Source organism: Pseudonaja textilis, chromosome Z (genome assembly GCF_049901715.1).
Source record: "Pseudonaja textilis isolate UNSWEBS1 chromosome Z, rPseTex1.2, whole genome shotgun sequence".
Classification (NCBI taxonomy): domain Eukaryota; kingdom Metazoa; phylum Chordata; class Lepidosauria; order Squamata; family Elapidae; genus Pseudonaja; species Pseudonaja textilis.
In genome coordinates this window covers 102,799,024-102,871,112 of record NC_142008.1, presented here as the reverse complement: position 1 = coordinate 102,871,112, position 72,089 = coordinate 102,799,024, and the positions used below count along the sequence as shown (strand labels likewise).

The 72,089-nt window shown below is 39.4% G+C and overlaps 1 protein-coding gene across 3 annotated transcripts; it reads left to right on the top strand.

Annotated features, from left to right (window-relative positions):
- Nucleotides 1–15,019: 15,019 nt before the first annotated feature.
- On the top strand, nucleotides 15,020–69,464 carry SYT3 (synaptotagmin 3). Of its 3 annotated transcripts, none has more exons than XM_087915798.1 (10): nucleotides 15,020–15,395; nucleotides 34,095–34,547; nucleotides 37,880–38,020; nucleotides 39,416–39,797; nucleotides 41,464–42,022; nucleotides 55,583–55,703; nucleotides 63,494–63,665; nucleotides 65,276–65,405; nucleotides 66,483–66,603; nucleotides 67,797–69,464. In XM_087915798.1, the coding sequence occupies exons 3-9, from the start codon at nucleotides 37,885–37,887 to the stop codon at nucleotides 66,567–66,569; spliced, it is 1,587 nt and encodes a 528-aa protein (XP_087771924.1). In that variant the 5' UTR covers nucleotides 15,020–15,395; nucleotides 34,095–34,547; nucleotides 37,880–37,884; the 3' UTR covers nucleotides 66,570–66,603; nucleotides 67,797–69,464. The 3 variants fall into 3 exon arrangements, with proteins under 3 accessions (XP_087771924.1, XP_026566660.1, XP_087771926.1); XM_087915800.1 differs by lacking the exon at nucleotides 15,020–15,395 and adding an exon at nucleotides 30,973–31,131; XM_026710875.2 differs by lacking the exon at nucleotides 34,095–34,547.
- The last annotated feature ends 2,625 nt before the right edge of the window (nucleotides 69,465–72,089 follow it).

Below are 72,089 nucleotides of genomic sequence, written 5' to 3'. Positions count from 1 at the left end.
GGCAAAGGCTATTCTTGCTGCTGTGATGATGTGTAGTATTAGATGCTGTTGTTTTTTACTCCATGACAGTTCTGGTATTCCCAATAAGAAGGTCTCAGGTTGAGTTTAATCTTTAATTTTGTCATCTCTTCCAGCCATCCCTGTATTTTAGATCAGTATTTTCGAGCTTTGGGGCATATCCACCACATGTGAAAATACGTTCTCTGGCTATAATTGCACTTCCAGCATTTGGGTGACATATTGGGAAACATTTTTGCCAATCTTGCCAGTGGAAGGTGCCAGCGATAGAACATTTTATAGATATTCTCTTTATATGATACTGATAACATTAATTTATAGTTGGTTTGCCATATTTGTTCCCATTGTTCTAAGTGGATGTTATGACCGCAATTTTTAGCCCATATTATCATATTCCCCTTAACTGTTTTCTCTTCCATTTTAAATTCCAATAAGCAATTGTATAATTTAGTAATCATTTTTTTCACTTCCTTGAAATATTTTGTCTAATTCCTGTTCTTTGTTGTAAAATCCAAATTGTTCCTTGTCTTTTTTATATTTTGTTTGAATTTGGAGGTACAGCCACCACCCAATTTCAATTCCTTGTGTTTTGAGTTGTATCTGTGATTTCATGTCAACTTCATCTGTTATGAGTTCTTCGTATCTTATTATTTTATTCAGGTCCATGGCATTAAGATATATTAATGCCTCCATTGGTGATAGCCAGAGAGGTATTTTCACATAGTGGTTTTTTTTTTTAAATTGCCTCCCATACACATAATAGAGCGTCTCTTATCCAGTGTTTTTGAAAGTAGCTATGGGTTCTGTTTTTCCCATCCCAAAGAAATGCGTGCCAGCCAACTGTAGATCAAAACCTTGTATTATCAATATTCTTTTGTCCTCCAGGTTAATCCAATCTTTAATCCAAGTACTTGCTGCAGCTTGGTAATATAGCTCGAAGTCTCCCCTGCTTTTAGTATCCTGCATTAATTTATATTTTATTCTTGCTCTTTTCTTTTGCCAAATAAATTTACTAATTCTTCTATTCAAGTCTTTGAAAAAAAAAAATTCTCCAGTTTGAGTGGCACGGTTTGAAAGAGATACAACAATTTTGATAATACATTGATTTTAATGGTGGCTATCCTTCCCATCCAAGAAATTTGTAGGTTTGCCCATCTGTCTAGGTCTTTCTGTATCTGATCTATTAATTTGTCATAATTATCAGCATTTATTATAGAACATTTCGCTGTGAGCCAAATTCCTAGATATTTTATTTTGATTGTTGTCTGAATCCCTAGTTCTCTTATCAATTCCTCATTTTGCCTTTTAGTACATTTTTTTTAATTATCTTATTCTTCTCTTTATTAATTTTAACTCCTGCTACTTTGCCAAATGCTACTATTTCTTGTAGTAAGATTTGCTTGACTCTTTTGGGTCCTCCAGTATAAAAACCATATCATCAGCGAACGCTTGCAGTTTATATGTTTCCTATTTGATCGTTAGCCCTTGAATGTTTCAGTTTTCCCTTATCTGCGTTAACAGTTACTTCCGCTGATAGAATGTATAGTAATGGGGCAAGCGGACATCCCTGTCTCACTCCTTTGCATATTTTTATGTTATCCGTGGTTTCTCCATTGATTACTATTTTTGCGTTTTGTATTGAACATATTGCTTTAATTAGCCCTATAAATTTTTCACCAAATTTCATCCTGAATATTTGCTCAATAAAAATTGCCAGTTTAAATTGTCAAATGCCTTCTGGGCATCTAGAAATATTAACGCCATCTGATTGTTTGATTAGGTTTCATAGTATTCTAGGACATCCATTATATATATATAGCAGCCATCCTTAGAAACCCCAAAGATAAAATTGACCTGGAAAACCAAGGCATATACGAAGTCTCCTGTGCATCATGCCCGGCCACATACATTGCACAGACCAATAGAAGAATAAGTACCTGCCTGGGTGAACACAAAAATGCAGTCAAAAAGCTGGAACACACTTCCTCACTAGTCCAACACATGGAAGCCACAGGTCATAGCATCAACTTCAATGGCACCAAAACCCTAGCCACTATAGAAAACCCCAGCCACAGAATCATCAGAGAAGCCATAGAGATTGAAAAAAGACCAGAAAGCATGAATAGAAGAGATGATTCCACCAGACTGTCAATCATTCGGAAGCCTGCACTCACAAACAAAAAAATCTCCACACCACAAGCCAGGCAAACACCTGGGCACAGACAGATCCCCCCTGATACCTCCTGCTCAAACACACCCCAACCAAGCACCCAGATGAAACCTAGCTTCCCAACTAATGATTGCCATCCATTTACCCGGAGCCAAGCTGCGACTAAAAGCCTCCAATAAAGTAACACAATGTTGCCAGCCAATCAAGAGACAAAAAGAGCCAAAAAAACAGACAGGAGATATTAGAATCAAGCAGAACACAGCAAACTCCAAGACCAATAAACACAGACCAAGATTCCCAACCAATCAGGGTGAAGAAAAAACCATTCTGGCACAGCAATAGGCTGCCCCAAATTTAAATCTGAAACCACTATAAAAGCCTGACTCACAGATGAACACTATACAGAAGCCTGATGATGGCAGATGAGATTCTGCGGAAACGTTGCTACAACTTTAAAAGCACAACTACAATGACGTGGGAAAATACCCTGACAAAGCTGAATGCCATACATGTAAGTACCCGCGAAAACTTAAGAAAATATATATATATATGTGTGTGTGTGTGTGTGTGTGTGTGTGTGTGTATATATATATATATATATATATATATATATATATATATATATATATATATATATATACATACATACAACATACATACGTCACGTCACGTACGTGCGTACGTATGTATGTATGTATGTATGTTGTGGCTCCGGGCTTGGATTCAGCTCCTGTGATTGATATGAGTTCAAGTGAAGAGGTCATGCAGAAAAATATGAGCCGGCCTGGCTTACTGATTGGACAGATAACCAGGATGAGGAGATGGACGTGACAAAGGACGACAGACCTGATGTATTAGAATTGTCAGGACCTTTGACGACCTCTGGTTCCTTATCTGATCAACAGCCGGGAATGGCTGACAGGGAAGTTTTGAGAGAGTCTTCTAGTGGAGATGAGAACTTGGAAAATTTGTGGTTAAATGTAAAAAATAGAAGACGGCTGAAAAGGCAAAATCAGCTGGAGCGAATGAGAAGAGCAATAAATTAGCACGTTGCCTCAATGAGTATAAAAGGACACAGCTGGGCTGGTACATTTTGCCAGGAACAAAATGACTATTTGAGTGAGGACGTTACAGCAAGGAGCTCTGAGACTGGAGATTTATTGCCAGGAGTGGTTTGCCGGACAGAGTAAAGATTTATGCTGCGGTTTCTGCCAGCCGTTATCTTGTAAGACTTCTTTCCATTTGATTTAATTGTGAAACGGCTGCTTTCTGTTTTGTTCGTTTGAATTTCGAAGGGAGTCATAACATATATTTTTTTTTTTTCTGAGGTTCTCGTGGGTATTTGTATGTGGATCTTTGGTTATTCAGGTTTTCTCCCGCATAAGATTGGAAGTATCTAGGCAACGTTTCGATGAACTCTCATTCATCATCTTCAGGCTTGTGTCTTTGGCTCTGTGCTTCTCAGAGTAATGTGAGCTTGCAGCTGCTTCTTCCTTTTAACTGCTAATGGGGGTGGGACTTGATTGGGTGGGGGCTTGGCTGTGTTCTGATTGGATGGGGTGTGTTCTCATTGGTTGGGAGTTTGGCTGTGTTCTGATTGGTTGGGGGGTTGGCCGTGTTCTCATTGGCTGGAGGGGTGTTCTGTTCAGGGGGGGCTTGGTTGTGCTCAGGTTAGTCTTAGTTGCTGGGGGATTTGAGCTGGTGAGCTGTGATCCTGCTGTTTGGCTTCATGTTCGTGGTCGTGCCGCATCTTCATGGTGGGTGTCAGTTCGCTTCATGTATGGCCCGGAGAGGTTTGAAGCAGGTAGTGATGCAGCTGCAGTGCGGCTTCTGGTCCTTGGTCGTGTCTCATCTTCTGTGAGGGTGTGAGTCTGCTTTCTACGTGGAAGTGTGGTGGTAGCATCTTGTGTGGCCCTCGTGGGTGTGGGTCTGGTGTCATTCTTCATGTTAGGTACTCATCTGTTTGTGAGGGTGGGTTTCCAAATGGCTGGTAGGCGGGAGGTGTCATCTCATTTATTCATGCTGTGTGGGTGTTTTTCTATCTCTATGGCTTCTCTGATTGTTCTGTTATTGAAGTGTTCGGTTTTGGCGATAGTTCTGGTATGTTTAAAATCAATCTCATGTCCTGTGGCTTTGAGGTGTTGGACCAGGGAAGAGGTCGGTTCTTCTTTTTTGATTGAGTTCTTATGTTCTTCAATGCGTGCACTTATTCTTCTGTTAGTTTGTCCGATGTATGTGGTGGGGCAGGCAGTGCAAGGGATTTCGTATACTCCTTGGTTTTCTAACTCGATTTTGTCTTTAGGGTTTCTTAGGATGGTGGATATTTTTCTGTTTGTGCAGAATGCTGTTTTAATGTTGTGTTTTTGGAGGATCTTGCTGATTTTGTCTGTAGTGCCTCTTGTATATGGGAGGAGGGCTTTGCCGTTCTCTTGTTCTCTGTCTTGGATTTTGGTTGGGGTTTCTTTTTGGATTAGGTGGGTAATCTTTCTTTGGAATCCATTGGCTGTTAGTACGTTAGTGAGAGTATGTAGTTCGGTTTTTAGGTGTTGTTCGTCGGCTAAGCATTTTGTTCTGGAGATGAGTGTCTTGGCTATGGAATTGATCTGTGCTGGGTGGTGGTGTGAGAGTGCGTGTAGATAGCAGTTTGTATGTGTTTTCTTCTGGTAGATGGTGTGTCCTAGGGAGCCATTGGATTTTTTGTATACCAAGACATCTAGGAAGGGAAGTTGATAGTTAGCTTCTGTTTCCATGGTGAATTGTATTTTGGGGTATAGGCTGTTGAGGTGTGTGAGGAAGTTGTTCAGTTTTTCTTTCCCATGTGGCCAGATTATGAAGGTGTCATCTACGTATCTGAGCCAGAGTTTGGGTTTGTGATCATATTTTTCTAGAGCTTCTGTTTCAAAGTGTTCCATGTAGAGGTTTGCGATGACAGGTGAGAGGGGTGATCCCATGGGATCTTCTGTAAAATACATGTGCCTTGGCAATAGAGTTAATTTTGAATTTCTTCTCTCTCCACAATATCAATAATCCTCTGGAGTTAACCATCTGAATAGTATGTTGTTTTTAATCAATTGCATTGAGAGGAATTGATAGTTCCTCTGTTCTCTTATCCTTTTCGGGATCTGTTTCAGGGTTACCACTTCATGGCCTTTAAATACCAGTGGCTCATCCCTTGTTCGTCCATACAGCATATCCCTGGTGGTTTTCTTCACAAAATGCACACGTACCTCCCCTGGTAATTTGTGTCTATGTGCATAATGTGTTTGCACCCAGTAGATCTCATCCAAATCGTTCATGATTTCCATTTTGTCTTTTTGGAGGGCTTCCACAATTAGCTCTACCATTAAAGATCTTAGTTCTTCTTTCTTTTCCTCCACAATGTTCTGGAATCTGAGGAAGAATGCAGCTTTTTCTAGTCCTAGATGGACTACTGCCTCTTGGAGTTCGCAGTAAAGGACTTTCCAGTTTCATTCAGTATCTTCAAGTTTCTTTTCTACAATTTGTTCCATATTCACCAGTTTCTGTTCATTCCTCACTACTGTCTCTTGAATTGTTCCAAATTTATCATTCAGTTTCTGAATATCTGCTTTCACTCCCGCAATGTCATTTTTCATCTCACTTTTCAATTCTTCATGGTTTCTGGCTATGAGTTCTTGAGTTCTCACCATCATTTCTTGCATCATTGCAAGGGTTGACTGTACTGCTTGTAGTGTTGGGGTAGGTGATGTTTTTTCTGCCCCCAACATTGTATCTAAAATTCTTTGTCCCGCAGGTGAGGGTATGCTTGTTGTGTTCTTCTTTGCAGTTTTCGTTGTTGTTGATGTTGTTGACATTTTCAGGACACTCAAAAGGTCTTTCCAATCTACCATTCAACAGTGTAGTTAAGAATTTTCTTTGTTTCTACTGTATTTTTAGATTCTATTTTCTAACTTCAATCTTTCTCCAATGTGTAGCTTGAAGGAGGCTATATAGATTTAGAACAATCAACAGTAAATACTAGCTGATATAATTTTACAGTTAGCTTTCAGTTTTAACATCTATAGCCTATCTTCAAGTTCATTCTAACAAACAGTAACTAATAAGTAGCTCCCTAATTTAAAAGACAGTAACAAATAAATATTTTCTAGTATACTTTAACAAATAACTTTATATTCTGTCGTGTAAATTCTGTCTTCACAAAATTATTCATGAAATCAGCAATTCATAAGTAGAAAAATGAATAAAGAAAAGAGAGAATTCCTTAATTAATTAGGCAATATAGGATCAAAGAATCACTTAATTAATAATTAGCCTACAATAATAAACCCTTATTTTCTTTAGCTTTAGTTTTTATAAATTATTCCCTTTTTTATAAATATCTATTTCACAAGTGCATAGTTATAAATGGTTTTTAAGTGAAATATATATTAAATTTTAGACTTACTTATACTTTCTTTATAGATTAATTAATCACAAAGTCTCAGTCTCCTTCTCTCAGCTCTCTTCTTTCTTCTTTCTTTTTTAAGATGTCTTACCTTCTTTCAAAGTGCAAAGTCACTCTGGGTGCAGGTCACCACTTTCACTTCTTATTAACTTCACTCTGTCCCAATCTCTACTCAAAACAGCATTAAACAATCAGAATATCTCAGTCAAAATATCTCTGAGCCTTCTCTCTAGATTCCCCCAAAAGAGTAAGGAAATCATACAAAAGATGTCTTTTCTTCTCTCTCCACCCTGATCTACCATCTGTCAAATTCTCCACGCCGCTGCCATTTTATCCGCCCAATACGCCGGCTCCTACTGCCAAGTCCACCACTGTTTCAAACCTCGGTTCGGAGCCTCCTTCTCATCTAGTTTTCAGAATCTTCTTTCTCTCATTAGTATCCATTCTCAATCCACTTTCCACCACTATGTCACACTGTTTTCACTCTTCACTTCCGTCTCAAATCTGCTGAGCTACCATTTCTTTGGATCGAGTCATGAAGACTGATCTCTTCCACATCAGTTTTCGGGACTTTCCACTGCAGGATCTGGGAGTCGTGGTTCTCCCTCGATGCCTTGGGGTTTTCTTCTTTCTGTCGTCATCCCCTTCAGGATCTGACTTCACCTCTATGAGCTGCCAGATGTGGACTTTCGGACATATAGGACAGAATGTCATTCCTCCATGCCACTACGATATGGCGCCTTTTGAGCAGTCACTTATTGGGTTGTTTGTCCAACACATTTAACCATGTTTTGCTTTAACCAGGTTTACTGAATTCTGCAAATTTACTAAGTTTACTAAATTTACACATTATGTTCAACCAGACATTATGCTTTAAAAATCATGATAGCTGGTTACATTGAATAAATGCAAAGTAAAATGTATCAAGCCATGCTTAATAACATTAAATTATAAAGCCAGGAACACTGCATAATGCAATGCGCAAAAATCAGCCAATTAACTAATGCTTTGATAAAACAGCCATAACAAGCCTCTTAAGGTGTGTGATGTTAGATGTGTGATATTTTAGATTAAAAATGATGGCTTCTATCTAAGCAGGCGTGTGCTATTGTTCCTTGTATTCTGGAAATGACACACACACATTGGCTTAGGGGGATGTAACTGATCACAGTGCCCGCTTTCCCAGTCACCCTTCTTCTTATTAATTGCTGTCCTCTGGGTGTCATAAAGCACAGGGCTTTGGGAAATGGTGAAATAAAAGTAGGACCTTATGCTGTAAATCAGCAGAAAGCTCAAGGGCAGTTGCTGTACTCAGCAAATCACACGAAAAGGGACAGCAAATGGGCATCAGGAGAAATATCTCTGATGAGGCCCAACATACTGACAAATGATGGAATGCATGTCTATGTCTTTAAAGTTGGATTCTCCCAAAAAGTATAATGTGTTGAAAAGACCCCAAAAGGTGAAAACCCATTCTGGTCAAGCAGGATGGGATTGCTGCGGGTTCCATCAGCCAAGGAACATTAGCCGACAGGAAGCAGAAGATGTTGCCTTCTTGGCCATAGCCCCTGCCCTCCCTTCTCTGAATATCTTCCCTTCAGATATCATGATCCCAAGCCTGTTAGCCATTAGTAAGTCTGTGAAGACTTGGTTATATGCCCAGGCTTGAGGCCCTGTGTGCATTAAGTGGCCCTTTTCCTGGTTGTATGAACAGTTTTACTTGATGCCATATATAGTTATTTTTTTACTCTTTGAATTGTTTTAATAATTTTAATTGTTTTTTTATGTTTTGTTCAAGAGACCAACCAACAACTGATATCAACTATTTTTTCTAAAATGCCACCAACACATGTGGGATTCTACAAAAGAACCCCAACCCAACCCCAATGTGGTGGTGGGTGAATAAGGGGCAGGATTTCTTTTTTTGATGATATTTTTAAAAGGCTAATTCTCGCTCCACATGAACAGAGCATAGATCAGATGCTACTGGATCTAAGGACAAGAAAGGCTGGAGCTGCAGTTCAATACACTGAATGTCTGTCCATTCCATTTTATGGAATAAAAAAGCAGGGAAGAAGAAAGAATTAATAAGGCCAGGAAAGGTATGATGCTAATGAATGTAAAATAAGAATGTGTAAAACAATGTGTAAAACAAGCCTGGGCTTCTGGAATTCATCAAAGATAGGATGCTTCTTTCAAAAGTGGCTTTGGGTGTGATCAAGTATAGGTTTAATGTTCATTTTCTCTGTGATAAACTGCATGCATGAAAACTACAGAGAAGGCTGATTGCAAAGATTGTGTGCAAAGCCATAAAGGAATTTGTTTGGTTTTTAACCTATTGTACAATTCCATTCACTATGATTGTAATCCAAGGTCGATAGCTCATTATGATAGTTGAACTCATCTATTGTATGTATGTATGGATAGATAGTTAGATAGATTGGTGGGTGGGTGGATGGATGGGTGGATGGATGGATAAGTAGATAGATTGATTATAGGTATATGCACATTCACATGACTGTGTAGGCACTTATGTATGATGGTGAGGCATTCTGTACCAGGTTCAGGCATGTGAATTAATAACATGCTCTTCTAGGATATTTTTACCACATCATTTTTGAGAGAACCTTAACATTATGAATACTAAAGAAGTATATATTTTCTGGAAGTTTGAAAATAATACAATTTATTAAATAACGTTGTAGTCCAATGGTATATAGGATAATCAAATAATAAACAGTTAAAATATTTAGGATTGCAGCACAAAGAGAAGTTGAGGTTAGCCTGGAAAGCAATCAAATAAGCAGCACTTAATCAATAATGAATTTAATTATTTAATTCAAGGAGAAAAAGTCAGGGAGCATAGAGAATAACACATTTAGCTCAATAAGATAAAGATGAAGCAACACCTTTCCAAAAGTGATTCATTTTACACCTGGTTCAGCTACCGAAGATGAGAGTAATATAGAGACTTTTACCAAAAGACAGAAAGTCACAATTTTGCCTGCCTGCCATAACAAAGAGGCAGAGAAATTTATATGAGGTAGCATTCACACAGGTTCACACATATACAAAAAGATAACACATGGCATAGGCACTGCTTTACTTGGGAATGGTGATTAAAATAGAGAAAACAAGGGATTCCTCTCAATCACTGCTTTGCTGGTGCAGGTAGCTTTCAACTAACGACCACAATTGGAACTGAAATTTCCATCACTAAGCAATGCAGTCATTAAGTGGGTAGATACTCATTTTATGACATTTTTACCAAGTTCTTTAAGTAAATCATGTGGTCGTTAAGTAGATCTGGCTTCCCCTATTAACTTTGCCTGTCAGAGGCCTTCTAAGAAGGTCACAGAGGATTATTCTGTGACTGCACAATGCTGCAACATTGCAAATGTGTGCCAGTTGCCAAGTGCCCAAATTTTGATCACATGGTCACGAAGACATTGCAACAGTTGTACATATGAGGACCAGTCATAAGTCACTTTTTTCAGCACCATCATAACTTTGAATGGTCATTAAAGGAGTGGTTATTAGTCAAGGATGATCTCTACTCTTTGGCTGGGTCTGTCCACCATAGTTCTCCTAGGCTGGCAAATCAGATAATCTAGAAGATGAGTATTGGTAAGTATATTGTTCTTTTGTCTGATACTGAATCCAGCTGGTCAGATCAAGCTGGCTGGTCCTTCCAGTTTGTGATACTCTACTTAGCAGGGTTGAACTGGGGACCCATAAATATCAAGTTTTCAAAGTCTAAGTAGCCATCTAGAACCCATGTTAGAAGGTTTAAAACTCCTGTAAGAACTCAAACTTTAATTCCATGCCCATCACTCATGAATGATTTGTGTCCAAGGCATGTCAATCACCTCTATAGGATTTGGTTCCTTGGTCCTGATTATTCCTACCCAATTCCACAGTGGCTTCTTCCACCTTTTCAATTTCATATCACTTGTAAATCTACCTCTCAAAGCTTTCAGTAATGATAGCGTTGGACCTGCCATTGAAGGAATGCAACAGGGCCTACATTTAAGCAGCCCATATACTCTAAAAATCATCATTATCAGATTCAAATAGTTCAAGAGACTCAGTTGCTATTGGAGACAGGCAAAAGGCAAAAGTTGCAGGCAACATACCTCATGGTTACCATTCAGAATGTCTCATGAGGAGACTTTGATTTGCCCAAAGAATATTTTTGGAAAAACTCACAGAGTCTTTGTGTGCTTACAGTCTTCCAGCTCTTGACTGGGACATGCACATCATCTTTTCATCACCAAAAAAATGCACATAGGGCTTCATAAATGTCACATGGATTAGATGAGCCAACAGTGCCTCTCACAGGAGGAGAAATCTCTTTACCTGGAGGCTTTGCAGGGATCAGGAAGATTACACAGAAATCAGGCCTTCCACAAAACAATTACAGGTTTCCAGATTCTTTTCCTACTTCTTAAATACAGCCCAAGTAATCAAATGTGCTCAAATGTATATGCTTTCCTCTCTTTCTGAAAGTTTCCAGGATAGTTTTGTTTCTTAGAACTTACCTATTAGGAAATAAATATCTTTCTTCAGATGTAGCTGTCTGCACATGGGAATGTAATAAACTTCTGAGGGGATACAATCTCCTCTCAGTTCTATTTCTCCAAATCCAACTGGAAAGTTGGATTTAAGATAAGTGTCCTTCATTAGAGGATGGGCCCAACAACCCTTTCCCTTTGCTGTGGGGGTGGTTGAGAAAACAGAGGTCAAACTTATGGAGTAACCTGAAACCAAACATGCCATGTCCAGCTTAATCTATGGTTGAGTATTTCTCAACCATTTGTGTAGACTTCAATTCCCAGAATTTCCCAACAAGAATTTATGCATCTTAAAATTGCCATAGTTGATTTAGTATATTAACCAGACCACCACACTATATACCATAGGATGTATAGAACAAAGAGAAGGTACCTCACTTAATCTGTGTGCAAAGGCACAATAAATTTCTCCCTGGTCAGTGTTATGAATTCTCGGAGTATGTATAGAGATGCTGCATTTCCAGTTGTTGTTTTTCTCCTCCCGTGTTTTCATCAGATAAATGAGAATACCTTCCATGGTGTGATGATAGCAATAGCTTGTTCCATAGAGCAAAGATACCCAAGTGGTTTTCCAAAGTACCATCAAACTGCAGCATGTGGTACCAGCACAGATGGTTCTCTTTAGTGTAACAGACACCCGCACACACATATTACACATACACAAACAACAATCAGAACTGTTATAGTAATTCTGGCTCATCTATTAGCAGGGAGCGTTTATCTTTCAGCAGGGGGAGGAGAGTGGAAGACCAAATGCCATGCTGAGCATTGAATTCAGATCTCCAAGGGCCCCAATGTCCTTTTCTTTAGGAATTGTCTAGCGTTACTTGACAGACAAGTGCATAAGTACAATTTCTTGAAACTGCAAGTTTTAAACACTGGAATGAACAAGATATTACCATTAGGCAAAACCACAATATTCTGCAGTGATCCACAATTTATTTATTTATGCAATACAATATGAGGATGTTTAAATGCAAAATTTAAAAAATAAGATAAAGTATTTTAATTTGGTCAAGGGATTTGCCAGCTTCTGGTAACCAGCTTCTCTTGATATTTATTTGGATTTCCTAGTAAGGTTAGCTTTGGTTTTAGAAGAAGTGATTAGTTTGACACAATAGTAAGTTATAAACTACAGTTTACAAATTACAATAGTCAGAGTCAAAGCCAAAACCAAGGAAACAATATTATAGTGTAGCAGTGTGTATAAGATCAGTCATATACATGTTGGCATGGGATCAGGGGTGGGATTCAAAAATTTTAACCACTGGTTCTGTGGGCGTGGCTTAGGTGGTCATGTTATTGGCTGGGTGTGGCTAACTCAACATCACTCACATCGAGGCACACATCTCCTCGCCTGGCCTCTCATGACTGTGGGGATGCTGCAACAATCATAAGTGTGAAAAACGGTCATAAGTCACTTTTTTCAGTGCTATTGTAACTTTGAATGGTCACTCCACACAAGCAAAGTACCAGCAAAGGAGGGGAAAAAAACTCCAGAGGAGTTCCTGAGACAGGAAGTCTTGTCCTGCCAAGAATGTAATAAGGGTTAACAGAGAGGCAGTTTCTGTAAGCAACACCTTCCTGCCTTCCTTACAGGATTAGGCCAGTAATTTCTTCTAACAACTGGTTCTCCGAACTGCTTAGAATGTTACCAACCAGTTCTAGAGAATAGGTGCAAACTGGTAGAATCCCACTCCTGCACGGGATGTATTTCTTCTTGATATAATGGGGCAGCCATGGAAATATGGTGAAATACTGTGCTGATTTCTCTGGGTTGCAATAGTTTAGCCATCACTAGATGGCAGCAAAGAGACACAGAAACTCAATTGCTGGTTGAGTTTCAGATATGGTAATTTCAGATATGGTAATTCTACCTCTGACCCAAGATGTTCTGTCTTTAGACTGCTGGCTGAATATAAAGACAGATAGACAACTTTACAAAGGCTTTCATACAAAGTTTCTCTATTGGGTCACCAGGCATCCTCAAATGTAACTCACGGTTATGTCGAGATCCATCTAATGTCCAATTCTTTGCATAGAAGCTTTTGTAGAGTTGTCTGTCTGTCTTTATATTCAGTCAGCAGTCTAAAGACAGAACAGTAAAGGAATAATGATCTTTCATCCCATAATGGAGCAAGGGGGTGAGGCACCAGCACGCTGCTGGGGTCCAGGCAAAAGTGAAGGAACCTCCCCCAACCCAACCAAGGGTCAATTCAGTGACCCACCAGGGTTACAGATGTGACCACATGACATGAACTATATTTCCCAGGATGCATTAACTATATTTACCATGAGGCATTCCCTTAAGGAGACAGCTCCCAATTCTAACTTAACTAACTCAATCCCCATTACCTATATACTGTCTGGCCAGCACACAAGATATATATAAAAAATCAAGACAACCAAGAGATGGCAGCAAAAAGATACAGCTGTGTATCTTTAAAGATGCAGTTGTGTATCTACAGTTGTGTATCTTTTCCTCCAATTGAGTTTTTGCAGTCTAGATCTAGTATCTTAGAAAACCAGAATTTTATGTGGAAAAGGCAGCTTCACTGGACAGAATAACTGCATAACCTGAATCCTGATCACATAACTAAGTACACTTCAAATGATTTAATTCTAATAAAAATGAATAGCACTTAATAGCATTTTTAAAAAAGCAGCAACTGAGTTTAACACTTTTAATTGGTCAGAATGTGAAATGATGTTTTTATTACCTAGTTTGAATTGTTAGCCATTGATAAGCCATAATATAATTTATTTAGTTTGACTTAGCTGTTAAATCATCCACTATCATTTGTAAGTCATTTGAAATAGATGAGTACAACATGTGATCATCCCATTTTTTATTTTGCTTTTAGCAGGCAGAAAGAAAAAAAGGCAAAATGAATTTCAGAAGGATAAGCTATGCCTCATATAATGAGATATAACAATATATTTTCTCTGGAAAAGTAGAGCATACTATACTGTATTTCATTTGTAACCATGCTGACATACTAGACATACTCTCCAAAAATCTAGTCTTACTGGTTTTTATGGCAGTAAGTTTTAAGGAAACAGGTTTAGAATTTTTAATGCCTGTTTTAAACTCCCATTTTATGATTCCATATAATTGTAATTTGGGTTCAGATGGCACAGGTTCTTTAAGGAATCATAGAGATCCACCAATAGGGATCAAGCCCAAGGGGGACATTTGCACAGCCAATTCTTTTCAGACAATGCTAACCATTTCCATTTTGGCATTTCCATTATTAAATTACCACTCCCACTGCCCAGTCAGGGGGAGCACTGGCAGGGGATTGACGCCAAGTTGAGGAAGGCTGAGCTGGTTTGACAGGCGAGACTGAAGCCTATGTAGTTTTCCTCCCATTACCTGATAGCAGAAAGAAACAAAAGGCTGCTAAAAGGCTGCCATTGGGGTTTCGGGTAAGGAGTGCCTAGGGGCAGGGAAAGATTGATCCCTTCTTCCCTTGGGCGCTTCCAAGGCCAAGGAAGCGGAAGATGCGCCCTGTTCTTTTTCATTTGCTGACCGTGAATGTATGCTTTAAAGAACAACGTCCAGCAAAAGGAAGGTTGGGATGAAATACTGTCATCTTGCTAAATCCTGCCATGAAAAGACGCCGCCTTCTAGACAAGTTCGAAAGTTCGCCACCGCGTTGCCTATCTGAATACATCACGACAATCAATACTGCACCCTTCTGGCTCTCGCCCTTCCGCTTGCGAGCCTCCCAGAATAGCCTTGGGCGAACGAGAGGTGCCCTTCTCCCCGCCCCCCCAACCTGAAAGCCACGAAACTGCACGGGAGCCGCTGGGTGTGCCGGTGCATGCATCCTTTATCCCTCTGCACACAGATTGTGCAAGGACCAACACACACTCTGCTGCCACCGCCGCCGCCACCGCCTTGCTGCTTTGCCTGGCTAGCCCTGGCTCACTTTCCCCCTCCCTCCTTCCCTCTCTTGCGGTGCCGCCCCCCGACCCACCGCATCTAGTCCGGCGAAGGGGCTGCCGCAGCTCCCTCACTCGCGTCTCCACCGCCCCCTTCGCCCCTCCTCCATCCTTTCTTTCTGCGGGCGCCCTCTAGTGGTGTGACTTCAGCTCCCGGCACCAGCTTCCGCGGCTAGCCGGCAAGGGAGGCAACAGTCGCGGAGCGCAACCAGCCGCTTGTCCTTCGTCCAGAGTCGGCTTCTCCGGCGTCTCCCTTCTGCAGGTAAGGAACAGGCAATACGGGCAGACAGAAGAGCGGCTGCTGCTGCTGCCACTGCTACTGCTGCGCCTTCCGGCTGCTGGAAGGGAGCAGGGAGGCTGCTGCTAGATGTGATCGGGGCTGGAGGGGAAAAGGGGGGGCTTGGTTGCATATGGGTGAAGGCGGGGTGACGGAGGGGCTTCTCCGCCATGGAGAGAAAGGAAAAAAGGTGCAAGAGGGGAGAAGCGATACGGGTTGGGTGGGTGGAGAAAGGAGATCCTTGGGGGCGGAAGGCGGATGGAGTTGGTGAAGGGGACTGTCATGGCATGCAGGTGGACCTGGGAAGGAGAAACTGAGGCATGCGATGGGGGCAGCTGAAAGATCGGGGTGGAGGTCGGGATCCAGGCCCGCACCAGTGGGGCCCTAGTATGAGTCCAGAGTGAGCTGGAAAAAATGAGAAGGGAAGGTCCTGGTGATAGAGAAGCAAAAGAAATCAAGGTGGAACAGAGAGATCGAGGACATGCATAGGACGCAGTAGAACGAAGAGAACAAGTTTGGGGGGCAGCAGGTGTTTTAATTTGCATTTTTGAGGGAGAGGGTCATGCACAGCAGCTGCATCCATTCAGAGACTGAGGCCCAGCTGCTGGCAAGAAAGAAGAGGCCAGGTATGGGGGCAGCACGTTTTTGACTCTATGGGGGTTTCATCCACACACCCTTGCCTGGCGGAGGGTGTAATTAGGAGGCGGCTGGCAGGGCTCAGCATGTCAGGGCGCAGACAATGGGCCAGCCTCCCGGGGCGGCTGTTGTGCCAACACGCTGCTAATGTGATTAGGGGCACATATCGCAGCCAGCACCGGCCTCCTGTGTGCCAGAGAGCGTGGAAGAGGAGGGGAGGCAACAGCTTGGAAAGAGAGATGGGAGGGGAGCAACGCCAGAGAAGGCCATACCTCCTTTGGCAAATGAAAGCCTTGAGAACTTTGGAAAAAATGAGCTATCTTCCAAGGGAATGAGTGAACCCCGAAGGGAAAGAACATGCTGTGTGCACGCAGACTTGCTAATATGCCTCAGCATGGCATAGGCAGATGGACTGATTCTGTAACAGGCATAGAACAGTACAACACATATTAATATACTATACTTATCGAGAGATCACATTTCCTTCCGACATTGGGCATGCAACTTGCCTATCAACAGCCTTTCCAGTGGAAGGTTTGTAACACCATTGTGTTTCACATTTAGTTTGTGTACACATTAAAAGTGCAAGTGTGATAGAACAGCTGTTTGTCTGCGTGAAATAAATGGAATTCTAGTAACACCCTTTGTGCTTGTATGTGTGTGAGGGTTATGGTGCTTCAGCTCAGCTCTGTCCCACCTCAGCTAAAAGATATGCAAAAATTAAATGTATGCAGATAAGTGAATGCATTCCAGGTATTGTACACTTGGGTACAGGTAGCAAAAAATAAAATTTATTTCATAATAATTTTTTATTCAACTTTAGTGGAAGAAATGGGCTACGTATATGACAGTGATGCACCTACAGAACATAATTTATCATGCATTCCTCATACTGAGGAAATTTTTTTTTTTTTACCAAACAATATCTTGCTGGAAGTTTATCACATATTAATATAACATTACCATTATGGACGGACTGCTATTCTTTTTAGATTGCTATACAAATATTTTTTCTCTTTTTCAATTATGATTCTTGGAGATTGCTTGGGTAAGTCTCTACAGTTTTCTTAGCAAAATGTTCAGAAGTGGTTTGCCATTGTCTCCTTCCTAAAGCTGAGAGGAAGTGACCGGTCCAAGGTCAAGCAGCTGACTTCCTGTGCAGGGTGGGGTCTAGAACTCATGGTCTTCTGATTTTTAGCATGCCTTGGCCACTAAACCGAGTTAACTCTATCAACCGATGCAAATATATCTCTGTACATGTGTATGGATAAGTTGCGTGATGTACCAGCCTGAGAAAAATAAAGACATGAAGACATGACTTCCACCACCATTTCCTGATAGCGTATCTCATCTACAGAAATGTGTGGAGGAGGATCAGGCCTAACTTAGTATAAATATTTTTGTTTGCTTCCCTCTTAAGAAACAAGGCTTTCTAAAACAGTAAAAATGTTTTTTTTTTCAGTCAAAGAAACCTGTGATTACTCTTCCCCATAATTTAATTTTTAATCTTAGCCGCTCTAAGGGAGCCTTCTGCCAAGTCCAAGCCCAGTGTGATACTCTGAAGTCCAGTCCTTTATTTGCCTACCCCTAATAGAAAGGAACCTTGACAAACTAAAGCTATAGCCTTCTAACCTACTAGATATGTCCAAATAGATTCTAAAACAGTGGGCCCCAGCCTTTCCAGCTCCACGGACCAGCGGCAGCAGTGTGTGCGTGTTTCGCACGCACAACCTAATCCTATGCCTGCACAAATGAACCTTTACATGCTTGCCGCTGCTTGCGTGGCCTGGTTAACAAAGGGCTGTGGCCTAGGAGCTTGGGACCCCTCTTCTGGAGCCTTCATCCAGTTTGGGACTGCGCAGCCTCTTAATTTGGGCCTCTCTCTGGGAGAGCATTGAGTTGCAAAACATTCCCCCGCTGGAGCTGCAGGTGCAGATTCCATCACACTTTCTGCAGTTTGGCCTCTGCAACTGTTGAACTACTATTACCTTCATTCCATGTGCCTTGCTGATTATGAGATGATAGGATTTATTCCCCAAATTTAAACACTGAACGGTTGTTTTATCCATCAAGCCTTTCCATCCACTTTCTCTTCCTTCCAAAAATCCTGAGATTCCTGGCTCCAAATCTCCTCAACTCTGAAAGTATTCAGTGTCTTAAAAACCCCTCTCTCAGCCCCCTGCAATCATTTATCTCAAACTCTGCCCTAACTTTCAATTTGGTCAAGTGATTAAGGGCCAAGTCTAGGAAGCAGGAGGCTGTGAGTTCAAGTCTTACCTTAGTCATGAAAGCCAGCTGGGTGATTTTGGGTCAGTAACTCTATCTCAGCCCAACACAGAATTGTTGTGGGGAAAATAGGAAGAAGTGTTGGATATATTCACTACCTTATTTGTAAAAATAAATAATAAAGGTGATATATAAAGAAATAAAATAATCAAAAATCTTCAATCACAGTTATAGGAAAACTGCAGGATGGTGGTAGTATTCCTCATATTGGCAGCAACAAGACAGTTTATCGACCTGACATGGCTGTGGATGCAACAGGACTGGGTCATGTTACTTGCAGATGCCAGCGCAGAAAGACAGGCAGGCGGCTGCAAATTGGGAGGGAAGAAGGCAGGAATTCCTAGTTACCTGGGTAGGATTGGGGCTCTGTGAGTTATTTATGGATTTACCAAACAGATTTATATGACTGTCTGTCTATCCAAAGGAACTCTGGGTAATGAACAAGAAGAAGAACACAATACAATTAATTAAAGAAAAAAAGGGAAAAAAATTGCACTGAGCCCTGATATAACTCATATTAAATAAATCAACTACACCATGCCAGCTAATTTCTGCCTCAATAGTTTTTGGCCTTGAGGGATGCAATATCCAGTTCAATCTCTGTGTATATAGACCTTCAGCCACTCTGTTAAGACAGAATGTTGTTCGGGTATACTATTTGGAGGTAATTTACACTTTGTACCTTAATGAGGGCCCGCAATATGACTGTGGTAGACCAGAACAAACTATAACACGTATAGTTCAAGAATGTCTCCTCGGGAAATTACAAGGTACCTGGGATGATCTCCTCGCAACCACACCAGAAGCACTTGGATGGTTAGCTTCCTTAGATAACAAATGATAACATCGATCCCATTGCAATTCTATGGCTCCATATAATGGTGATTTTATGGTTTTATCTTAATGTAATATTTTATCTCCTGTATTATATTGTCCACATATTATTCATGTGTTTGTGTGTTTGCTGATGGTTTATTTAAACAGTAATATGTAAACAAACAAACAATGCCAGCTTTGTCAACATCTTGGCCCTAAGGCCTGGAGGGGAAGGAGTTATAGTGAGGGCTGTTCAGGGATGGAATTGCTGGTGCTGCAGGAACAGCCACCGGGCCAGATGGTAGCAGTGAATTAGATGTTGGTCAATTTATGTCTGGCAGAACTTTGTAAAAAGTGGATAGTGCATATTACATGCTATAAAATGTGGCAATGGGGAGAGAGTTATTCAGCCATCTTGCTGAATGAGGTCCTGCATTTCTGCTGAATTCCACTTTTAATAACAAGGATGATGGGGCCCCTGAGGCTTCAGCATATAATTTTAGGTTTGTGTCAAACTGCAGGGTGCATGCCCAAACCCTTTTTTTTGTGGCTGGCAGAAATTCTGATCTCAGGTGTTGAAAGTTTATGGTGTTTTTTGCTACCATTTTGAAATTAAAAACAAAGTGTATCATAAATTTTAAAATATACTAATTGTTTAACTATCAAAACCTCCTTCCAAAGAACCTTCCCCCAAAAAACCTGGTTAAACACACTTTGTGTTACTTTCCCACTCAATTCTACCCCCACCCATTCCCTAATGTGCAAGTCTTAGCCATCCAAAGGTTTCCTCGTCTTGACCTAAGTAGTGAAGGCTGGGTGTCTGGGTCCATAGTAGATAGTACAGTTCATTAAAGATTAGAAATAGTGTTTGATTAATAACTGGGCATAGGATTCAGCCATAGTATTTGGGTGGCACACATAGTTATAAAAGGTACCCATCCAGGGGTGGAATTCTACCGGTTCACACCTATTCACTGGAACCGGTTGGTAACATTCTAAGCAGTTCGGAGAACCGGTTGTTAGAAGAAATTACTGGCCTAATCCTGTAAGGAAGGCAGGAAGGAAACATTCTGGTGTTGCTTACAGAAACTGCCTCTCTGTTAACCCTTATTACATTCTTGGCAGGACTAGACTTCCTGTCTCAGGAACTTCTCTGGAGTTTTCTTTCCCTCTTTTGCTGGTACTTTGCTTGTGTGGAGTGACCATTCAAAGTTATAATGGCACTGAAAAAAGTGGACTTATGACCATTTTTACATTTACGACTGTTTGCAGCATCTCCACAGTTATGAGAGGCCAGGCGAGGAGATGTATGCCTTGATGTGAGTGATATTGAGTTGGCTACACCCACCCAATAACATGATCACCAAGCCAAGCCCACCAGCTAAGCCACGCCCACAGAACCGGTTGTTCAAAAATTTGAATCCTACCCTTGTACCCATTCCATTCCCCAATCAGTGAAAGAAGGAGTGAAAATAAAGGTCAAAGCTTTCCTTTCCACCCCCTTCCTTCCTGCAATGCATATTTTACATGATGGGTCAGCAGGAAGAGGATAGAAGCATTTTTTAGATTAGCCTTCCCCAAACAAGTGCTTTCTGGATGTGTTGATTTGTGAGTCCCATCATTGCAGCCACATATGCTTGCTGAAGAAGATGAGATGAGACAATTTATCTGAAGGTTTCCCTGGGTGTGGGGTTGCCTTCGATCAGCAATTTAGTCTAGATTTCCTGTGTGCGCTTTCAGATGTAGAACCTACTTTATCAAATGTACTAATGGATTAATGGGATTCTCATGACAGACAGGTAGAGAACAAGGCCAAAGCAGTGTAATTTTTGTATGAATCCCTCTTGTCTGATTCCATTTGTGTTTCCTAAACTATGGTTAGGTACATGGCTTTGCATTCTAGAAAGATAAAAATGGCCTCTACTGGGGCTCATTTTTCTTTCTTTCCTTTTGATCTTTATATGCAGCTGATGGCTAGGAGTTGAATTATGAGAGAAGTGGTGACAAAATCTAGGGCTTCACTCAATAAAAAGCGCAAGAAAACCCCTCCCCCAAACGCATCAGGGACTAGTTTATATGTTTCCACTGATCTTATTGAAAGCCTACAATCAAAAAGAATGACAGTTTGACCAAAATGCACTTATTAGTGTGAAGTATCCTAGGTACAATATAATATAGTACCTATCAACCAGTAATGCAGAAAAAAATGCTCTAAGTGGGTCACAACTCTGTTGGATAAATTGAACAATAACACATGAAACAGAGAAAAGAAGGAAGGCAGAACAATCAGTCTCCAATGGATGTCCTAGGGCAAAAGATTGGGTAGTGTTTCCGTAGGTCCATATTGTAGTTGGAAGAGCTTCTGAAAGTTTTGGGGCTAGGAGTCAAATATAATGAAATAATGTTTTTGCAGAGACTTCAACTCATTCATTATCGTCAAGGTATTTCTTGAGGGGAAGACTGCTCCAAGTGTCAAATACTGCTTCTGCATCCTATAGCTTTTGGTCATTAATTTATAGTTCCAACAGAAAAAAAACGTAAATTACATTATTGGAATTTTTACGTCCTGAAAGCTTACCATAACCATTAAGTATAATGTTTGGGAAAGTCTCTAAGTCTTTCAATGAAAAAAGTGAGCTTTTTGTTTATGTTCTGATGGGAGTCAGGTTCTTGATATTGGGAGACTTAAGATTAAAAAGAAACGAAAACAATTAATTTGTTTGTTAATTACCTAGTTTGACTTATTTGAGGATTGTAGTTAGCTTTGGGAACTTTAACAAGGATTAGTACTTGCTGAAAACTGAGTGGAGATATTTCATCACAGGACACACTGTTGGCCACCACACTTGATGGCTATGAAAAGGAAGAGGGGAAATCCACGTGGGATCCATCTCCAGCTTTAAACCTGCAGCTGGGTAAAGTTGTGATTTTTAGGGGACATATATCTTAGTGCACCAATTGCTGAAAATTCTCTTGAGACATCTGGTTGCTTACCTGCAGGAAAATTTGAGAAATTGGACTAATTTTGGTCTGCTCCAGCAAAACATCTCTTATGTGAGAAGACTTAAATGTTCTGGATTATAATGTACAGCATTATAGCTTAGTGAGAAAAATAAGAGATGAGAAAGAATCAAGGTGATATTATCCAATTAATGAGCAGAATTCCCGACTTCTTCATGGTAGAGCCCCAATGAGTCCCCTGCCCCCCCATTATGCATGGCCAAATGTCATCATGGTCAATGCAGCAGCAGTATATGGGAGACCCAGCTTCATTTTCAGTTGTTGCCTTGCGTAAACTACAAGACGTACAGACTTGTTTTTCCCCTTATGTGTAGTACAACTAGGCTATTCTTGTTCAGTACACAATAAGTCATAGTGTGAGTTATAACTTTTTCTTCGTTCTGTATTTGCAGTGTTGCTTGGAGAATGTGCTCTTTTCATTTAGAAATTGGAAATCATCTTGATATTGTTTCAGGGTTTTCACATCACCCTTAGCTTTTCCTTCTTCCTCCAGGCATGGAGTTCCGTGGGGGTGGGGGGTGGAGGTCTTTTCCCCCCTATGTGTTTCTCATCTACATAGGGGAAGCACTAATAGCTCAGATCCACCTTCCTGGAGGTTCCCTTCAAAAACCCTTTTCTCTTTTTCCTCCTCCTCATCTCCTTTACACAGCACAATGACTCATTCCATGCGGGGGTGACAAATGGCAAGTGATTGAAGAGGCGGTATTGACATGATGCATGAGCCAGAGAACTGAAATCTCCCTCTCACTGACACAGATAAATGCACCCTGCACATGCACACTTGGCTTAATGGCAGGGCTTCCTTTCTCGTGTATAATATTCAACTGAAGTCCTGCGCAGCCTCATCCAAAAGCATAGAGAACATTCCACAGGTGTGTCCAAAGCCAATGGTAGCTAATGCATTTGCAGCATATCCCAGCTGCACATCAGCAGGGGGAAAGAGAGGTTTACCTAAGAACAATGTCTGTTTCACACTGAATGCAAAAGTGTGTTGCTCCAACTCTAATTGTTATCACGAGTTTGCTGAGCCAGGGTCAAAAAGACTACAAAATGAAAACGTTGTTTAGAAACTGAGCATTAAGTATTTGTGTCAGCTGCTCGGGCTTGTCAAGAAAGCTTTTTACTAAGGTAATCCAAAGATTCACTCAAGAGTAGCAGCACATAGCTGTACCCTGCCTATTTGTATTTTATGGTGCACTCAGGATATTTTGCAGCACAATGGGCATGTCAAGAAACAGAAGTAAGGAAATAAGCAACAGGCTGACAAAACTGAGCTAACAATCGCAAGAGATGAATAAGAGAAGGTAAGTGTGAACAACTCAATTCTGTGAATTCATACTCAACTCCCACTGAAAACATATCAGTCTGGTAGATACCCTAATCTGGAAAATAATTATCTGTTAGGTTGACTGAATTCTGTAACATGTATGTATACCAGATACTGCTCTGTGACTGTGTTTTGTCAAGTACTGCACTCTTAGGATAGTGCCATTCTTCCTAATATGAATGCCATTATTAGAATTATTGGTAACAGGCAGACATATATTAGGTATCATCTTCCAAGATAGTATTGGTAATCCTGGGCTTATTGACTGTTCAAAGTTACATCAGCATTGAAAAAAGTGACTTATAACCATTTTTTCACACGGCCTTTGCAGCCTGCCCATGACCGTGAGTCCTAAAGTCTTATAATCACCTTTTGCAATCTTTTGATGAGCAAAGTCAATGGGAATGCTAGATTCACTGAATAACCATGTTACCAACTTTTCAACTGAGGTGATTCACTTAACCAGAGTGGCAAGAAAGATGATAAAATGAGGCAAATGTCTCACTTAACAACAGAAATATTGGGCTCAGTTGTGGTCTAAGTACACCTGTATATGTGTCAATGAAAATAGTTCATATTTTTATGCATACAGAAAATGTTGTGGATGGGTGTCCACCAGACACTATCACTGATGTAGTGGATATGGGAGAGACCTATTTTAAAATTTTCACTCAGCTCTAAGGCTGAAACAGGAGAGTTTTTGGCCTCACTTCCTGTACCCTTGAAATGGCAATACTGATAATTTTATTGGGTGTTACTGATAACAAACAAGGCAAATGTTATAGGGAGAAAACTAATACATCAGGTGTTAAAAGCAGTTTCAAAAGGATGATTATAATAAAAGAGAACATCAGGACCCAAGTGCCAAAATTGTGCAATAAAAAAACAGAAGTAATACGGATGTCTGCCAACACGAATATCTCTTATTATTCTGTCTATCTACCTTTGAAATTATCCTGCATCACTGAATGAGGCAAATTCCAGGAAAATAAGTCATGTCTGTTTGATATAAGGAGATAAAGTAAATTTTGTTCTCGGCAGAAACCTATTGCTTCTTCCTTTAAAACGTTATGTTTATGTCATAGCCTTTTATTGTTTGTTCTGTTTGGTGAAGGTACATCTCTAGAAAGAAGGATATCTGCCTAATGAATAAAAGGAAGCCTGGAATTGGATAGGATCGTACTGTAACCATAACCACATTGTTGTATGTTAACAACAAGAGACTTATTTGATGCTGCTATTTGCCGCCCATGTAAGCCTATCCTATAATGAAGCTACAATCTTTCACATAAGCCTCCCCAATGTGTTGCTTCTCTGATATGGTGCTGAACTTATCCTTATATATAAGTAGCACTTACTATATAAGTAGCACTCAGTGCTACTTCAAAATTTAGAATTATATTGTTTTAAGAAGTTTACAAGTTTCCTTTTAATGAGGCATTTATCTTTTGGTCAGAAGGTGGAATATAAAAAAGATTAGACTATTTTTTCTTATCTTGCCCATTTTAATGGACAAGAACAAATAAAAGTATATGATATTATCTGAAGAAGTGTTATCATTACCATATTTAACCAATATTACTGTGTGCTAAGAAAACTGCTCTGATATATTCTTGTTAAATTGGCACAAAAAGAAAAGAGGCAGATAAACAGGATAAAGTTGAGCCCTGTGTGTGTAACTTTGGTGCAGGAGAATAGGCCAAGGGACACCAACAATTACACTCTCAAAAATTCATGGAACCAGACCAAACTAAATGTAATGTAATTTAATTTGAATTTAATATTATTTTAATACAAGTGCACCTATATATCTTTATTTTTTCCATTCTATTACACTAAATACTGCAAGTCATCAACAACTTTGGGAAAGATTCTGGTTACCTCAAAGCTTTGGTAGACCATATGCAACCTTCAGCTGTGAGCTGGATGTATCTGCTTTCGCCGGTGCATGTAATGCTATTGGCCAACTAATAGGCTATTTGGAGAGCACACAGGCTGAACTCATTTTCTGTTGCATTCAGGAAACATTGCTAAGAAAGAGGAAATTAGAATAAGAGTAAGATTGAAGAAAAGGAACAAAGGAAAATAGCCAGCTATATGCAACTAGCTAATCTTTTCTGTTTTATGTGGCTAATTTGGAGCTGGGATGAATTTACTGTTGATTTTAAGATCCACAAGTAAGCCCTGCAACAAAATGTTGTCTATGTCCTTTCTAAGAGGCCTGCTCAAAATTTTTGAGAAACTAGTTGTATTCTTCTTCCATGTGACCTTTTATGTTTCACTGATTTTATTGTAATTTCTTTGTTTGTATTATTGTGAGCTACCCAGAGTAATTGTGAGTTGGGCAGCATGCAAGTTTAATAAGTTATTATTATATTTGGTTGCGTAGTCAGTCAGCTGTTTCAGCTGGATTTAGCTTTCCTTTTTCAGCAAATATGTAGTATACTACTGAACCATCAAGTCTCAAGTTGGGCAGTTTTTTTGTGACAGGTATGTGTACGTTTGTATATGATATTACTTTGGATTCTAGATATCCACAAATATAAAGTGATCATGTTTCAGCTCTATTTCTGTTTTACTGTGATAAATATAAGGTCATGCACCATTATATTGGATACAAACTGGCTTTGCCATGCAAGTATTGTATATGGTTTTGACAGAAACTACAGCATAAGTGCACCAATGTGCCTACCGTTTCTTTTTATTGTTTCTTATTTCTTTTTATTTTTCTTATTATCCATTTCATGTATTTATAACTATGTTTATACTTATACCTGTTATCTTATAATCACTTGACAAAATAAAAAATAAAATAAATAAAAATAAAATAAATAAATAAATAAAATCTATCAGTAAATGTAAATGAACCCATGGTTTTTACCCAACGCCACATGACAATTTTATTCTGAAATGTTACAGACAGGATAGCTACAAGAATCATCCAACAACTCATAAATCAAATTGGTGCATAATATTCAAGAACTATATAACAAAGGTAACACACTAAAGCATTTAAATTATTGGTTAAGTGTATAACTAAGACTTAGAATATTTCTAAAACTTTTCTCTAGGCTTGCAATAAGGTGGGAAATGGGGATTGAGACTGAGATTTAATTGTTTGTTTTTACATTGCACCATGTCATAATTTCTTCAATCATGGGTGATTAAATAAGTCACAATGAGAAAAGGTTCACACAATCTCAGGATGCTGTATTGTATGAACTATGTTATTGGGACTACTGCCGACCCATTTAGAAGATGTGATTGGGAGTTGAAAAATGGAAGCTTTGAAAATGCGCCCTACTTTATAAAAAAAAAATGAAGTGATGATCAAGAGCTTTTAGGATCTAGTTCCATCAGTTTGCTTGTCTTCTGAATGCAGATAATTTTTTAGCTTTGAATCTGAGTGAAACTTTTTTGTCTAAGTCTGAGAAAAAGGGGTTGTCTTCTAATTGGGAACTTGTAGCAACTTTTATGTTATACCTAAAAACTAGCATGTAAACACACGGACGGACGGAGGGAGGGAGGGAGGGAAAGGGAGAGAAGAGAAGCTTTTGTAGGGTCTAGTTCAGGGATGGGCAACTATAACCCCTTTACAATTTGCTGTCTCAGGAATTCTGGGAGTTGAAGTCCACAAGTCATAAAGGGGCCATAGTTGTTCACCCTTGGTCTAGTTCATCTTGTTACTATACACTGGTAACTTGTTGGTATTCCACTATTAGAGCTGCCTAGTTTTTATTGTTTCTACTTTGTATTTTTCTATATTATAATTTCATTGATGATTGCTTATTTCCTGTCTACCTTTCCTATGCTACATGAATCATCAGAAGCAGAATACTTTCTTATATAAGAGAGGCTTTGAGAGGAAAATGTTGAGATATAGAATCTTCATTGAAGCCGAACCTTTGCAACGTCAAATGGGAGATCAGTTCCCATGATCCTCCAGCCATCAGGGCTGATCCAGAGGATGGAAATCAGCTCAGACATACCTGGAGAATATTTGCTCCAAGTAATGCATTCTCTCCAGGAGTAGAAAGAGCATTTACTGAACAGTAATTGCTGTACAACTTCTCATGGCCTGCTTAGTTCCCTTGAGATCACTGATTAGGCCCTTTGGGGATTGGGATGTTGGCCTCCAAGGCCTTTAGCCTAATCAGCAGGGCTTTTATCAAATAGTCTATTAATCTGACCCCACCAGAGAATTCAATTCCTTTTATGTGAAATTTTACCAGCCCATTTAGTTTCTTCTTCGAATGACCGTAGTGTCATCCAGATCTGGGGCGGATCTTTCTTTTCAAAGAGCCATGGCAGAGCTCCAGCTGAAAGCTGCATCCTTTCTTTCTTTAGTTCAAGAATTAGTGAGCTGTCCTTCTGCATCAGCTCTAGGGGTAGCCTAAAGTGTGAACGCACAAAATTGACATCACATATCAGGTGCACGGAATGTGTCCCAAGCAATATATGTGAGGGGTGAAAGGAAAGCGGATGAGTTAAACCCCCTTTTCTTAAACCCCTTCTTTTTATACAAATTCCATTCCTTTCTATTTTGGCCGAGGTAAAATAATTATATTTAATTTTTTTAATTTACTGAAAATCTGCAGGAGCTGAGGAGTGGGTAGAGTGCCAAACCCAAACCTTGAGAGACCTGCCAATCGTTCATCTGTGGTTTAAAAACATGAGGCAAAGTGCTGTTACTTGTACTGCAAGATGAAAAGAGCATTCACTGAAATTAGAGGGGACTGCAGATTACTATCGCCCCGATACTGCAAGGGTGCCAACCTCGTTCTTTGGAACAGCCTCCCCCTCAGAGCCTCTTGGCCCTGACTCTGCTTGCCTTTGGAAAGGCGTTGAGGCCCTGTTTCTTAACCTTGGTGACTTTAACATGTCTGGATTTAACTCCCAGAATTCCCTAGGCAGCATGAAAAAAGTGACTCACAACAACCAGTCCTGAACTTATGACTCTTGCAACAGCTGCATAACCACAATGTCACAATTTAGGTGCTTGGCAACCAGCATGTATTTACAGTGGTTGTAGCATCCTGGGGTTACATGATCTCCATTTCCAACATGTAAGGACAATGAAGAAGCTAGATGCGTTTAATGATCTCATGATTCACTTAAAAACCATGCAGGTTATAAAAAAGGTGCAACTCACTTAATAACTGACTTGCTTGGCAATGGAAATCCTGGTGTCAATTGTGGTTGTAAGTCGAGTAATATGCAAATAATTAAAATCGTATTGGCTTCAACATGTTAGACAGTTTTAGCATTCAGTGGTTTTTTTTTCCCCTTAAAAATAAGTTTTGAAATTATAAAGTGTCTATTTAAAAAAAAAAGATGTTAATTTTATATGCCTTGTTATACTTTGTAGGTTTCTAAATTTTAATCAGGCTTACCTTACATATTGGTTTAACTTTTATCATGTGAATTTCCCATTTAAAAAATTCTCAATAAAAATTTATCAAATAAAATTTATCCCATGTAAATCCTCTTTTTAAATATAACTGGTGTTGCCTGTATACAACTCATTTTAGACACATTTTTGTGGATTTTTGATGAGGGTGAGAACAAAATCTAGCAGATTTTATTTGATTCTAACCTTCAAGCTAATGTAAAATAAGATGAGGACTGAATACTAAAATCCGCCTTCAACAATATTTATGATTTTTTTTAAAAAAAATGCATAATGCAAAATAACAAATTACTATTCGAATTTGTCTATAATTTAAATCTTGTTTAAAATGTACAGCAGCTCAATTAAACATTGAGCAGCAATGTCTCAGGGTAGTTATTTCTGAATCCTTTTTCCTAAACCCTCTTTAGCCACCATTTCCTAAGCATTAGCTTGCTAAGTTTAATAGTAACATTTCTAGCTATGTTTTTTTCAGAGAGGATTCTGTAGGTGCTTCTCTGCCCGCTACTTCACAACAACCATATGAGGCAATGGCTATTTTATGACTGCCACAAACAGCCAAGTAAGATTTTGCACCCAGATCTCCCTAGTTTGTCTATAGTGGAGAAAATCTCACAGCCCTTCCTAGACAAATGTCTTGTATCCCACCCATGGGTGTGGCTTATGGGGCAGGAGACACATTCAACAGACCTCAACATGCTGTCTTTATTAAAATGTACACTTCAGTGCACACAAGCCTGTCAGAATTCATTTTCTCCTGTCAGATGCTTTATGGAGTAGGTTTGGTGCTCTTCCGCATGACCTGTTAACTTTGGGAAGGCAGGCTTTTTGCGATCTCAAAAAGAGAGCTAGAAAGATAAGGGCACCGATATGCTTTGGCATTTACCAGTGTGATATATTTGTGACAATCTACTTTGGTTTAGCAGGATTATAGGATACAAGATTATGATACTTGGCTGGGTTCACACATTTGCAAAGCCATAATGAAGTTATCATATACCAGCTTAGTACTCATCCGCCTAACTCAATATTGTTTACTCTGATTGGCAGTTGCTCTTGATAAGCTCATGCAGAGGACTTTCTAATCACAAGTATTATTGCAGTATTGCCATTTGCTACCTTCCAGCAGTTTTAGACATCTCATCATTGCCCTTTGATATTGCAGAGTGGGGGAATTAAGGGAGCAGATTGTCCAAAATTGAATCCCAGATACTAAAGGAAGGTTGATGTACAATAGCAAGTAAAAGAAATTCAGTTCCAGTGAATGATGACCAGTCCTCGGTGATGTTTTTGTTGTCACAAGGGGTCCGCGAAGGTTTGAAAAAATGTTATGGTTTAAATCTTGAGTTAAGTCTTGGAGGTCCATGGCCATAGTCTGTGGCCACAAATGGTGTTTAAAGGGCATCTGTGATGTAGAAAAGGTTGAGAACCACTGGTTTAACGCTTTGAAAACAGCAGGTGCTCAATTTGTTAATATGCACCTACACTTGCTAAAGCACCTGGAGTGTGTAAATTAGGCCACATAGGTTCTGTATTCCCTGAAGCAGGCAAGCATACATATTTGATGAGACTTTATTTGAATCTGTACAAGTACAATGTGACATCCTGGAATCACATATGAGTTTTCTTGGCTATATCAATTGGTAGAGACAGCTGCCTGTTCCACATACATATTTCTAGATTTTCTACCTTTCTGTTAAGCATTGATTCTGAGCAGGTGAGCTTTTGTATGATTTGTATGATTTAGCCCTTAGACTGATAGCCATCCGATATGATTACAGTGATGCCTTTTCAACCTAGCTGAGCACACATGCAATACGGTGTAATAGTTAAGGAACTGGAGCAATACTAGAGACACCCAGGTTCTAGTCCACTTTCAACTACAGAAGCTCCCTGAATAAGTTTGGGCCAGTCATTCTCTCAGTCTAACTCTTAGGGTTTTTATTGTGGACAAAAAAAGAAGGGAGTGCTGTTTATGTTGCTTTAAGCTCTTGAGTTAAAGCCAGGATATGCATCAAACAAATAACTAAACCTTTTCCACTTTTCTGGCAGCTTCTTCAGACATACAGGCAATGCGACTGATGTCAATGTGTGTCTGAATGGAGATTTAGTTCAGAAAGTAAACAAAAGTTGTAAACCTAAACTTATTTCCAGTACACTGAGTCTGCAAGTAAAGAACAATAAATACAGTACTTGGGGTGTCCTAAAGAGCTGATGAACCATGGGTAAGTTCAGATAATGGCAATGTTATGTTACTATCCAGAATATTTTTTGGGGGGGGAGGCAGCTGTTGTAATAAAAATAATTGTGTAAAGGTTAGCTGCTTTGCAAATTAATTAGCTACTGTATGAGGTCAGGTCCTATGATAACTGTGACATAATTTTTCTGGTCAGAGAAAGTCCCAAGGGAATTGTGGTTCTTCTGCCAGATATCTCTCATATCTATTAAATTCTACTCTCAAAGTAGAATTTAACTGTGGTGGCTAATCATTGTTGGCTATAACTCAGACAAATTATCAGCATGGTCACATCGAGAAACTGATCACTATGGACGGCCTACATCAAGACTATTTTTAAAATAAGGATGAAATAGTACTTCATTAGATCAGGGGTTGCCAACCTTTTGGACCTCAGGGACCACCAAACTCGTAATTTTAAATCCCACAGACCACTAATATGAATTTTGACTGACAGTGGCTTGCTGACATTTTCCCAGGGTCTCTGCAAAAAGCAGCAGAGGCCCTGGGAAAATCCCCCAAAGTCCCCACCCCATTTTCCTACCGATTGATCATTCTTTATTTGGGATTGCAGGATACTGTCTCTAGCTCCGTTCTTAGGGGGGAGAAAGAGAGACTTTTGGCTTCATACAAGGAAAGCAGCAGGAGCAGCAGTAGTATTTCGTTCTCTCCCCCAAACTCTGCCAGAAATGAATCTTTGTGAGACTTGTCGTGCCAATGCAGCCTCTTGGAACAGGATGCCTTGCAGGGTCCCAAAGACTCATTTCTGGCAGAGTTTGGGGGAGAGAAAGAAAGACTTTTGTTGCTTTCCTCACATGCAGCCAAAAGCAGAAGAAGAGAGAAGTGGAAAGAAGCAGCCTGGTGGCTAGGCGAGGTGCATGCGGCGAATTCCCCCCTCCGCCCTTTCTCCCCTTCCCTCACTACTTCGTGTTTGTTCGCAATGCAAGCGAAACAAGCCTGGTGTTCCCACGGGCCATGTGGGTGGCGCAACTTTGTGTTTCTACACAGCCTGGATTAATTGCTTTGGGGGGGTGCATTGGGAGTGATAATTCTCTATGGACCACCAAAATTTTCTCACGGAACACCAGTGGTTCCCGGTCCACTAGTTGGCGACCATTGCAATAGATCATAGTTTGTTTCTTTTAATCTATGGATAAGAAACAAAATGACATTTAGGCACTGTGGATTATTTCCATATCAGAATGTCATAATATAATACTTGAATAATAAATTTATTTAGGTGACAATGATAGAAAAATGAACAGAGTTTGGGGCATGATCACTTTAGGTGGACGGTATAGAACAATGGCAGTCAGGCATGAAAGATATGATTGGTGTGACAGAGGGGACGGAGGGGGGAAGGGGAGGGGAGAGAGAGCAAGAGCGCAGTTACACTACTCAGCCCTTAATACTTGTTATTTTGAGCAGGAACACTGGTAACTCTAGCAAAGATGCAGCAATAACAGATGGAAGAAGCTGCAGCAGAATTCAGAGGAGGGGAGAACTGAGGAATTAAAGGTCCTCTTCTTTCTTCTCCTTTGGATGACTTGCTATTCCGTTGGGGAACAGGAGAATCCTATTATTAGCCAGACTTAGCCTGACTCCTGCCTTTCTAAAAAAATTGAGGAAAGAGAAAAAGGGAGAAAAAGCACGATATCCGTCATATGCTCCATCCATTCCGTCTCTAATTTGATCCCATGCAAAATTAATTTAATTTAATTTGAACTAAATGGCAAGTGGTTTCCTTCTCCGGTCTGAAATACCTGTACAAGTAGTGTTCTGGTGGCTTTTCTATTTGGGGAAAAGTTCAAGTGATTGCCCCGGATGCTGGGGGGGAAGAGTAGGTACAGAGTTTCATCTCTCCTCAGATGATCCTGCTTCTACCCAAAATAATCAATGTTTTTCTTTCTATAGCCTAATCTACTAAAATATGTATTGGTTGTAGAGAATCCAAGAATACTAGCCATAAGTTCCTGTAGGAAGCCTTTGGGTTTCCAGAAGAGTCTGAACTACAACCCCAGTTGTAATTCAGTTGTTTTCCAGGCCTTTATACTTTCACCAAGGTTTTTTGGATTTTACTGTTTGTCTGTTCATCTTGCCCCTTTGTAAGACAAGCAGTAGAAACTATCAGCTTTGACCTCAAGATGGCATGTGGCTCTTGAATAATTTTTGGGTAGTTGCCCCAAGTATTTCTCTGACACTACTTAATAAAGTTGTAGGAAATTCACAGGAAATAATACATAAACAGGCATGATGTAAAAAATAATTAGCCATGCGCTTCCTGATGCCACATGGAGTTCATGGCAGATATTTTTTTCTTTATCCCTGCCAACCCTATCACTTTGAAAATCCTTGGAGGTGGTCCCATTTTATAGAACCTTTCATCTCTAGTACCCTCGATGCTTTTATGAACAAAGTTAAATTCATACTTTTTAGCAAGCTTCTGGCTCTTAGGCTTTTTTTTTTTTTTTGGATCACCACTATAATTAGTTGAGTGTTAATTATTTTAATTGGGGAACAGGGAAAGGATTGTATTTTGACTAATATCCACTGCCCAGAGTCTGTGTGGGTGGGAGTGGATTATAATGATTGCTAAATAAATAATTACCATGCTTATTTTGCTTAGTCTAATATAGAAACTTTAATGATGTTATTGACCCCCATAAAAACCATATTTGCCTTCTTTTGGCAAAGATGAATAATCCAGTAATGCTTCTGAGAACTGCAGAGCAAACCCAAAATGAGTAAGGAGAAAATATTCTTCCCTTTGATAGAATTTTGTGACACTTAGAGGGCATAATATTTTTTTTTAAGTGCAAAATGGTCCAGAAGTTAGATTTATATACTTTGTCCCATCTATTGGAATTATAGACAGGCTGAACAGGATGATGAGAAATAGCAGAAGCACAACAGGAATCCGTATCTGACACCTTTTTTTTTAAATTCATGCAGCTGGCCACCTAACTGAAGACACTGGCAATAGCAGGGATCTAATTCGCAGGCAACCAATTTCATGGAGGATTTAGAAAATAATGAAGAACCCTCCAGAACTCAGTTGGAGATCTGGCATTTCGTTTAGACATTGTAAAGCCAGCTAGACACACTGAAACCTTCTCACAATCACATTTGATCTCGGCTACTGGTTCCATCCAGCATCTTGCGGTGGGCACAGTTGTCTTCCACCACAACATCAAATTGCAACTTGGACTCAGCAGTGCTCTGGATGGCAGATCCAGTGACCTACTTCCCTCTTGCAGCCTCTCACATATGGACTCAGTTCACCAGAAACTTTGGATTGCTTTCCTGCTCCTCTGCTGCCTGGCATTGACTGGGTCAGTTAGCATTCTGGATCCAGCAATACAGAAGCAACTTGACAGCTATCAACTGAACCAGTTTGCTGACCAGGTGAGATTTTGAACAGAGGGCAGAGAATGTCAAAAGGTTCTCAAAATAGCTGACACCGATCCTCATTACTAATTGTAAAAAAGTCCAGACAAAGTTCTTTATTATAGTTCTGGAAATCAAGTGAGGATTTGGGATAGGGGAGGTTTAGCTTATCAATATCTATACAATAATAGTAATGCTAATTCTGGAACTAAGGTATATTTTGAAAAATTATCCTTATTTGTTTAAGGTTTCCCTCCACTCTTTCTAATTATTTATTTTCTCTCAAAAGAAATTTACTTAGTGTTCAGGGATAAGATGGAGATTGAATATTATTAACAATATTAATGGAATTATTATCCATGGGTCATTTGTGGTTGCTGTTTTATTGTTTCCAGTCTGCACCATTGTTCTTTTCATTAAAAAAAGAAACAAAAGAATAAAAATAGATGCATTGTGGAATAAAATGCTGAAAAAGGCTTTATTCCTAAAATTAGAACTGTCAGAATTGAACAATAAGAACTGGAATGTATGGAGCAGCTCCCAAACCTATAACCTTTATCTTTTATAGCAATTTTGAACAATCCCCTCTCTGCATTTGAGTTATTGTAAGTAGGGCAGCTGCCAGCACCGTTGTCCTCTGGGCCCAATCAAGGAGAGAGGGTCCTGCTTTTTAAAAACCATGGCAGGTAGGTTTTAGCTTAGCTCCTTATTTGGCTGAGAAATACCGTGAAGCCTAAATGACCAATTGCTGCAAGCTCCTTCAGAAAATACTCAACCTCTCTCCAGACATATACAAATCTTGTAGAATTAAGAGCAATGTTCTCAATGCTTATGACATTCAGGTGCATTGAAATTCGGCTCTCCTAATCTAGCTAGGAATGAGAGTTATCTATTTGTTTGTTTTCATGTTTCCTCTAACCCCTCAAAACTGGCTTGCTGTAGGTTAAGCAAGGCTGAGAGTGGCCTTACCTGAAGTCCCCCCTTAATTTTTCTTGGCCAAGGCTGCATTTATACTTGGCTCACCCCATCCTTGATCCAACCCCTTAACTACTGAAATCTAGAACAGGTGGAAGGCCTCTGGTAAACATAGACTGCCTTAGACAGCCTGACTAAATTAACTTTTATAGCATAATGTTCATGGACTCTGGAGCCTTTTTTATCACAGTAATCCTGGTAGTCTTTTAAAATGCTTCTGCAGCTTATTAGCTGCCATGGGTTAATAAATCTCCCTTTCCAAACATAGTTCCTGTATTACAGTAAGCCATGCGTAGAGAAGGCTAATTAGATAGCCTCTCATAATGTATTATATAAACCATGTTTGATAGATCACAATAAATCGATATGCCTAATAAACAAAATCAAACAAATCGCATTGTGGTATATATGAATCCTGCCCCTCTTTTACATTGGGTTGTACAAATAAGAAGAGTGAGAAGATCCCCATTTATCATCTTCCCTGTACACTTGTTGATCACTTGTTCATGAGCTGGCACACAAACTGGCCATGAATCACTAATGCACCAAACATAACAGCCAAGGCCATCAGGTACATTGACATTGGAGATTGGGGCACAGTCTGCATGCTCAATCTCTTGCCTACTCCCATTTGGGAGGGCATTTATTTAAACAATTCAAGTTCCATGGCTAACAAGTGGCTGAGGTAACCTATAATATGGGCTGGGGGTCCTGAAATGAACTCGGCCTGAGAATCAGTAGTGCATTTAGATAATTTATCTTTCCAGTATTCATGGCTGCTATTTCTTGGTGAAATGTCTTCCTTCTTTGTGTGAGACAATGTATTTGAGCTGATGCGTTGCTAGCCGTGCTGCTGGCTCCTTTAGAGCGTATCTGAAACTGAGCTTAGCAACAGAGGTTACATCTTTATATATGGGTAATGTTCAAGGAGAGATTATCCACAGCAAATTGGTATCTACCTCTGATAACTTTCCTTCCTACTGGAATTATTTGCATTTTATAAATGTCTATTGCTGTACTAGTAAAGTTGAAGAAATGTCTTGATACTGACATTCTCCAGGCTAATTTTATGATGTGGTCCTTCTGACTGGTTGTCAGCCAAGGCGGATATCTTATAGTTTTAAGTGTATTCCTTCCTTCCTTCCTTGGAATACATCAACACATATTTATTGCCTTCGATGATATTAGTTGGGCATCATTTCACCAGTGATTTACTACATTTTATTTCCAGTTGTAATAAGCCAGCACCGATGCACCTAATGGACCTCTTCCTCATGCTTCTGTCTCACGTTCTATCCCCCACCACTTATGTGCTTCCTCTCCACCCCCGCCTGCCTGTTCCACCACCCAAGAACAACATCTGGGATGCTGGGTTAAAAGACCATCACAGACCTAACTATACTGAGAGTCCCTTTTTAGCCAATTAAATCTGGACCTACACTTAAATTTTGGTCTGCCTCTGATTAGCCAAGCTAAGGTATCTCCCAGGTAATTATTTTTGGGGGAGACAAGATGCAATTGTGTTGGGCTTTGACCCAGTGCCACTGTATTTCTCCCTTGCATTTGGTGGTGTTCAGTTGAGATGCTGCCTTTGTCTGAATTGATAGATAAGACATAGGTTGGTATTCCATCCCTGTTCACCCAAAGCTACCTAAAGACATACCATGCCTGCTTTGTCATTTCCATGCATTTTGCACATGCTATCCACTTTACCCTCTGGCAATATGAATCAGTTTCAACTGATATAAAGTAAATATGAAAATGGCTTCTCTGTTAAGGTAGCCCGGTCCTCATCTATAGACAATGCCCACCCTTTGTTTCTCCAGAGTTCTGATACAGAGTATATTTTGCTTCCCCTTTTGTTCCTCCTATCTCCCTGATATTACTTTTGTGCCTACTTCTACCATCAAAACTCCAGTTTTTCCCAGAGTAGACAGGGTTAGAGGATATGGAGGGTGGGTTTTGTTTTGCTCTGTTTTTGTAGCGTGAGTCTGTTTGTTTCAGCTTCAGCATCAGTGGCTAAAATAAATGCAGAAGATAGCATAATCTAAGTGGCATCCAGACAGTTTTGAACCCTTCAAATAAAGGATGCACTTATGAGAATAATTTTTTAAAACAAGGTTGGCATGTTTGTAATTCAACATAGCCTCCTTTGACTGTCAATGACTCAGCTGGTCATTGAAGAGAGCAGGGACTGAATTTAAATTCTTTGGCATGTAATTTAAGGACACCTCAAAGTTCAGCTAGCAATAAGAATCAGCAGGGACCTTACTGCTAGGACAACCTGCACTGCCGATTTCACCATGGCCCAAGGTCATATATAATGACATTTTTAACATGCAGTACAATGTCTACAATGTCTACTTGCTGTTTAGGCATCATGTCAGGAGATTATGATGAGGATAGGCATCGCAAGGCAATGGAGCTCCTTCATGTGCTGTGTTCCAACACATGTGCTGCCCAGGAACGTGAAAAGTGTCAGGAACTGACAGGGCATGTGGGTCCCATCAACACAGGTGAGAATCTTGATCTATCATATCCATAGAGGAAATAGGAATAGAATGATGAAAAATTACGGTCTAGTTCTAGTTAGTATGTTGCTGGACTGAAGTGGCATAAAAGTTTCCATTATAAATTGTTATTTTATATGAACAAATAACTAAAATATGCCTATATGTTATTTTATAGTTCCACGTGACAGAAAGACACTTTAATGAGAATTGTGGGATCATTTGAAATCTTGAACTACTTTTGTATTAAAGAAAAATAAGGCTTCTGGTTCTTATCACATTTGCCAGTTGTTACATCCTCTAATCCCCACTCCTTTAACCTTAAACTATCCACTATTGACCTCACCCCATTCCTAAGAGGTCTGTAAGGGGCGTGAATAAGTGCACAATTGTGCCTACCGTCCTTGTCCTATTGTCCCCATTTATTTGTACCTATTTCCTGTATTCTTAGTCATGTTTATACTTATTCTTATTATCTTGTAAGCGATTGACAAATCAAATAAATAAATAAAATCCTGAAAGCTCTCTGGAGTTTTCTTGGGAAATGCTTTGAATCAAGCAGTTTAAAAGTTGTGCAATGGAAAATACATTCAAATGGAAGAACCATTACATAATTTGATTACATATATATTGCAATTGTTATGGTATTTATTGAGAATTCTATGTATGTGTCTGTGCCATTGGGCTTTAAATAGTCTTTAAATAGGATTTAATGGGAAATGATTTTTCTATTCTTCTTGGCTGCATCTATGAAAATTTATCAAAGACCATCAGAGATTTTTCTTAGGTATCAACAACACTAGGAAACTTGAGTATAAATAATGAAAATATATAGCAAGATAGAAGGAAGGAATGTTGTGCATTTATTGAATGTAGATGGCAATTATATTTTGGAATGAAACTACAATATGGTTTAATTTATATTTAGCACTGATCCCAAAGGACTGTAGAATTTATCCTGGGGGTGGAAACTTATTTCCCTCCAGTATAGTATTCTTTTTTACAGTTCCACACCTAATCAAGACTGGATTTATAATTAATGTCCAATTAAATATTTCTGGAATGGGAACCAAAAAAATGAAGGGTGCATAGCTTTTTATATGGACATCTCTTCCAGTGCTTGACAGTCCATATTATAGTCAGGTTGGGATTACTTCTTCTAATGGAGGGACAGGACTAAATTGGGAGTCAGGGTCAGTTTGATGGTACCACTCAAGAAAGAGCTGAGCTGTCATGTGTTCTGCCCACTGGCAGTTAGTGCTGTTTGCGCAGGGTTCTAGGTTCTCTCCAACAGCCAATAAATGAGGACAGCTCAACTAGTCAAGATGACAGATGACCATAGAAAATAACTTTTCCCTGATCTTTCATTGTGGTATTTGCCTCTCCACTTTCCTCCTCTAGAGATCCTGGTTAGTCTTCTGTCAGTGATTGTGACTTTCTGTGGGATTGTGCTGCTGGGCGTCTCCCTGTTCGTCTCTTGGAAACTATGTTGGATCCCCTGGCGAGACAAAGGATCCTCATCACAAACCCAGCGCAAGGAGCATCCCCTCCATGCTCATCTCCACCACTCGCCTTTTGGGGATCTCCTGGCTGAGCGAGTAGAACTGGGTCCCGAAATGCCTGAGAGATCATACCTCGATATGGATTCCTACCCCGAGGCCAACCTCAAGGTTAGCCAAACCTCCCCTGACCTCCCCGTGGAAAGTCAGACCGGTACCAAGGAAGGCAGCATTCCCAATGCACACTCCCATCAGCAAGTGGCAAGCTTGGCACCCACTCCCAGGTGAGTTGTGAAGAAGGAAGGATACAGAGGGGGGAGCCCAAGTATTAAAGCTGAGTCTGTACAATTGATGTTTATAGGGAGGACATACATTCAATACTATCTGTCCAGAGGTGGAATTCAGCAGGTTCTAACCAGTTCTGGAGAACCGGTAGCGGAAATTTTGAGTAGTTTGGAGAACCGGCAAATACCACCTCTGACTAGAGATTTTACAGTATCCTTCCCCTGCCATGCCCACCAAGCCACGCCCACAGAACCAGTAGTACAAAAATTTGAATCCCACCACTTTATCTGTCTAACATTAATAATTGGTGCCTGAATATTCTTGTTTGTTTTTTTGTTGCCCCATTTTTTTCTTTTATGTCACATTTTTTAAAATTATAAGCATGAGAGCACAAACTGCGTGATCAGTAAGGTAAGATGCCTTTCAATCAATATCTCTTAGCCCAGATTCCCATTCTATAAATGAAAATATCAAGAATAACTCTCAAAGATGCAGAAGGCAACGAAAATAATGCAAGTTGCCAGATGGTAGTCTAGGACTCCTGACAGCAACACTGACATCATGAGATCCACACATAAATACATAAATAATGGATTCATTATACCAGTGTTTCTCAATGTGCAATTTTAAGATGCCTGGACTTCAACTCCCAGAATTCCCCAACCAACTGGCTGGGGATTTCTGAGAATTGAACTCCAGGCATCTTAAAGTTGCCAAGGTGGTGAAACACTGTATTACGCACTATTCTGAAACACAGTGCTGCTTGAAATGTTTTGGGTTGACTATAACAGATGCAGTCCTTTAAAAAGTAAGTTTTGGCTTCAGAATATAATCATATATATACTACATGGATAAGTAGGCTATTCACTTGTTCATTGTATTCAGCTTCCAAGATGCTTAGAGTTAGAGGTTTTTAATGGGACTTTGGAAAAAGAAAAAGCACAGTAGCATAGGAGGCACACAGTTGTAATATAACAATGTGGCTGGTTCATAAACAAAGCAAGAAGACCTGATTACCTGCCAACTAGATAATCAGTTCTCCTCAACTGAACTTCCAGCGTAACACAGTTCACGGAGCTTTCTCCACGTGTCTGTGGTTTCTTGTCCATATTCTAAGAAGTGAAAAGTTACCACTGACTGATTAAAGATCTCACACTAAAACAGTTACAGGCTCATTGAATTAAATTATTAAATCAAGTGTATATCCAGTTTTGGTTCTAAAGAATAAAAGTGCTCCTGCTATCTTTTTGGAAGGCAGATAATGTGCATGTTACAGCAGGTGCTATCATGCTTTTGTATGCGTTTTTCAAGATTTCATCCATAAAATCTGTAAATCTGCTGCATCTTTTTATATATTAAATACACAATAGATCCAGATTTAGCAACATTAAGAATGTATTGTCTGAATGGCATTTAATGTCAGTTGTGGATAATGTAAATCTCAGTGATTTTAATGAATTAACTAACTCTGATTCAAATTTTAAATCAATTTAAGTTGATCTGTAGACCAGGAGGTATCTGTTACCCTTCTGTAAATTTAAATATACGGTGCTAACAGGTGTAATTCTATCCTAGACAGAGGATTATTTATTTGTGGGGTGAATTTAATGGACATGTGGTTATGTGTATCTCCGGCTGTATTTTTTTTTCAACTGTTCTCTCCAGGTATAACACACTGCCCCGTCCTGTGACCCAGCAGCTGAGCAGCCCAGACACCGGAGTCCATGGTGTTGGAGGAGAAGACAAGGTGGAACAAGTGACCAGCATTGGGCAGATAAAACCTGAACTGTATAAACAGCGCTCAGGTGAGGCAGACTCCAAGAAAGGGGAGGCTCCAAGTTGTGGACAATTGAGCTTTGCCCTCCGTTATGCCTATGGCACGGAGCAGCTGGTGGTCAGGATACTCCGGGCCTTGGACCTACCTGCCAAAGATGCAAACGGATTCTCTGACCCCTATGTGAAAATGTACCTTCTGCCTGACCGTAAAAAGAAATTCCAGACGAAGGTGCATCGCAAAACGCTCAACCCTATTTTCAATGAGACCTTTAACTTCAACGTCCCCTTTGCTGAACTTCCCTCGCGTAAGCTTCATTTCAGCGTCTATGATTTTGACCGTTTCTCCCGTCATGATCTCATTGGCCAAGTTGTCCTGGACAACCTGCTGGAGATTGCTGAGCGGGACAATGATGCTCCCCTCTGGAGGGACATCATGGAAGCCAGTTCGGTAAGTGGAGCTGTTACAGGTAGCCTTTGGCTTACAATCATTCCTTGCACTTATAATTGTCACAACATCCGCATGATTATGTGGTCCAAATTCAGGTCTCCATGTATTTATGTAGTGTCCTGGGGTCATGTGATTGCGACCTTCTCAGTTGTCTTCTAACAAGCACAGTCAATGGGGGTGTGCCAGATTTGCTTAACAACTGCATGATTCACTTCAACAACTGTGGGGACTGGCTTAACACCCATAGCAACAAAGGTCATAAAAATCAGGTGCAACTCTCCTACTTAGCAACAGAAAGTCTAGTCACAGTTAAGGTTGTAAGCCGAGGACTTCTTCTGCTTGATTGTGTGACATCCCCCTTGAATGATTCATTCCAAGGTTTTGAGTTAAAAGGTAAACTCTAACCAATAATGCAAATTGCTCAAGGGATTAAATTCATTGTAATTGAATTAGTCACAATATTCAGCGGTCTCATTTGGTTAATCAAGCTCTTCAATACTTGAATGCGGCATTTTAGCTTGGTGCACTTCATCAATTCAGTCAATCAATGCAGCTGCATTGCTCAGCTATTGTATATTCATGAATCAATAACAATAGTTGCCTCAAAAGGAGGGGGGAAGGTTTTTAAATAAATATTTCCACACTAGGGAAGTCAGTTTTGTTCTTTGACTGAGGAGAACTCTGATAGGTGCTCAAAAGAACACAGTAGCACAGCTGTGCTCCATTTGTCGAGATCTCTCCTGAGCACCATTCAGATGGTGGCGATCCCATTGGAGGGAAGACAAAATGAGGAAGGGAGTATTGCACTCATTTGCTCCATTTGCTCCCACAGAAAACAGTTTTGGTTACAGTTCAGTATTACAATACTTAGGAAGAAGATACAGTTATGATTTAATTATAATAAAAGAAATAAAATGCCACTGAAGCAGCAGCTGGTAGGGGCATGAAGACGATTTTAAGCCTTGCTAGCTTTTAGGATGATAAGCAGGCAGGAGTGAAGCCTTCTCTGCTTATTTAAAAAGGCAATTGATGGTTAAGTTTACAGCAAATGGCAATCCCCACATTCCTCAAGGGGATATTAACACATATTTTTAACACAACTACTGCTAAGTTGAAATTATTTTTCACCATTCTCAGACTCATTATTAGGTTAAAGTGACTACTAAGCCAAGCCTCCAAATTAAAAAAAATCTAATTTTTCCTAGCATCCAGTTTACAACTTTTTTTTGTATTTAGCTTCTAATTGTCTAGTGAAGAGAAGGACCAAGCCAATGTAATCCTAAATTGCATTAACAGAGGGATACAATCAAAGTCAAGTAAGGTACTAATATCACTCTATAAAGCAAGGTTCTTCAAACTTGGCAAGTTTAAGACTTGTCGACTTCAACTCCCAGGATCCCTGAGCTTACATGACTGGAAGAGGAATTCTGGGAGTTGAAGTCCACAGGTCTTAAAGCTGACAAATTTGAAGACCCCTGCTATAAAGCCTTAGTAAGACCACCCCTAGAGTACTGCATCCAGTTTTGGTCACCACAGTTATAAAAAGGATATTGAGATTCTAGAAAGAGTCCAAAGAAGAGCAACGAAGATGATTAGAGGATTGGAGGCTAAAACATATAAAAAACAGTTGCAAGAACTGGGCATGACTAGTCTAGTGAAGAAAAGGACCAGGGGTAACATGATAGCAGTATTCCAATATTTGAGGGGCTGCCACAGAGAGGAGGGGGCTCAAGCTATTTTCCAAAGCACCCGAAGGCCAGACAAGGAATAATGGATGGAAACTGATCAAGGAGAGATTCAACCTAGAAATAAGAAAAAAAATTCTGACAGCGAGAGCAATCAACCAATGGAACAGCTTGCCTTCAGAAGTTGTGGGAGCTTCATCACTGGAAGCTTTCAAGAAGACACTGGACTACCATCTGTCAAAAATGGTGAAGGGTCCCCTGCTTGGGTGGGGGGTTGGACTAGACCTACAAGGTCTGTTCCAGCTGTGTTAATCCAAATATGCACAATGCTTACATAATTCAAAATATGAAGCAAATGCTCAGGCATTATTCTGATCAGCTAAAGTCAATCAACAAGAGCACAATTCTAATCCACAGATTATAAGTGGTATGCAAACTACATAATCCTTGTGTTGATCTGGCCACGGCCAGCCAGCCACAGCTATCTAGTGGTGCCCGGATGGCCATGCCCACCCAGTCACACCCAGCTGGCTTCAGTGAGTTGTCCCATTCCCTGCATATTTACAGAAGAGATTTCCCATTAGTTAAACACACATTTTGGGTTGTATTCCTGAAATTTTCTGTGGTTGGTGCCCGTGAAACATTACTATTTCCTGAGAAAGCACAGGGGATATCTTGATGCTAAGAAATGTAGTAGGAAGGATTCTGAATCACTGTTCCGTATATAAGCACTTAGCTGCATGTATATTCATAGATATTGAGTTATGAACAAAATCAGGAGAGCAATATAACTGGCTGGACAAGACTTACAATGTGCTTTCACTGTGAAACACAAACTGTAGAAATTTGGTATACCTGGAGCTTTATCATTGTTGCTAGGCACATAGAAATAGCAATAATGATCATTCGTAGGGTGCGAAAGAAGAGTTTCTTCTGTAATACATTCCTAATGAAGTTGAGCTTTCACTCTTGGCCTGTTCACTACAGTTCTGTAGATAATACAAGATTCAGAAAGGTTCTCCACCCAATTCCCTTGCTTTTTGCTTGCAAAAAAATATGGTGGAAATGCACTCACATATCTCTTCTGTGCTCTGGCCTCAAAATGTCCTGCTTCCAAAATGTAAGTGCACTGCAGGGAGATTGTAAAATGTTTTTGATACTTAAAAATGTGCACACTGTCTGAAGAATGGATGATATAAAAGGATTTGTGTGGGCAGAGGTGAAAAATGGGAAATGTCATGAACAAGGGAGGGGTTCCCTGGGGAGAATTGGTAAAACCAAAAGAGAATATGGGAGTGGGTGGTTTCAGTAGGTTTCTTGCAGACATTCACCTATTGGATTCTCCCTCCTCCCATTCTTCCCCCTCCCCATTTCTTCCCCTTCAGCTCTCTCAAAGAGCAACTTGTCTTGTTTTTCTTCTTCTCCCTCTCTGTGCATATTTTTAGCTAGGCTCTTATTCATCAAGCTGGTGGCTAATTAGGGCAGTCAGGTGTGCAGCAGCTATTCTTCCTGATCCTATCAGCAAATGCCCTTTCCTCACAACTTTAGATTTCTTCTTCCTTTCTATCATGTCCAACAATTGTCATGATAGCCAGTCGAAGTTTTTTAGCTGCTATCTTTCTGCCTTTCTCCAAAAGCCTGAAATATCGTTCTGGTTTGAATGTTGTTCTTACTGATTGTGTGATTGTTTTTTCCTGAGCTTTAGCAAACCAGCTGGTTATAGGATGGGAGAGAAAGTAGTGGAATAGAGGAAGGGAGGAAGACCAAATAAACATTCCTGGTAGGATTAGGATACAGAGAATTATCTTGGACCTTAGACAACTGAAGGAGGAGAGCAATCTTCACCAGATTCTGGCTGAAGACCAGAAGATGGTTACTAGACTTGTTCAATAGGTTGAGAATGCAAATTGTAGCCCAATGTGTCTGGATGGATGCCAGACTGAGGAAGGCTGTCTTAACATCCAGTCTTGTTGAAGGTTCCTAGGATTCTCATTTGGGAAATTGAATTATGTTGCACCAGGGGTATCTGTTCAAAATACACCATTCGATTTGTTCTCTCTCTTTTATAAAAATATTTTTATTGTGCATTTTCCTTCATTTTACATCACAATTTCAATTTTGCAACAACGATATGCTGGTAGTATCAGCATCTTTTTAAAATATACATGATGTTATACATCCTAGTTACCACCATTTTTCTCTTTTTCATACAGTATAGTCCATAGAAAAAAGAATAAAAACTTGATATTATACAACATACTTATATCTATTGTATCCATGGTTATAACATACCTCTATACATTTATCACTCTATATATTTTGATTTGCAATTATGTACAATCTTAGACAACTGAATCTAGTACCAATATTGCTTACAATACATATCCTTCTATATAGCTTTATACCTGTATTTGTTTCTAACTTGTTGATCCTCTTTCATCATTCGTTTTCTAACCCTTGCACTCTTTTTTCTAGCCAATTGTACCACAGGTCCCATAATAGGTAATACTCTGTTTTTCCTGTCTTTAATTTCCATTGTTAATTTGTTCATTTTGGTACATTCTAATATTTTCTTTATTACCATTTCCTCTGTGAGTAGACTGTTTGTTCTGGTTCCCAGAGTTGCTTGTTTTCCCTCCTGCAAATTAGAACACCCAATGTCTTTAGTGACATGTGTGGCATAATCTATTTCTTAGGGATTCTTTCCCACCTACCCAACCTTTGAAGTGTTTCCTCCCTGTGCCTACCAGATGCTCATTCTTGTGTGCAAGTGATGGTGTTTTAGCTACATATGCAACTACTTCCAAATATTGTAGTTAGGGAGTATGGCATTGCACTTGAGTATTTGAGTTTTCCAGGATTTGGATGTTTTTAGAAGCTTGGCTATGAACTGATATATAATAGACTCCCTCACTCCACACACACACACACACACACACACACACACAGTTTTTGCATCTCTAATGCTGTTGGTGTGGAGCTTGAGGCTGTAGGGCCATATGCTACCCAGAGTTTCTTGATCGATTAGATTTTATTGGTGGCACATCCAAATTTTGAAATCAGTGAGATGTAACTGAGAAATTATTTCAGTTTATTCAATATATCACTAAATCTGCGTTTGGATATCGTGAAGGCAAAACATTCAAAGTTAGGCACGAGTAATAGCAGGAAGAAGCAGTGAAAGCATTTATGAAGTATGCTTTAGGAATTTTTTTCCCACTCCCTAAGAAGTTGTTACCAATGAACATCCAGTGCAGACAATGTTGGACATATCACATTTTATTCAGCTTCTCAATATTTTTGTTTTTTATAATAAGAAACATTTTCTCCCCACCACCAAGGATTTTTAAGAAGTGAGTGCTATGGCACAACAGTATTATGGTATCTATAACTCCCCTAAGTGGGTTTTGATGAAAGAGTCCTAGTTCACTGACAGAACACTTGCTTTGCATACAAAAAATGTATTGATCTTTGTCAATTGCTTGTTAGGCTGGGAAAGATGAAGCCCTGCCTGAAATCTCTCGGGAGAGCTGTTGCTTGTCAGTATAAAGGGAAGACGTAAAATCTGTGCCTTCCCTTTTAATTATTGTTCACCCCAGTCAGCAAGCTAATATAGTCAGAAGTCTGTGGTATTTATAGAGCTGCCATCCTTGTGTTGGAAGTATATTATGGAGATAATTTTCCACTGATGGAAGATTGACTTGTTCCAAGCACCTTTAGTCCCATTTTTAAAAAGTAATATTGCAACTTGCCAATTTTGTCAAATTAATGAGCAAAACCTGAGTTACTTTGAATAGCTTTTGGTGGATCTTCTCCGCTTTTCCAGGCTTTTCATTTTATATGTTTCCTATAATGAATTATGGCTGATCTGATGCAGTGCATCTGTGCTTCTTAGGAGCACCTAAACTGCCTGTCAGGAATGGAATGGTGAAAGAAATTATATTTATCAATTTCCTGACTCTCCACCCACCTGATGCCCTTCATGTGTTAGCCTGCAATTCCTTTACTTGATAATCAAATCACATAACCACCCCCTCTTTGCAATCCACTACTGGTAAGTATTTCCATGAACATATATAAATATATATTTTATGGAAGTTATACATCGCTTTCTAGACTTGCTCAGGTTTGTTATCTTTGGTTTAAAGAAGGTACAAAATGTGGTTCCTGAATCCCCATTTTATCTTCATAACTATTCAGTGGCCTAAACTGAGAGATAGCAACAAGTACTGAAATACTATGTCGTATTAGTTCATCGCTTGGGCAGTGAATTCACAGGTTCAATCATCAAAAGGCAGCTTGCAATATTCTCTCCCAAATGCTTGTTCTACAGCAAAAAAAACAAAAAGATGGAACAACCAATGAGAAAACAGGAAGGTTAAAAGTAGAAGGTGTTCGCTTGGATTCCCCCATATAAATCTATAAATGAAACAAGGCAATTGCATAATCATTTTTTTCTGGAAACACCTTAAGTAATGACTTGCATAAATGGAATAAATCATGGATGAATCATCAAAAGTTTTTATATTACTCATGTCAGCTCACTTTCATACATCTAAATCAGATCCAGAGGGTTGTAGTAGGTATTTGGACAATGGTATACTACTGTTACAAGAGTGGAATGGAGTAACATTTTCAGCTCAGGAATGGGGCAGAGATTGTGAAAATTTGATGTGTGCACCCAGTAGCTTAAATACCTGATTATTACCGAAGCTCAGCCAGCTATCTAATTAACACATTGTAAAGCTATCTACAGCTTCTGCAGCCATAATTTTAGCACATCGTCTGAATCAAGTCATCACTTTAAAAATTTATGTAAGCCAGTTGTTTAGGCCTAGCATAATAGGCAAACATAGGAATTTTATGCTTTGTTAATCTGGGTTTTGGTTTAGTTTGCTCAGAATGATATAAAGGGAGTGGTCTATAGGAATGATAGTCTTACCCATGACTTAGGTGTCCGAATAGAAAGTCAAAACCCCATCATTCTAATTTGACCCTCAGTACACATGATTTTATCTGGCTTCAATCTGTGTCTCTTTACCAGTGTTTAGAGAATGGGAGATGGGTTGTTGTTTTTTCCCCATCTATCTTCCTCTCCTTTTTCTCCTCCTCCTAGACCTATCTCCCTGCCTTTAAGCCAGCAATGGTCCATCACTCTGTGCCCTTCTGCTCTTAGCCTCACATTCCTCTGTAGTTTGGCCTGGATGAAGGCCAATTGATACCCTTTGGACTCTGATGATTTAAGAGTGCTGCCAAGGAAAAGGAAAGGGAAGAAAGAAAAGGAGAGAGATTAATTCATATTGATGAGGCTGCAAATGGGACTGAGCTGGTAAAAGATCATAAAATATTGAGAAGCAAGCAGTGCCCTACCAGGTCATTGGGGGGGGGAGGGGGCAAAAATTGCCTTCCCCTTTCATCCTGAGCGTTCACTATGGGTATCCTTTCTGGGCTAAGCTCTCGTTATAGGTTCTGGACTGAAATTTCAGGGATTTGTCCAGGGTATGACACTAGAAATCCCGTTTTGGAATTGGCTGGTTCGAAATTGGCTGAATCGGTAATGAATCGCATGCAGCATCAAGCACTGTGGTACAATATTTTCTTTCTATACAGGTTATAGTTTTGATTAAGTTGTCCCTTTTTTAAAAAAAAATCCTTGCTGTCACTGGAATAGTAAATGCATATTATTGTGGTTTTTTCTTTATCGAGGTGGCCTTTACCACCTCTAATTTCAAATATTTTTCTCCTCTCTCCATGCACCCAAACATCCTTTTTCCTCCCTACCTTCTTCCTCCAGGGGCCAAGAAAGATGCTTAGACAGTATGTATAGTTTTCTTTCAAAGTTTAATCATTTTTTGTTTTGGATTGTGGCTGGATTGTATCAATTTGGATTATATCAATTATTTTCTTCCTGATGTTCTATGTTTTTATTGTTCTAAAGCCACCCACCTTCGGAAGGATTTGGTCTGAAAGACAATGTATCAATATTTTAAAAAGATAACAATTCCCTCTGTATTATTTATAAAGTTATCTGTAGATCGGCTTTTTTACTGGACCCAGGTTGTCATGCTTAATGGGAGAGCACAAGAAACAGTGTGGATCTTCTTCAATCAAGAGTCTGACATACGCTTTGAATTCTTTGGTCCCCAGAACTCCTACCTAAAATGGAAGTTGAAATCAAAACATCTGGAGAACACTTAGGGGTAGGCTGTATCCAATTTGGGAGGAAGATCAAAGCCTTGAATGGAGACATTGAAATCTATAATTCATTGTTTCCATCTTCACCCCTTTGTGGATCAGTCTTTCTATTCTCCTAAATGCCAGGTTCTTTCTGATGTAATCTATTGCCAATTATTGCATGGGGGAATATACAGGTGAAATTAGAATATCGTGCAAAAGTTCATTTATTTCAGTAATGCAACTTAAAATGTGCAACTAATATATGAGATGCAAAGCAAGATAGTTCATGCAAAGCAAGATAGTTCACCTGTGATTTGTCATAATTGTGATGATGATGGCTTACAGCTCATGAAAACCCCAAATTCACAACCTCAGAAAATTAGAATATTACATGCAATCAATAAAACAAGGATTGTACATAAAACAATATTGGACCTTTGAAAAATATAAGCATGCATATGTACTCAGTACTTGGTCTGGGCCCCTTTTGCAGCAATTACTGCCTCAATGCGGTGTGGCATGGAAGCTATCAGCCTGTGGCACTGCTGAGGTGTTATGGAAAACCAGGATGCTTCAATAGCGTCCTTCAACTCTTCTGCATTGTTTGGTCTCATGTCTCTCATTTTTCTCTTGGCAATTCCCCATAGATTCTCTATGGGGTGCAGGTCAGGCGAGTTTGCTGGCCAATCCAGCATAGTAATCCCACAGTCATTGAACCAGGTTTTGGTGCTTTTGGCAGTGCGGGCAGGTGCCAAGTCCTGCTGGAAAATGAAGTCAGCATCCCCATAAAGCTCATCTCTGGAAGGAAGCATGAAGTGCTCCAAAATCTCCTGGCTGCGTTGACCCTGCACTTAATGAAGCACAGTGGACCAACACCAGCAGATGACAACACCAGCAGATGACATGGCTCCCCAAATCAACACAGGCTGTGGAAACTTCACACTGGATTTCAAGCATCTTGCAGTGTGTGCCTCTCCATTCTTCCTCCAGATTCTGGGTCCTTGTTTTCCAAAGGAGTTGCAAAAGTTGCTCTCATCAGAAAAGAGGACTTTGGATTACTGAGCAACAGACCAGTTCTGTTTTTCTTTAGCTTCTGATGTTGTTTGTTATTCAGGAGCAGCTTGACAAGAGGAATACGACATTTGAAGCCCATGTCCAGGATTCGTCTCTGTGTGGTGGCTCTTTATGCACTGACTCCAGCCTCAGTCCACTCCTTGTGAAAGTCCCCAACACTTTTGAATGGCCTTTTCCTGACAATCCTCACCAGGTTGCAGTCATCCCTGCTGCTTGTGCACCTTTTTCGTCCACAGTTTTCCCTTCCACATAATTTTCTATTAATGTGCTTTGATACAACACTTTGGGAACATCCAACTTCTTTTGCAGTTGAGGCTTTCCCTCCTTATGGAGGGTGTCAGTGATGGTTTTCTGCACAACTATCAGGTCAGCAGTCTTTCCCATGATTGTGATTCCTACTGAACCTGACTGAGAGATCATTTAAAGGCAGTTGTTATGGCTTAATTAGCTGATTATAGTGGGACACTTTGAACCTAGTATATTTAACCTTTTCACAATATTCTAATTTTCTGAGATTGTGGATTTGGGGTTTTCATTAGCTGTAAGCCATAATCATTTCAATTATGACAAATCAAGGCTTGAACTATCTTGCTTTGCATATAATGAGTCTCACATATTAGTTTCACCTTTTAAGTTGCATTACTGAAATAAATGAACTTTTGCACATATTCTAATTTTTCGAGTTTCACCTGTACCAGAAGGGGCTGAATCCAATCTCCCTCCCTCCCTCTCTTACATACGCATTCACACACTACCCTTTCTCTCAAGTAGTAGGTTTTGGAGGCCAGCAGGATAGAAACAGTAGCTCTTATTAGAGGCCTGGATTGTTTCCCGGCCAAGGATGCTTCAGATTAAGCAAAGGACTACAGATGAGCTACTACTTATAGTGTCTGGTGTCAACAGACCTGACTTCAGTGAACCGGTCTGATTTATCATAAGACACCTTCCTATATTCCTGTCTTACTACAATAATTGAGATCATTCTCAACTAAGCCCGTCCTTCACATTAGACTTAGATGTTATGGAGGAAAGTTGTGTACCTGTTCATATTACAGAATGAGGAATGTGGATCTAGTTAAGTCAATGTGCTTTGCACATTCTTCTCTGACACTCTAGAAGGAATCTTTATGTAGCTGCAGCTAAACAAGACAGACAGATCAGATCATTTTAAATTTATTTTATTAAAATTACAGCAAGGAAGACACAGTACACCCAGCAGACAGGCATTTGGGTAAGTGCCCACAATGTGCTCCCTAAAGTCCAGACATGACTATAGATCAGAAATAGCAGGGGTAGTTAATTCATTTCAGCCTAGGTTACAAGTCTTCTTTCTTCCTGCTTGGAAGAGATGTGCCTGATGGCACTGAGACATCATTAAAAAGGATAGGGTCAAAGGTTTAGAACTTCTTTTATTAATCTGGCAGGTTTGCATATTATAAGGTATCATTCCGGTATCTATCATGCATGAACTTTACTAAGATAATACCGTATTTCCCCATGTATAAGCACCCCCTTTGTATAAGCCACCCCCCCAATTTTTGGACTGCGAAGTTTTGAAAAAAATATTTTATTAGAGAAACAAGTTATGAAGAAAGAAAATTTACAAAGAAACAAAATTCGACGTCTAGATCTACAACTTCGGTCATGGCGCGAAAGTGGTGCGGGCGACGCGTAGCAATCTACGCATCGGAACGAGAGTAGGAGCGAAGCATTCAGGCCGATGCCTAGCGTATGCATTTCTATCGCGTACTCGCACTCATAATCGTATCATCACGTACAATTTTTACAAAAAAGTATAGCATACTGCTGGAAAACCAGTTTATTCCTACTTTATTATTTTATGCATTTTTCACGTATAAAAAGTGTACCTGCTTTGTATATGCCACCCCCCTACTTTTTGGGCTCGAAAATTTTGGAAAAAAGGGGTGGCTTATACATGGGGAAATACGGTAGCTCCAGCACCCCAAATATATAGACAGACCTGTGCACTGGAAATCTAACTTTTATTTTATCGATGTTTATATGTAATGGTTATTTCCCCAGTGTTGATGATCATTAAAATGCTTTTAAACAAACATCTTCCTATTAATACAAATTGTAATTTTGGCTATGAAATCCCAACTTTGAAAAAAATCAAAATTATTTTGAGATGTGACAGATGGCTTTGAAAATTTCCATTGGAAAGGTATGTTGGTGTATATGTGTTCATGTGATCCAAACATGAGAAAATAGCTATGTGGAGAAACTGACAGAGTGATAACCATTTTTCAGTTAATGGTATTTCTTACTATTTAGTGAGGGAATTGCTTTGTTTCTGGTCATGTTTATTTTCTATGGCATGTGTGTCTAGAACAGGGATGTCAAACTCGATTTCATTGATGGCTGCATCAGGGTTGTGTTTGACATTGGTGGGGGGAGGCTTGGCCAAGGTGGATGTGGCTGGCTCAATATCACTCATGTGGGAGCACCTGTGGTGGCCCAAGCACTCTGCCAGTGAAAACGGGCTCTTGAGCTCAATTTTCGGCTGCAACAGCCTCCTGCAACCCCTGCCAGTGAAAACAGAACTCAGGAGGGTTATGTGCGGCCCTCACATGCTCCATTTTTGGCTGTGACTGCCTCCTGCAACCCTCTGCCAGTGAAAATGGAGATCCGTTTTTGGTAGCAGAGGTACCACAGGCCAGTCCTTCACTCTTTCCTGATCAGCCCCACAGGCCAGATCTCCACTCCACAGGCCTTGAGTTTGACACCCCTGGTCTAGAAATTGTTTGGTTGTTAGGTTTTTTTTAAAAGTTATATAAAGCTGCACAGTTTTGAAAGTGAAACAAAACTATTTTAAGCATTGAGCTCTCTAAAAGGTTTGAGACTGCCTTTTTTTCTCAGAGTTTTAAAATATGGAGAGTCAGCGCATTACAGTAGAGTTAGAGAGAGAACTTGTGATTCCCAGATATTTTTGGATTCCTGTAATATCCATGTTGGAGAAGAGCCTAATGCTGGGAACAATTGAGGGCAAAAGAACAAGGGGACAGCAGAGAATTAGGTGGCTGGATGCAGTCACTAAAGCAGTTGGTGTGAACTTAAATGGACTTTGGGGGATGGTATAGGATAGGAAGGCCTGGAGGAACGGTGTCCATGGATCGCGATGGATTGGACATGACTTTGCGACTAACAACAACAAATATCCATGCAGGAGGGAATATTTATCAAGGAGAGGAATTATAGTCCAACAATGTAGAAGACTATTTCTGTGGCAATCACCTATTCTGCCAATCATATAAATATTACTGATTATCTTTTAAAACAGGGTTCTTGAACCGTGGCAACTTTACAACTTGCGGGCCATGCTGATTGGGGAATTCTGGGAATTGAAGTCCACAGGTCTTAAATTTGTCAAGGTTGGAGAACCCTGCTTTAAAATAAAAGGCCCAACTGATGGCCCAAATGAAGTGAGTGCGGAGGGAGTTCCTGAGAATATTTTGGCAGGAAAAAAATGTTCTGAATTCAGGCCACCAGCCAAAAATGCTCTTTTCCAGGAGCTTTGCAGAAGTGTCTAATAGAACTCTTGTCACAGATCTCAAAATAGAGATATGTAACTTGGTGCTGCCAGATGTTTTGGACTAAAATTTCCAAAATTTGAGCAGGGATGCCTGAAGTAAAGGGTTACAGAAGATATATCCCAAATACTGAGAATAAGTAGAGAGAAAGGAAGATGACTTCGACAGAGAGAGGTCAGATCTATTACCAAAAAAATGAAGGGAAATCATGGCTAATCAGGGAAAAGGAATACATAAGCTGCTCAGACAGTCCTTTTAAATTCACATGAGTATAATAGGAGGGTGGAGAGTAAAGCACAATCAAATGTGCAAGATTCTGTTATCATAGTCAATATTGATAAAAGGAGCCTACCTGTTTCTCGACTTGGTCTACATTGTGGGGTTTACAAAAATAATGGCAAGAAGGAGGGAGGCACATTCAAAGTTGTACGGTTCTGTCATTGTAACCCTATAATAAAAGTAGTTTTAGTGTTCATGACTTTGTGCTCAAGTTTGATCTACCTTGAAGGACTGACATCAATCTTGCAATTCTGAAAATCTTTACCCCCTCCCCAACTTCCCTGCCTTTATTCTAAAGAGAACTAGGTAGGGTCTTTGGGGGTCATTGCTTTCTCAAATTCAATTCCTGATTTGGGCTGAGATTTCACTTACTTGGCCATTGCCTTGGCTGTGGATTTTTCTTCTCTTCTTCAAGGTTATTTTCACAGTCCATTACACCTACCCTAATCTCATACCTGATTTAACTGCTGTCAGAATGGAAAACAATACAATATGTTGAATGCTTGCCAGAATAGAGCAAATCAGTGGTATCTTTTTAAAGACTTTTCTGTGTGTGCGTACGTGTTTGTGTGTGTGTGTGTGTGTGTGTGTGTGAGAGAGAGAGAGAGAGAGAGAGAGAAAGAGAAGTAGAGATCTGTTTTAGCTCCCCTCCCAATGTGAGATCTGCAATACACGAACTGGCCCAGGCACAGCTAGCAGAAGGCTGTCCAGCCTCTAATTCAATACTTTCAGTGAAGGTTTTCTTTTAACTAAAGACCTGAAACCATTCCTTTTCTTTTCCCATGTTCTTATAGGAAAAAGCAGACCTCGGGGAGTTGAATTTTTCCCTCTGTTACCTGCCCACCGCTGGTCGTCTCACAGTTACCATCATCAAGGCTACCAACCTTAAAGCCATGGACCTGACTGGATTTTCTGGTGAGCAGATCTGACAAAGTTTGGGTCATGGCCAGTAGTTCCTGAAGCAAAATAACTAGACCATTGTCAGTGGAGCAGTAATGTTGTCTTAGAGGGAGGCTACTCAGGGGAAATGGGTAGTAAAATGAGGACAGAAAGGTAAATATCAGAATTCAAGTGTTGGAGGACAGTCAGTTAGGTAGGATGGGCAAGAAAAAACAGAAGAAAATTTAGAATGTACTAATATATGTGTATAGTTTGCTGTAGATCAATAAAACATTCTGACTCCACATTATTTTAAAAGTAATACAAAAAAGCTGCAGAAATTGACTTCTCCCTGCACTTCCCCCTTTTTTCTATCCTAAGTTGGACTGTGCAAAAAGGGAACATTTTTTGGGGGGGTGGAAGCTTCCACTATGGGATTTTGTGTGAAAGAATTTGCACAATGAAGCAGATTTTTTTTTAACATTTAATATGCTTGGTTTTGAAAAATGCAGACAACATGTATGTGGAGGAGCCTTAAGAGATGAATCTCATAGCCAGGGAGTGGGAGTTTAATTTTTTCTTGCCTCTATTACATCCCCTGTTTTGAACCATGTCTGACATCCACCGTTTTGAACCATGTTAAAAGCAAAATCACATTTTATATGACATGTCTGTTCTCTTGCTAAAACAAATGCATGTGTGGAGTGTGCTTCTAAAATGTGCTGCCCACCTGAAGCCACTTTTTTTTTTTTTTTTTGCACTTACGCCTGGTTGGTTTATTTTAAGGTTGTAGTAAATTGCAATTCTATTCTTTATGAATTTGGAGATGGGATGGCAGCAGAGAATGAAAGGTGGAGCTTCTGGAGCTATGTTGATTTCACAGAAGCCTGTGTAGGATTTGACAAGGAGGGGATTCAAATGTAGGTAAGAATTTGAGGTCATCAGAAGTAAGAACATTGGTGGGGAGGAGGGGGGATGGCAATCTAATTCCCTGCAGATCTTTGAGGTGTTTCTCCTAAACCTTAACTCATTCTTTGCACCGGTCTTCACGCAAAAAGAAACGATAGCTCAACCCACCAAAAACATAACTGTAAAAGATATAAAAGAAATAAAAGTTAAAATAAGTAAAATAATAATAAGAGAACACCTGTCTGATCATGATGAACACAAATCACCCGGGCCTGACGGATTACATCCCAGAGTTTTTTCTTAAAAAAAGTAAATTTTATTGTTCTTTTATATTTTAAAAAATAAAATTGATCATGACATTAACAGCACTGTAGCATCATTATTATACATATCCATCTCTTGTAAATATTTACATTAATATACAATACCACACGATTATATACCTTTAGCTATAGTTTTCTTATCTTAACTTTCTTTAATTCCTATTTTGTAGCCTATTTTTTACCACATATCCCAAATTTTATGATGTTCAAACTCTTCTTTATCTTTTAGTTTTAGAGTCAATCTATCCATTTTGGCACAGTCTAAAGTTTTTTGAATTATCAATTCCTCAGAGGGGATAGTTTTATGCTTCCAACATTGTGCATATGTTATTCTTGCCGAGTTAATAAGTGTAACAAACTATATTTAATCTTTTTCTTGTACTTCTTTTTAAATATTCATAACATGAATAGCTCAGATTCAAATTCTATTTGTTCTTTTACTATTTCTTGAAATCAGTACCTAATTTTTGTCCAATATCTTTGGGCTTCGGGGCAGGCCCACCACATGTGGTAGAAAGTGCCTTGTGCTTTTTTACACTTCCAGCATGCCGGGTTCATGTTGGGATACATTTTCGCTAGTCTCATTGGTGGTAGGTGCCATCGGTAGAACATCTTAAAAGATATTTTCTTTAAAAAAAATTTTTTTTAAAATTTTAACAACAAAGACAACAAATAAAACCATCTTTCAATTTTACAGTGTGTCAGTTGGGTACATATATCTTGTGTGCATAGTAATATTATGCATTTCTTGTTATACATTTATAAACCATTCTAATCAACGTTTTATATCATATTGTTCAAATACATTATTATTGACATTATAATTGTTATCTTTTAAAAACATATCGCATTCTTACTAAGTTATATTCATTCTCTTACTCATTCAAAAGTAATCAATTATAATATAACTATTACCACATATTTCAATTTCTTATTTCTCTATCTAACCATTCATAAAATAAATCCCAAATCTTATAATACTAATTTTCCCCCTGTTCTCCAATTGCCATTGTTAATCTACTCATTTCTGCACATTCCATTATAGATGTTTTCTTTATAGGCCAATGATCTTGTTAATTTATAATTCTGGTTCCAAATTTTTCCCAATCTGCTAGATCTATATTATGTCCTATATCTTTGGCTCATGCTATCATACAGCCTTTCACTATTTTTTCTTCCGAATCAACTTCTAATAAATATTTATATAGTTTGGTTATACATTTCTCCTCAGGGCCTGTTAGAATTTTGTCTAATTGTTGTAATTCTGTATAAATTCCATAGTCTTCTACATCTTTTTATATCTATTTTGCAATTGGAGGTATGGTCACCAGTCTATGAATATTCCTTGTTCTTTGAGTTCTTGGCTTGATTTTAACTTCCCTTGGTTGTCTAATACTTCTTCATATTTTGCCATTTTACCTATGTCTAAATTATTGGGATGTATCATGGCTTCCATTGTGGATAGCCATATTGGAATTTTCATGTAATGTTTCTTCCTAATTTTGTTCCAAGTTTGTATCAGAGAATCTCTTATGCAGTGTCTATGAAAATAGGTTTGTTTCTTAATTTCCTTTTCCCATAAGAAGGCATGCCATCCTCTTTGTAAATCATGGCCCTCCAGCTTAAAATCCTTTTATTATTTAAGTTGACCCATTCTTTAATCCAAGTCAAAGCTGCTGTCTTATAGGAAAGCTCCCAATCCGGGGGTCCAAAGCTGCCTCTACTTCTACTATTCTGTAACACTTTCAACTTTATTCTTTTTTTCCCCCCCTAACTATATAAATGTTGCCATATTATTCATATCTGTAAAAAAGTTTTTCTCTAATTTTATGGGGATTGTTTGAAATAGGTATAAAAATTTAAGTTAAATATTCATTTTGATCGCTGCAATTCTCCCTAATAATGATAATTGTAACTTCCCCCATAATTCCAAATCTATCTTTGTTTGTTGTAGAAGTTTCATGTAATAATTTTCTTTTATTGTTATACATTTCGCAGCTAGCCATATTCCTAGGTACTTAATTTTCTTTGTCATTTGAAGTCCCGTTACTCTTTCTAATTCTTTTTTCTGTTCTTCTGTCAAATTCTTAGTTAACATTTTAGTCTTTTGTTTATTAATTTTAAGACCTGATACTTCTCCGTATTTTTCTAGTTCTTGAATTAAAGTATTTCCAGTCTCTATAAGGTCTTCAATTAAAAAATACCATGTCATTTGCAAAAGCCTGAAGTTTATATTCCTCCTTTTTAACTCTAGCTCCTTTTATATCCACATTCTGTCTAATTTGAATTAATAAAGTTTCTAGAGTCAGGGTGAAAAGCAGAGGCAACAGTGAACAACCTTGTTTTCCCCCTTTCATTATTTAAAAGTCTCTGTATTCTCACTGTTTAATAAAATCTCACCTTTTGGGTAGAATATATCGCCTTTATCATAGTCTCAAATTTATGTTCTAAATTCATATTTTTAATTTGTTGCATCATAAATTGACAATTCAGATTGTCAAACGCTTTCTGCACATCCAGAAAAACAAGTGCCACTTGCTTTCCTGGATGGGCCTTGTAGTATTCCAAATTATCCAATACTATTCTTGTGTTATTTCTAATTTGCCTTGAAGGGAGAAATACGTTTTGATCTGAATGTATTTATTCATGTAATAATCTTTTCAATCTATCTGCTATTATAATTGTGAATATTTTATAATCTGCATTCAGCAATGATACGGCCTATAATTTTGAATTTGTCTACTGTCCGTACCCTCTTTTGGTATTAGTGAAATATATGCTTCCCTCCATGAACCTGGCAATTTGGCTTCCGTCAATATCTCGTTATACAATTCTAGCATTAATGGTTCAATCTGTTCACCCATCATCTTATACAGTATATTTTCTCTGGGAGCCCATCTGGATCTGGGTTTTTTTTTATTTTTCTGCTTTTTGATTGCTTATTTCAATTCTATCATCAATATTTCTTTGGATAAAATCTCCCTCATTTCTTCTGTTATTAGTGGAATCCCTTCATCTTTTAAATGGTCTATTATTTTCTCTTCCTCTATTTCCTCATTTTTATACAGGCTCTTGAAGTATTGATGTGCAATTCTTTTTTCCCCTTCCATCTTATGTTGAAATTCTCCATTTTCATCCTGAAATTGGTGTATTATCCTCTTCTCTCTCTCTCTTTTTTTAATCTATAAGATAACCATCTCCCTAGCTTATTCGTTTGTTCAAAGAAGTTTTGTTTTAAGGCTTTTGGGTTCTTTACCATTTCTTCTTGTTCTAGAATATTGAGTTTGTGTTTGGTTAAAGTCAATTCCCCTTTAATTTTAGTATTCTGTGGTGTTTTCTGTAGTTGGGTTTCTAGGTTTTTAATTTCTTCTTGTAAAGTGTTCTGTTTTTCCACTTCTTTTTATTTCTGTTTGATGTATATAATATTATAATTCAACGTGAAAAAGCCTTCATAGTGTCCCAAAGATTTTGTATTGATGTGTGTTGTTTAATGTTCTTTTTGAAAAGTAGTCCCAGTTCCTTCCTAAATTTTTGGGTGAATTCTTTTTCTTTTATTATTTGTGGATTTAAAGTCCATCTTCTTCTTACATCCCAGAGTTTTAAAGGAGCTAGCAGAGGTCATCTCAGAATCACTGCACCATATCTTTCAAAAATACTGGAGCACCGGGAAACTACCAAAGGACTGGAAAAGAGCTGATGTGGTTCCAATCTTCAAAAAAGGAAAAAAAAACCAGACTCAGGAAACTATAGACCAATCAGCCTAATATCAATACCAGGGAAGATACTGGAAAAGATAATAAAAAAACCAGATCTGCCAACATCTAGAAACAAATAAAGTGATAACTAGCAGTCAGCACGGATTTGTTAAAAACAGATCATACCAAACAATCTTATTTCATTCTCAACATAGTGACTAAATTAGTAGACCAGCGAAAAACTGTGGACATAATATATTTAGATTTCACCAAGGCATTCGACAAAGTAGACCACAACCTACTTCTTAGTAAGCTAGAAAAAAAATGGAATAGATAGCACCACCACTAGATGGACTTGCAGCTGGTGGCAAACCGTACTCAACGAGTAGTCCTTAATGGGTCTAACTCTACATGGAGGGAGGAAAGCAGTGGGGTGCCACAAGGTTTCGTCTTAGGCCCAGTACTCTTCAATATCTTCATTAACGACTTAGATGAGGGAATAGAAGGGGAACTTACCAAATTTGCAGATGATACTAAGCTGCCAGGAATAGCTAACACCCAAGAAGATAGGCTCAAGATCCAGATGGATCTTGACAGACTAGAACACTGGGCCTTATCTAATAAAATGAAATTCAATGTAGAGAAAAGTAAAGTCCTACACTTAGGCAAGAAAAACCAGAGGTACACATACAGACTGGGTGAGACCAGGCTCAATAGCAGTAACTGTGAGAAGGATCTTGGAGTCTTAGTGGACAACCAGCTAAATATGAGCCAGCCTTGTGCAGCAGCCACCACCAAAAAAGCTAATGCAATCCTAAATTATATTAACAGAGGGATACAATCGAGATCAGGGGAGGTACTAATACTACTCTATAAAGCCTTAGTAAGACCACAGATAGAGTACTGCATCCAGTTTTGTTCACCACATTATAAAAAATATGTTGAGACTCTAGAAAAAGTACAGAGAAGAGCAACCAGGATGATTAGGGGACTGTAGGTTAAAACATATGAAGAATGGTTAAATGAACTGGGCTTAGCTAGTCTAGTACAGAGAAGGACCAGGGGAGATATGATAGCAGTCTTCCAATATTTGAGGGGCTGCCACAGAAAAGAAAGGGTCAAGCTATTTTCTAAAGTGCCCGTAGACCAGACAAGGAATAATGGATAGAAACTGAACAAGGAGAGATTTGACCTGGAAATAAGGAGAAACTTTCTGACAGAGCAATCAACCAGTGGAACAGCTTGCCCTCGGAAGTTGTGGGAGTGCCATCACTTGAGACTTTCAAGAAGAGATTGGACTGCCATTTGTCAGAAATGGTGTAGGGTCTCCCACTTGGGCGGGTGGTTGGACTAGATGACCTTCAAGATCTCTTCCAACTCTGATTATCTGTTAACCTAAAATGAAATTCAATGTAAATTCAAACCCTGATCCTTGCCACACTGTTTAGGGTGGTTGAAAGCAAAAATGTAAGACCTCTAGGGAGCATCAGGCCCTTTATCCCTGCTATCAGCAAAGGAAACAGCATTTAGAATTAGGACAAAGAAAGAAGGAAAAGGGGTTACTGAGAAGGAAACAAGACAAGTGTAAGATGGGTCTTGTTGTGCTTCATTGCTATTACAAGGACATAGTTCAACTTCAGATGAGCAAATCTATCAATTTTTGTTCTATTCAGCATCTCTTTTTTACCATATTAATTATGTTTGGCCTGTTTTCTCAGCAGTTTGTAAATGCTGTTCTTTATTTCTAATAAATACTTTCTTATATGTGATTTTTCTAGAACGTTTTTTTACATATAGTTTTTTTTTTGTAATAGGCTTTTCCTAACATATGCTTTTTTCTATGCACATTGTTCCTTAAGCTGTGCTTTTTGCACATTTTTTTTAAATTGCAATTTGCATTCTGTGTGAGCTGGGATTTATTTTTGGTTGGCTTGTACATTTGGGAGAGATGAACTCCATCAGTTTGCATAAACATTCACAGAATGAATTTTTTTACTGCCTCTAGTTAGGGATGTACATCTCAATGACAGTTGTCATGTTTGTAATAGGGAGGATGCATCTTAACAGAAAATTGCAAGTCAGTTTTGAGAAATTGATCCTTGGTGCTTATGATGACAATCAAAGCTCAATCCTTTTATGGAGGGAAAACAGGAAAGGCTTGCAGTTATAACTGACCAGGAGAGAGTGGGAATTTCTCAAAGTAAGCCTGGCTTTTAGTGGAAAACTGAAGAGCAGATTCTACTCTATAGTGGTAAACTTCCTATATAATCTGGAATTGCAGGTTAGGTTTGGTGGGCACAGCCCCACATATCTATGATATACCTGCTTCTGCCATGGAAACAGCTTGGTTTATGTGATAGGTCTATTGTGGGGGCAGGGCCAGCCTCAAACATTTTGCTACCTGGTATTTTGCTGATTACATGGAAAATTTGTGGAATAGTAGGTCATTGGGGGGGAAAATGGTTATATATAGCCCAACCTATTCCCTATAATGCTACTTTTCTGCTTATGGAAATTGCATCATAAGGAAAGAGATTCTGAATTGTGTTCTGCCTCCTTACAAGTTCTGCCATGCCATTCTCTTGCACACGGTTTTGGATCTTATGATACTTCGTAGTGGACAGCATCTGTCCTCACTAAAGCGCTTGCAGAAAGTTCCAACAACCCTGAAAACCTGATTCAGATGGCATTGGAAAAGATTCCTGTCAGTGCTCAATCGGGAAGTCTAAACTCCTTGGACTCAAAGGAGTAAAAAGTACAAGTGATCAGAAATGGGATGGGGCAGAAAGTTAAAGACAGAGAGGCTACAAGTGATGGTACTTGGTATAAATTTGGCTTGGCTGCTTCTCCCTGTAGACTTGGACTGCTTTTCTCTTATCTTTTGCCTGCATCTTTTTAGATCCCTATGTCAAAGCATCCCTCATGTGTGAAGGGAGGCGCTTGAAGAAACGTAAGACTTCCATCAAGAAAAACACTTTGAACCCCAGTTACAATGAGGCTCTTGTCTTTGACATTCCCCAGGACAGCATGGAGCATGTCAGCATTACTTTGGCAGTCATGGATTATGATTGGTAAGATATATCATGTCCACACAAATTCCGGTGAGTTAAACCAAAGAGGCATGATTTAAAGGGCTTTCCCAGGGACGTCAGTGCTGGCTGGGCTTTTGGACTTCTTCCCACCCACCCTCTTTGGAGAGGTCATTTCAGCCAGTGATGGCTCAGCACTTTCCTTGGTTTTATTTTCAGTGAAAGAATCCTGTTTTTGTTCTGTTTTTTTTCCAATACATTTTTATTGTTTTCCACCAGTACAAATCTTAGTTACTTTTTCAACAGTATTGAATCCTGTTTTTTTTTTTAAAGACACTGCAGAATTTGGGGCACAACACGCAAGATGGAGACAGAGTAGGATGTTTTGGGGAGGGATATTGGCAACTCTTACTAGCTACAGATGCTGTTGCACAATTTCATAGAAAGGCTTGAATTTATACTCACACACACACACATACACACACAAAAATCCTTAACACCTTGTGACAACATACAAAATAATATTGAAATGTCAAGACATTCAGGTTATTTGATTTGGTACATCTTGTAAGTCAGAGGTTGTGTTGCTAGTTACGGGTTAGTGAAGAATAGTGCAAAAAAAAATCTGGAATTATATTGCAAGCTATTAGAGAAACACAACAGCCCAGCAGTAGTTCATTTTACTTTTTCTAACAAAGATGATGAGTTGAGGACCAAGAGCTGAGTTATAGGGAGAAAGATAAAACAGAGGATAGAACTTAGAGCCAAGATGGCTCCACATTCTCTGACAAATAGAGTTATGTACTGAGGGCAATCCTGGGTTACCATCCTTGGCCAATCTGGGCATCTTTCAGTTCTATGGTTTTGAACCCTTGACATGCCCTATTATTTCCATAGTTACACTGGCCTGGAAAATCTGGGAATGTACATTCTCACTTCTAGAAGGTGGCAAGGAAGCAAGCTATTGTCTGGCTGTTTTTATGAATAAATGTGGCATAGTCAGCCTTCCCTATACTCGTAGGTGGGAGCTTATGATGCAATACATATGAAGAGAAGCAGATTAGCAGGATAGGGATACATAAGTATTAGTATTTAAATATTCCACATGTACTTTTGCTACAGAAATGTGGGGGGGAACCCCGATGCACACTTTGTTAAAATAAAACCAGCTTTGTTTAAATGTCCATTTCAAATGCCCCAGTTTCTTAAGTTGGTTTTAAATGCTAAAGTGGAATATGATATTAATAAGCTTAAAACATAGCATTTTTTGAGGTGGAGGGGCGGGACTTAATATTTTAGAGATCTGGATGTCTCTGGGTTCTTAATACAGCAGTTTGAAGTAAAGCATACAAATTATCCAGTAGCTCGGAGTTGTGTTAGCATCTATCATGCCTTTGGCTGATACCAAAAAACTAATCAGACTTGATTAATATTCAAATGGGAGATCTGCAGAAAACCTAGGGCTATATGCTAGGCTAGAAGTTTTTTTAAAAAATCTACAATATGGCAGTGAAAAAATTTTGGATCATGTCATCATAGGCAATGAATTTAAGGGAGTCTTTAGGTTTTTTATTGCAAAACATATAACTGAGGTTGACATTTTCCTCCACTTCTGTGAGAGGCTGGCTCTGAAATAATCTTTTCTTCCACAGCATTGGGCATAATGAAGTCATTGGCATGTGTCGAGTGGGCAATGATGCTGATACGCCCGGGAGAGATCATTGGGCTGAGATGCTGGCAAATCCACGTAAGCCTATTGAACATTGGCACCAGCTAGTAGAGGTGAGCATGATATTATGAGAACACCAGGTCTCATCTGTGTCCAACCCATTGCTTCACTGGAGACTAAAAACTAAACTTAAACACCAGATCAGTAAGAAACAGGGGCATTGTGCAACTTCTCTGCTAAGCACAAAGCTAGTCTAACCTGCTGCCTTTGGCACAGGATAGAGCAGGGTTTTTTGACAACTTGAAGATTTGTAGACTTCAGCTCCCAGAATTCCCCAGCCAGTCATTTTAGAGTTGCCAAAGTTGAAAAGCTCTGAGATAGAAAGACAAAGATAAAAATGGAGGAAGCCTATGAAGTGGCAGGAGAGAATGAAAAACATGGTTCTCTCTCTTAATTATGACACTAGTCCACCCACATCTTGCTTAATTCCCACCCTTTATTGTCATGTAGTGCCTTCCTCAATTCCTTCTGAACAAATGTGGCCCTTGAAACAATAAAAGCTGCCCATTCCAATAAATAAGGATGCAATAAATTACTCAGTGTATTCCTTTTATGACCTGTCTTTCACTCAGTTTTTATGATAATGATGTAGTCCTGTTGGCTAAAATAGTTGTGCCTCTTATGTATTCTGGTATTGCAGCAGCACAGTACTATTCCAAGAAGTGCACCCTGAACACGAAGCATGGCCCCTGAAGAATGCTGGAAGACTCACTGACACAATGGAATAACATTCCAGAATAACTGAGAAACAATGGGCTAAAGGGTTGGGAAGACTGTCGGGATTATATAATGTCATAAATTGGGACAGAATATGGAGTTGGGCTTTCTGGATCTTCTTTTGGGAAAACACAGTTTGGAGGGATGGGGGCCAAGGTTAGACCAAAATTGGGTAATCTCTTCAAACCTGACTAAGTCCTTCCTCAATTTGGGAAAAGTTGTATATGAAAGATAGCTTGTATTAGCAAATGCCTTTGCTTCCGGGATTCTGCTGCTCTGGGAAAGGATACTAACATCGGTTTGATATTCAATATAATTCCGTAAGTCAGGGTGCTCTGGCAGTGGCTGGAGACTCTGAAAGCATCACGTTTGTCCCTCTGATCTTTTTCTCTTTGCTGCCTCTGATTTTTCAGGAGAAGACTTTGAACAGCTATATCAACAAGAATCCTCCAGCTCGAGATAAACCTAGCATCATAGTAGAAAGCATTCATTCAGACTAAAGCAACCACCAGCAGCCCTTTGCCACCAGGGACTGTAAGTGTCTTAGGAGATAGAAATGGGATGAGAAATGACGTATAGCTTCTTAATGTTGGTAGAGGCTGTAGCAAATCAGAGACACCTATGCTTCTCCGTGGGTGCTCCACTTACCGTACTATATCGCTCTTTTATAAGATTAATGCCAGGTAGTTCACAAAGTAAATGCTACATGGGGCTTCCTGGATATGACCTTATTTAGGGGGCACTTGGATCCCTTATTATAGGCTGATAAGGCAGTGCAGACCAAATAATAAATTTCACAAAAAATACTTTTAGATTGGCTATATAACATCTTGCAGGTTCAATTGTGCTTTCCCTCTTCCCTCTTTTATATTCATGAGAATTAGCGGCGTGTTTGTCAGAGACATTTTCATAATCCCCCTTCCCCCCACCACACACACTGTCATCTGGATTCAAGCAGTGTTTCCCTCTTTATTGCTTTGGTAATGGATCTTTTCTTTCTTCATCAGGGTCATCCTGTGTACTCTCTACTTACAGCCATCAACTTAAAACACAAAGAAGGGCCTCCAAAATTAATCAGTGTGCTTGAGTCCTACTAATGGGAAAAGATGTTCCTAAGATATTATGGGTCCAACCCATTTATAGATAAGCACCGTAATTTGAATTGGATCTGACAATGAACTGTCAGTTAGTGGTCCTGCTGTTAAAGCATTGATGTCACCCAACCAATCAGTTCAGCAAGCCTCATTTAGTAGCTACCGGTAAATGGAGTTATTCTAATCTAGACAAATATTCAAACATTTAAAAAAAGATAATAGAAATGTAGTGGAGTAACACAGATGGTGGCTACTGTTGAGATGAGATTGTCCTCATTAGCCCCAAAATGCAACATTTCCCTTTGTCTAAACTAGGCTGCGTTGAATATGCAAAATGTTCCATTTCTGGATCAAAAAACAAATTCCCTAACTCTATACTCTATGTGGCTGCAAGAGTTATGTGGCTGCATGAGGTCTGGCTGAGTTATTTTGAACCTTATCTCCAGATTATAGAAGTGGTGTGAGCAACAAAGCAATTCCAGAGCCTAAACTCTGGGTTAGAAACATGCTAAATTCTTGGGACAATTCCAGGATTAATCCTCCAATTCAGTTTGGATCAAGTCAGGAATTTCTAGTATATAAAAGTTGGTTTTGAAAGAAGTGATAGATCGCCTTCATTCTTTTTTCTTTCAGGGTTCCAGCAATGTGCTCTCAGAACTTTCTGGAGTGTTAACGTTTCCTCAGATCCATCTGAGAGGAAGTGCCAATAGGAGATCATCTGAGGGAAGGACTGCAAGTTCCTGCTTCCCTCAATCCCCATCTTCCCCAGAAAGTTTGCTGCCTGATGCATTTTTCTTTTCAAAAGCCATAAGGGCAGCCACCAAGGAGCATTTTTCTTGTGGGAGGGATATATTGTATTTGGAATTTAAAGAAAAAGACCCTCCCCCCTAGTTTATCTAAACGGGGGTGGGATCTTTTTTGACATGCATGCTGTTGGAGTCTTTGTTATGGAAAGAGTCAAGATGGTAAACTAGAAACATTACCTATTCTTTGTTTTTCAAAATTGTTCATTGGACAGAAATTCAAGAGGTTCCCCTTCCCCATGGAGCTATTTAATAGAGTTCTTCAGACTGTTAAACTTACAGTCTTATTTAGGAGGCATAATAGGGGACAGGCATGACAGACAACCATTCTTCTTTCTATATCCTGTCCTGTGTACGGGCTTCTCACGGCTGTGACTTTGGAGCCAGGTGACTGTTAACCCTTCCTCTCTTTCTTGTTTTCTTTTCACAACAGATCTTTTGAAGGCATGAAGGAATGTCTTTGTGGGTGCTTGGTCTGATAGGGGTGGGGGCAGAATTTCTGCATAGTACCAGAAAGCATGCAGCACCCATTACCTCAGTCTTCATGAACCTCCAGCCCAGAATAGGAGGGAGGGAGAAGAAAATTGGCATTCTTTCCTCATCACCCAACCTTGATAGACAACTCTGAAAGTGACCCAGGAGGACTCCCTGTGGACATCCCTGCCAATTTGCCCTGCTATGCCTCCTGCATCAAGGACCACCATGGAATTATCTTCCTACAGATTAACAACAGGCTTGTGACATCAAAGTGGCTCCATAATGGACTAAATTAAGGCCTACTTTCTAATCTGGAATTAGAGCTGGGCTCAGCTTAATTCCAAACATCAACAGCCAGTTCTGGACTCTTTCATATGTATGTGTAAATGTTTGGGGGTGAGATAATAGTGTGACTCCTTTCCTAAGTCTCATTAAGTTTGCTGCTTCTGGCTTTTGCATGGTCACCCTCCAGTTTGAGTGTGTGAGTGCTTTCCAGATTTAAACTAGGACAGCCTCTTGGTCAGAGAATCAAGGTGTCCTAGTTCTCACCACTCAAGTCTCCACTGTGTTACTTCCTTATGTAATCCCCCACCCCACCCTATTTGTTTTTAAATTTGGAATGTCTTTCTTTTTCTTGTTCTCCCCCTAAGGTGCATCCATTTGTCATTTTGTCTTGGTCTCTGAAGCTCAGTCCTGTTTATGGTTGGTTTTTTTGTTTTTGTTTTGTTCTAACTGTGTGAAATAAAGGGAGGGGGGGGAGGGATAAAACAGCTTCCTAAACTTCTGTCGCCCTTTTTTGGAAAAGCCATATACTCTCCCAATTGCTTGGCTATAGATTTCTGGCATTAATGGGAGAGGTAGGGGGCCAGAAGGTGATCTCTCTTCACAATAGTTTGGAACTTGAAGTTGCTGCTAAAACCGTGACATCAATAAAACTGGAAGAAAAAAAAAGAAACAAGTATCTCTGGAATTCAATACTTTTTGAACAAAGGTGGAACATAGCAGTTAAAAGTGAAGGAATTGAGCCTTTCTTTAGCATTCTACTAATATATTCTGATAAAGCAGAGATGTATATGCTCTTATTTCATCAAAAGAGATAAGCTGTTTAGCTGGAGAGACTTCTATGATCATTTGTTATAGCAGGGGTCTCCAACCTTTTGGACCTCAGGGACCACCATAATTTTAAATCCCAGGGACCACTAACCGGTTTTGTTGGGATGGCCTAATTTGTGGGTGTGGCTTGGTGGTCATGTCCATGGCTTGTATGTAAATATTATAAAAATTATATTGATTTTTTTATAAAAAAGGGCAACTTTTACCCAAAATCAGGCAAAGCAGGCAGGCAGATTGAGTTGCTCACAGAATCACTATCTGCCATCTGCAGCTCAGTCTGTCACATAAAATTTGCTTGCAAGCAATCTTACAAAATTAACTCACAACACACCATATATGTAAATATTGTTTTTTTTATATTAAAAAGAACAATTTTTACCCAAAATCAGGCAAAGCAGGCAGGCAGATTGAGTTGCTCACAGAATCATTCATTGATCTATCTATCTGCCATCGGCTACCTGAGTCTGTCACATAAAATTTGCTTGCAGTGAGTCTGCACTGAGAACCTTCAGTCCTAAGGGAGTGAAGGGTAATAGAACCTTCAGTCCTAAGGGAGGTTCGGTTGTGCTTAAAAGCAGAGCCGAAGATCTAAAGACTAGCTAGAAAGCAAGAAATCCAACCATTTTCTGCTTCCTAGCTAATCTAAATCTCCTGGCACAGCAGAACAGCTGATGGTGAGGGAAAAAAAGGAAAAATAGCAACTTAGCAGGCAAGTTTGCTGGGTAAGGAGTGAGTGGGTGGGGAGGGTTCCCGCGGGCCATGTGGGCAGCGCAGTCTTGTGTTTCTGCGCAGCCTGGATTAATTGCTTTCGGGGGGTGCTCTGAGGGTGACATTTCTCTACGGCCCACCAAAATTTACTTGCGGCCCACCAGTGGGCCACGACCCACCAGTTTGCAAATACTGTATTATACAGCAGGGCAACTTTATGTATCAATCACATCATCCCAGAAAAGGGAAGCGAACTGATAAATTCTACTGCCCCTGGTAGCCAAGAATCAAGTTTTTATTACTATCATTGTATCCCACCATTCCTCTTGCACATTAAAATAGCACATGCAGGTAGTCCTCGACTTACAACCATAATTGAGCCCAAAAATATGTTGCCAAGCAAGACAATAAAGTCACCTTTGCCCCATTTTATGAACTTTCTTGCCTCAATTGTTAAGTGAAACATTGCAGTTAAGTTAGTAACATGGTTGTTAAGTGAATCTGGCTTCCCCATTGAAGGTCATAAAAGGGGACCACATGACCCCGGGATACTGCATCCGTAATAAATACATGCCAGTTGCCAAGCATCTGAATTTTTATCACATATCCATGGGGCTGCTACACTGGTCATAAGTGTGAAAAAGTTATGTCACTTTTTTCTGTGCCATTGTAACTTTGAGCAATCACTAAATGAACTGTTGTAAGTTGAGACTACTTGTATTTAAGAGCTGAGGGAGATCATTCTTAAATCCTCTAAGAAAACTTCATTAAGAAAGAGACTATCCTGAAGACCCCCAGTGAGCTCCTGAGGTTGAGTAATTTCCTATTTCCATCCTAGTCTTATTCCATGATTACTTTACCTTCAAGACCAAACTGATGGGTTTACCTAATATTTTACATTGGAGATTCTACCTAGAATTATCCAGATGGATTAGCATGGCTTGCCCATTCCCTCACCTTGACAAATTTTCTGGGAGCATCAGAAGTCTGCATGCCGCATTGCTTTGGGTACTCTAGATTCATAGTGCATTTATCTTATACAAGAATACAAGCTCAAGGGACAAAATTTTAAACAAATGGTAGATCAGTAACTGCAGGAATAAAAATATTTGTAGAGCCTCAGGGAATTTGGAACAGTTGATTGGCTTCTGAATATTCCAGAACCACTTTTGCTTGACTCCTGTTTCTCTTGATCCAATTGGTGAGAAGTCCTAACTTATCTCCTTCTTGTCATGCTATGTTTCTATATCAGGAGGATGTTATAAAAATTCTATTAAAGATGTTTGCTAGAGTACAGCATTTTCCCTGGAGATGTATGCCTATAAACAAGAGAGCACAAATATCAATATAGTAGACTTATGATGAGTCAAGTCTACAGACACTCTTCGTCCTCAGTACAATTCCAGGTTTAAACAAAACAACTCCCAAGCAGAACGGAGTTGGGTAACAGAGACTTGGTTCAAGAACACCAAAGCCAATGCTTCTTAAGGCTGCTTGAAGAGAGTGTCCAGAATGTAACACTGATACTAGTTTAGAAATGGTAACTTTGCTTGATTTAAAAAAGTGGCCTCAAGTGAACAAAAAAGTAGTGCGTGGTTGTTTATATAAGGGTTATCTGGGCAAAGTCTCACTTGGGTCTTAGAACTGTTAGGTACAAGTCCTAATAACCAAACCAACCACATTATTAGGTATGGCTGTGCTGAAACTCTTGCCTTTTTTACTGCCGTAACATTAATACATTCAACTTTCACCTGGCTCTACTTATGCTTCATTGGACTTCTCCCCATTTTCATTATTTTACCCATTATTCAAAACTTCAATAGGA

Bases quoted from the DNA above. Each gene is read 5' to 3' on its own strand.
- SYT3 (XM_026710875.2), top strand. From the start codon at position 37,885: ATGTCAGGAGATTATGATGAGGATAGGCATCGCAAGGCAATGGAGCTC. The intron at 55,704-63,493 runs GTGAGCAGATCT...GCATCTTTTTAG, and splicing joins GGACCTGACTGGATTTTCTG to ATCCCTATGTCAAAGCATCC. The intron at 65,406-66,482 runs GTGAGCATGATA...CTGATTTTTCAG, and splicing joins ATTGGCACCAGCTAGTAGAG to GAGAAGACTTTGAACAGCTA.